The sequence below is a fragment of the Rhipicephalus sanguineus genome, chromosome 4 (genome assembly GCF_013339695.2).
Source record: "Rhipicephalus sanguineus isolate Rsan-2018 chromosome 4, BIME_Rsan_1.4, whole genome shotgun sequence".
In the NCBI taxonomy this organism is placed as follows: domain Eukaryota; kingdom Metazoa; phylum Arthropoda; class Arachnida; order Ixodida; family Ixodidae; genus Rhipicephalus; species Rhipicephalus sanguineus.
Window position 1 is genome coordinate 91042147 of NC_051179.1, and position 72089 is coordinate 91114235.

Consider the following 72089-nt stretch of genomic DNA (forward strand, 5'->3'; position numbering starts at 1 on the left):
TTTTCATGTGACCGAGCTTCACTCGCAGGGAAGTTTTACATCTGTTACTACACTGCGCAAGCTGTGCCTAAAATGTATCAGAACGTTCTCTATTGTTGTCCACGATACTTATCTATTTTTGAGAGCAATATGAAAGGCCATGTACATTCTGGAACTCGCACGAGTACCAGCGATAACACTGTAGCGTACAGTGATGCACGCAAAAAAGCCGACGCGTTTCACTGGAGATCAGATTAGCCATGGCCTACGACCTTGCTAGCCACTATCATTACACTGCGATTGTTAATTGCCTGTACTTTCAATGCTGATTTTGCTGAGTGTTCGTTGCCTGTGCTTTTGAATGCTGCATGTGAGAATATTAGGATGACAATAAAATCGCTTGTCATCGTGACCAGCAGATGCAAATGCATTGATTTTTACACGAGATGCATCCGTGGCATAGTAGAAAGGACTGCTCATATCAAGATTGGGCGAGCTCCTACACTGAGTTGTAAGCAATGCATTTGTGATACGAGTATGACTCTCTATTTATAGACTAGACTTTTGAATGAAAATGTGTGCAGCAAATTTGCACAGTGCAAGTACTCACAATAGTGCGATATCTGCACGAATCTTTATACTGTACAGACTACATTTCTTGTGCGCGTATTTGTAAATATAGCTAAAAGTAGAATTTTTTCAGTACAGATAAACTTCTATATAACGAAGTCGATAGATAAAATCAGCAATTAACTTCGTTAGATCGGATCTTCAGTAAATTGAAATTCGACCTTCAAAGCAATGTGTAGAGGCAAGAGGTGTCTTTTTTTTTTCTCGGGAACTGCCGGATGAATCGTTGACTGTGACACGGCAGTACAAAACTTAGTACAAAAAAATTAATTTACTTGAACCTGAGATTCCTTGACTGCAACTTGATGCTGCCCTGGTGAAGTCCTCTTCATAGCACCGGAAAGTCATGCGTAAAGCCGGAAGAAATGCAGGTCCACCGAACCGCGCTAATGTCAGTTAAGCCGGGCTGTATCTCCTGGCTGTATATCCGCCTGTTCTGACGCCGCTACATGTCATCAAAAGTTGGGGTGCTGGACGAATTGGTGCGACGCCGATGCTATGGATGTTCACCGAACCGAACCACTAGTTTCTATGAACGAGCAAGGTCTAAAAATCGTCGCATTTTTCAAAACTAAATGAACTTCGGTCTTAAATCGCGTGAAAGCAAGGCGAGAAACTGAATCACGGGAGCTCTGATTATCGTGGCGACATTTTCTGTTCTCCGACACTGCACGCGCATATGTATGAAGGATATCACGCTTGTTACGTGATACGCGGTGGTGGTAAAGGCAGAGATGGTATAGGTTAGGGCGCGCAGCAGGTTTCCCGCATACCACATAAAGTCGCACGCTCTCCTCCTTCACCACTCCGAAGGCCAGAAGAGTTCGCAAAAACCTAGGGCAGTGCGAATATTCGAAAATTTTGAATAACGAATCCGATAGTGTTCTATTCGATTCGGGACACGAATCGAAAAGTCCGCACTGTAAACCATATTACACCCATATAGGTGTTTTGGTGTCAATAACTCATACCCATACACCACGTGGAAAAGGCGTAACGAGCAGGATTACACCCTTTTTGTGTATACTTCACGTACGTACACCCATTATGCACCAATTTTCAAGGGTGCAATATCAAAACTACACACTTATGGCAAAGGTGGAATTGGGTGCTTAAGCAAGCATACACCCTAACACCCTTTCAGAAATATATAATTATTTATTTTATTTATTTATTTATTTACAGCATACTGCGGTCGAAAGACCAAGCAGGGGGGCATAAAAAAAGTGATTCACAATGTAACTTCAATAAAAAGAAAGTTCAAGTAATAAAAAACATGTTAAGGCAGTAGAACACAGGACAAAAATTGAACAAAGCAAAATGGGAGCAAAAAATGCAAAACGCAACTAGAGAATGCAAATCAAATACAACGTCAGACAGTCTGAGATTTTGAGTTTCATGGTTAAGAACAGAAAGATACATAGTTATCAAAGTCAGGATTTTGATTATCACAGAATGCTACAAAAGGTAACGCGTTCCAATCATTGATGGTCCGAGGAAAGAACGAGTTCATGAAAAGATTAGTACGTGCGAAGTAAGGTTCAAGAGTGTAACTATTTGTTTGTCGAATTTGTCTTGAAATTCGATTTCTTACATAAGTTTCTGGACTAATGTTAAATTTACGAAAATAGAGTGAGTGTAGAAATTTCAGCCGGGCAACTGCTCTTCGGTGTTGTAAAGTAGGGATGTTATTAATGTCCATGATCATTGTTGGGGAGTCATTTCTGTGGTAGGCATTAAAGATAAAACGAACCGCCTTTCGCTGCACCATCTCAAGCTTCTTAATATCTTTCTTTAGATGTGGGTCCCAAACGACACTAGCATAGTCTAACTTTGGTCTTATAAAAGCATTGTAGGCCAACAGTTTGATTTCTGATGGTGCTGTTTTTAATTTATGCCTCAAAAAACCGAGCTTTCTAGAAGCAGATGAGCATGTTTTATTAATGTGACTTGACCATGTTAGGCGGCTGGTAATTGTGACACCTAAATATTTATATTCGTCAACCTCAGCCAAAGGACAGTTGTTAAGATAATACATATAATTAAAACGGTGTTTCTTATTTGTTATATGCATGACAACTGATTTATCATTATTTAATTTCATTGACCAATCTTCACACCACTTAGAAATAGCACACAGGTTGGATTGCAGGCATTTCTGATCATTCGGAGCAGTAATTGTTTTAAAAAGTATGCAGTCATCTGCAAAAAGCTTTATGCGTACTTGTGATGTGTCTATTGATTTAACAATGTCATTTATATACACTAAAAAGAGAATAGGTCCCAGAACACTGCCTTGAGGAACTCCGGAGGATACTGGTAGAATACCAGACATGCAGTCATTTACTTTAACATATTGCTTGCGATTTTGAAGGTAAGAACGGATCCAATCAATGAGGTTAACAGGTAGGCCTAGATTATGTAATTTAGAAATGAGTTTGCTGTGCGTGACAAGATCGAAGGCTTTACTGAAATCTAGAAAAATAGCATCAATTTGATTTCCCGTATCAAGCGACGACGCGAACTCATGAATTGCTGCGACTAGTTGCGTTGTGGTCGATAATTGTTTTCTAAATCCGTGCTGAAATGGCGATAGCAGGCCGTTTTCTTCAAGAAATGTGGTGATGTAATGTGTGACTATGTGTTCTAACAGCTTACATGAAGTACGCGTTAAGGAAATAGGCCTGTAGTTTGCAATGTTTAGACGATCCCCTTTCTTAAATACCGGTACTACACGTGCCGTGCGCCAATCCTCAGGAATGAAGGAATTTTCGAAGGAGAGACGAAAAACGTTTGTTAAAATGTGTGCAACGGGTTCGGCATACCTGCGCAAGAATGTGTTAGGGATATTATCGGGACCAGCTGAAGATTTAGTTTTTAGGTTAAGCAGCAAAGAAAATATACCCTCATAAGTTATGAACTCCGAAGACATTGCTGGAAGAAGGTTTTCATGTGGTGATTCATGCTGGGGAGCAGAAAATACGGAGCCGAAGTATCTGTTAAACTGATCAGCGACAGTCGACGCATCATTTACGATGGAACCGTCAACGGTTATTCGACTGGGCGTAGCATCCGTTTGTTCCAAGTATCGCCAGAATTTTTCAGGCCTTTTTGTCAAAAATTCGGGTAATGAATGCGTGAAATACCTAATTTTTGCATCGGAGAGTTTGGAAGCAAGGCTGACTTTTAATTGAGATATGACACTAACCGGTTTTTTATGTTTTTTTGCTCGTTTTAGCCTACGGTGTAAATGAATGATTTCTCTTGTCATCCACGGGTTGTTTTTGTTAGTGCGAACATATTTGTAAGGGACAAACCTTTCAATGCAATAATGAATAGTGTCTTTCAGAGCATCCCAGAGGGCCGCGACGCAGCCCGGCATGTTATCACAAAAATCCCACAAACAGTCAAGTATTGCATGGTCATCGGCTTTAGCGAAATCCTTTATTAATTTCTTTCCTTGTTTTTTGTGTGACTTCGTATCACCAAGCGGAAAGGAAAGGTACACCGCATTATGGTCCGAGACACCATCAACCACATCCACAGAGTATACAGAAATATCATTACTAATAAAAATTAAATCTATTACTGAGCGGGCACTTCCTGCTTCTCTGGTGTACTCGGTAACAGTTTGTTTTAGATCACACATGATCATAATATCCACAAGAGGGTTTATGTCCACATCGAAAAAGGAAACAGGGTCACGCCAATCAATGGAAGGAATATTAAAATCACCGGCGAGTATCACCCTGTTATTCGAAAATGCAGCCATATGATCGCACAGTTTGGAAATGTATTCAGGGGTAGCCGATGGAGGCCTATACAGAGCACACACGATAAAGAAATGTTCCCAGCAGTTTACTCTGAGGAACAAACTTTCGTGACCATCAGGGCTGGGCAAAGATACTTTGAAATTGTATCGCGATACGATACAAGATACCCAGGCAAGAAGTATTGGAGATACAGATACAAGATACTGCCGCAATAATTGTATCCGATACGATACTTGGCAATTGTATCTTAAGATACTTCGATACATTGTCAAATTTGTTATTGTAGATCCATATAATGTAGCAGCAAACACCTATGCACGAAAATGTCTTCTTGAAAATTTCTTAACTGTGACCTATTTTGTTTAACTTGAATAAAATGTCTGTTAGTATCTCAAAAGTATTGCCCTTCTTGTTCAAAGTACATTAGTTTCCTTCCAAAATAATTTCTAGGGTTTTGTTTTAGCTTCATCACATGGACAACTCTTTATACACTTCGCTGAGAGCGGCTCTTGCTTTTCATCTTTGTAATTGATGGGAGTCGTTGCTCAGCTTGCGGACCAGCTAGCGGGTTGCCATATACACAATAACTTCTATAAGAAGCCTTCGCACGACGGCGCAAATACTGGTGTGGACTTTTACCTTGTCCGCAAAAGACAGTTTGCACCATACCGCATATCGGGACAGGTGTACAGCAGCAACAACGCTGGTAGCGCCATTTTTTTTTGGGGGGGGGGGGACGCATGGTGTATACTAGGGGTTTGAGACCTTTTGCTAGCGGCCCGGCCAGCACACATGACCGTCTCCGTCCCATTTGTTTTTATTTTCTAAAATAAGTATATTCGTGAACTACACAGACATGACAGGTCTCAAGCATTCCTTTCGTGAGGAACATGTGGTCACCGTGTGCTGAAACATAACCGTGGAACAAAAACTCTATATTTCAGAATGCACGTCCAGAATTCACTCGTTTTGTACATCGGTATCGATGTTTCTCGAATCCTGACTCCAAATCCCCTTCAGAAATGACCTATATATGAGACATGGGAAAGGCTTCCTTTCGAATGCAACGTCATTGTGTTCAAACTCTCTCCCATCATCTTCACTGTCCCGGCCCTTGGAACTAAATTTCGCGACTGCGGCCCGCTGGCTATAAGCTGAGTTTGGGACCCCTGGTGTATGCGTAGATGACGTAAAACTGCAATGAATTTTATTATTCTACTTATCTGCTGCCGTAAAGGATTCTTTGTTGATATACTCACTAACGTGCAATTGTTTAGCAATTTTTCGTCTACGAGAGAACATGTGCAAGATAGAAACGTCTCAGACGTATTGTATAGTTGCACAAAGCGTCGCAGGACACAGCCGCTATTCGCACTATTGCCGCTTATAGCTCCCATTAGGTGGCGATTAGTAATACGAAAAATATTTAAGAAGGCCTAGAAGAGGAAAACAAATATAAGTAAAATAGAGAGGTGCTTCTGTATGAAACATTCACATTGAATTAGTACAGAAACACAATACAGATGGCGCCCTTAATAGCTATGAGCATGAAGTATCGTCAGTTTACCTGTTCAGGGCCTATAGAAAATTGCCTGAAACGTCTCATTGGGATGCTCATGAGTAAAACGGAGGATTCAGTAAAACAATTTTTCTTGAATCCCCTTCCAAACATCTTTAAGATGGCTCCTAATGATTTCCATTATTATAATGCAAGCTCAATTTCGCTATTTTCCTAAGCGGTAAGTAGAATGTTTTGTACTGTAACTCAAGGGACGCCCACATAATTATATATTTGTTTTCAAAATCGCCTTGGCAACGTGTAAATGTGTAAACAGTAGTAGAAATAAAGCAGACAGTCAGAAGAATAAAGCAGAGATCTTATTTTGGGAGCTCATTACAAAGGCATACTGCAGTTACCAGACCGGACAAACAGTACAGAGACCTAGGTAATGTATGCGCTGCAAAATGGTAGCTAAGAAAGCAGTTGTGCTAATAATCAAATTATGATTTCATAAATTCTTTGAATAAATGTAGCAGGCAGTGAAAAATACGGTACGCCAATATATTTTCTGTTAGGTCAAAAACGCTTGCTCTATTATATCTAGCATCAGTACCAGTAGTGCTGAAGAATTGCTAGAATCTTATTTGCACATAAGTTAATTCATTGCATGCAAGTCAAACTTACATTCACGAGATCCTTCAAATCGCTGATATGTAAAATCCACGAGACACAAAGCAACCCCATTCTTGCACGCATCACATTTCGTTAAGACGCAAGACGCAAGAGAATCTTCAAAAACGACACTGTAGCAACATCAGAATTTGCGCCATAGACGCTGCACGCAGTGGAGTACGCGGCGCAGGACAGTGGCTAAGAGCAAGTGTCGCGGCATTGGCGCAACTAAAAAGAAAAGAAATCGAGAAAACAAAAGGTACGTGGGCTGGGCGTAGAATGTCCGCGCGCTTGTCTTCCTCATCTCCTGCCCTCACTGGAGGACTCTGGCCGAAAAATAAAATTGCGTCACTGCCCTTAGACTTATTCAGATGGTTTAGTGGCACCAGTACCAGCTTGAGAAGCGGAGCTTGGCCCGAGATTATTGTTGCGCACGGCTGTGTTGCGATAGAAGTATCTTGTATCTTAAGATACACGATACATTATCGAATGTATCGAAAATACAGATACAGATACTCGTCTTTCGAGACGTATCGCGATACAGATACAAGATACCCATAGAGTATCTAAGATAGTATCTAAGATACATGTATCTTCGATACTGCCCAGCACTGGTGACCATCTATTTGGTTTACAACAACACCTGACAATGGATGCCGTAAAACAATGGCTACGCCGCCGCCCCTAGTTGGCCGATCACAACGAAAAATGCTATAGTTTGGGGGTATTAAAACAGAGTCACAAACGTTGTCATTTAACCAGGTTTCCGTGATTACTGTTATGTGTGGATCACGTTCAAGAAGTAACAGTTCAAGTTTGCCAATTTTATTTACAAGGCTCCGAGCATTAAAATTTAGTATCCTTATATGTTTTGCCTGTGTACGCGGTTTACGTCAATGTGCGGCATCCCGCTGCTTTGGAAGTTCTACACGTTCATTTTTGCTGTCGTCCCATACAAAGAGGGTGTCATCAATTTTCAACTTATCATGCAAAAGAGATACGCGCTTCTTATTCACTCGATCAACTTTGGCGCTATCCCAAAGAAGCTTACGCACGCGCAGTGTTTCGTGACTGGAGTCATTTTGAATAAAAATGTTTGTCCCTTTAAGTTTGTTCGTATTTTGAATGACAGCCTGCTTTCATTTTAATAAAAATAACTGTTGCAGATCAACGTCCCGAAACCACGATATCATTATGAGATACCCTGTAGTAGAGGGCTACGAAAATTTCGATCAGCGCTGTGTTTGTTCCCTTCCTGTGTCCCCGTTGTTTACTCGCGCTGTATGGTTCATCATTCTTAACCAACACGCCCAAGTTCGCTCTATTTCAACTAGGGTTCTTTAGCGTGCACCTAAATCTAAGTACACGGGCCTCAAGAATTTTCGCCTTCATCGAAAATGCGGCCGCCGCGGCCAGGATTCGATCCCGCGTGCTGCGGGTCAACGGTAGAGCACCATAACCACTAGAGCACCGTGACGCGTCCCTTTCAAAAAAAAACACCAGGCCTGCGCTGAAACCTCATCACAGTCACAGCGAAAGCTGGAAGAGCGGCGTTTCTAGAACCTGTTGTAAGCTCTCTTGGGGCTACAATACAAGTACACTAGAAAGGTACCCACTATGCCATAAATCACAATTTTTGTGAAAGTGGGAAGCACCTTCTAAGCCATTATTTGTCATTCTGCGGAGAAGCGAGGCACTATCTACACGTCTGTAAGGCATTATGTGAACTTTGTTGACGCGACGACTAATGACGATGAAGAATTATGGCTCAGCTCTTTGTAATGGGTTGGAAGCTTTAAACGGCCCACCAGTTATGTAATTTGCATTGGGTGACGCCCAGTCGCTATTTCCCTCTCCCGTCATGCTGTATAACATACGTTGACGTCGGAGAGAGACGGGGGGGAGGGGGAGAACTTTACTGAGACCCCGAGGAAATGGATCATGCGCTTATGGGCTTCCTTGGCAACCAATACAAGTGCACTTGCGAGGAACCCACTATGCTATAAATCATTGTAATTTTTTCGAAGTAGGGCAGCAGGCACTGTGCCATTTTTCGTCATTCTACGGAGAACGTTGGTACCTGCTAAGCGCATTTAAGGCATTATGCGCACTGTATTGATGCTGTGCCTGATGACGATGAAGAATTATGGCAGAGCCCTTTGTAATGGGTTGGAAGCATTCAACAACCTACTCGTTGCGCAATTCACATTGTGTGACGCCTGGTTACAGAATTCGCGTTGCGGGACGCTTGGTGCTTATTCTACTCTCCTACCACGCTATATTGCATATGCTAATGCGGTTCCTTCCCGACATGAAGCCTGTATAGGACCTTTTTGCAAAGCGGTTTCAAGCACCGGCATGGCTCAGAGGTTCAATACTGGGCTCCCACGCAGAGGGTCCAGGTTCGAACCTCGTTCCATCCTGGAATTTTTTTCTTATTTCGTTTTTTTCTTATTTCGAGCGATACTGGTTACGGACACCGGCGGCGGCGGACAACTACGGCGCCAAAAACGGCCGGTGAAATGATCTCATAACAGCTTTCGCTGTAAAATGTAAATAAAGTGGTTACCCCCAAGACCATGTGTATAGAGGCTGCGGAGCTTCGAACCCAGACTCCAATCACAAATGCACACCGAGGTGTGGTCTGTGCGGGGGAGCACATACCCCTGCGGACAAGACATGCAAGGCTCGATTCAAGACACCCCATCTCGTCAAAAAACGACGCGGGGACTGACGAAGGGCCGCAGTGGAGGCCACGCTCGAGATGCAGCACCAGAACTGCGATGAGCACTTCGGCCCTGCTTTCCGTTCTAGCTCCCGCTCTCGAAGCCAGACGCAGTCTAGATCGGCAACGGCGCGTCAATCCCACCAGCAGAGCCGGTCCCGGAGCCGGGCGCGCAGCGACACTCTCGCACTGACCCGTGGCCGTTAGAGCTCGCGGCATCTGAAGCCAGCCGGTCACCAGCACTCGGACCTAACTGACAAGGTGAGCTTCGCAGATGCGGTTAAGGGCGCGCCGAGACGGGGGGCTCAGGGAGCTACTGCACCAGAACCTAGCAATAAGAGGGACCCCAGAGACTTGGCACCCGAAGCTGTACAGCGCGAAAACACGCACTTACGCACGGTGGTGCAGCAGTTCACAAAAGAAATCTGCGAGATTAAGCAGTCGAGCCATCTATATCTAAGCCTACTTCAGTCCAAACTCCCGTCGCGAACGGTTACGACAAAGAGGTTCCGCCTGCAAAGAAACGTGCGGCAGCCAGCTCCGAATCTGAACGGCACGAGAAGCTCGAAACCACAGTAAGTGATTGGCGCAAAGAACAAGTCACAATATATCAATGGCGGAAGGAACAACAAGAGACGAGAAAGCTGCTCGCTGACATTCAAAGTGTGATCCGCAACATCGGCGTTGTGGTCAATACCCTCACTGTTCGCACAGATAGGGTTGAATCCCATATAGACAGAATCGAGACACACATAAGCGTTCGCCTAGGCACGTCAGTGATGCCTACAATGGCCCCTACCGCCATTCACAATAGCCCTTTCTGACAGCACTCACGCACACTAATGAGCTCCACTAATGAGCTCTTGGTGCGGCAGTGGAACTTCGGGGCTTCACTAAGAAGCAGCTACTTCTGCAACAATACGTCCGACACAAGCAACGCAAGCCCGTCGTCACAGTGATACAGGAAACAGCGGGCACGATAGCAAAACTTTCCGGTTACACCGCACACGCCTCGCTGATTTCCGTTGATCGTGGGCTTGCAATTTTAACGCGGATAGGGATCGTAGTTCAAGAACACATCGTACGCGGCACACAAGCGGAACACATGCTTGTAGAGCTCCTTCCAAACAGGTCACGCAAGCACAGTGTATTTCACCCATAGGTGTATAGTAATCCGGCTCACTCGCGGCGTCGTTTCCTCTCTCTTTTTCGGGGTGCGCTGGCCTTGGCGGGTGTACACTCGCTCATGGTGGGGGGAGACTTTACCGCCCCGAACGAAGCCTGGGGCTATGGCTACAAAACAGCCAAATGCTGACGCCTGTAGCAGGACCTGCATGATGCAGAGCTATCTCTTATTACCGATCCGACGGCGCCGACGCGAACGGGCACGTCAACAACATGAGATACGACGCCGGACCTGACTGCGGTCCCAAACAACTCTCAAGCAAAGTGGTGCAATACCTTTGAAGATCTAGGTAGTGACGATAGGATCATATAAACACGAATTCCTTAGGGGGTACACCTCCTCCCCACAAGCAATACAAATGGGCGGACTGGGACAAGTTCCGAAAGCAACGCGAAATCTTCTCGCGTATCTCATCAAACCCTTTCCTCTAGACACGTGTGGCACATGCCCGTATACCACGGGACACGATATACGGGTATGCGCCACAGGTGATTGACTCTTTATGTCTAACCAGGAAAGGCGAGAACACACGTTGGTAATTTATAAAAACCGACACCGGCAGTGTTGACCCGACGAATGCAAACAATAAAAATTAGGATCCCATCAGGAATCCAACCTAAGCATTTTGCGTGGCAGTCAGGCATTCTACCTCAGAGCCCCCGCCAGGCCTAGAAACTGCTTTGTAAAAAGACCCTATGCAGGCGTAATGTCTGTGCAACGTTAATTGTGGTTGTAGTGTTCACTATCTAGTTTTATAGTAAAGCAATAAACACTACATATGTACTCCTACGATACAGGCGTCATGTCAGGTTAACGCCAATTGTGGTTCCAGTGTTGGCTCCACTTTTACAACACTCTAATAAACATTAGCATTGTATTCTCATCATTCAGCCACCTATACTGAAGCATTGCTGGACCCCGGAGGAATAAGTTAACGAACGTTACGTATGATATTCACATCGTTTCAACGTAGCGTGCACTTCGTTTCGCGAAAACTGACGTGTGCGATCTAATGTAAGTGCTGGTGTTACATCAAACTATAAGTTACCCTTTAAACGCCAGTGTTGTCGACGTGCCTGGTAAGCCAACGATGTGCAAACTTGTCCATATACAAAACCACCTCGATCCAGCTCGCAAAGCTTGGCTGAATGCCAAAGAAATGCAGCATATAACTACTCGCTGAATGCCTCGCATTAAACCGATTCTCACAAGGCGTGGGATCTACCGAATTGTTTATCTTACGTACATGACAATACTCGGCCTCACCCTAGAGACCAGCAAAACAACATAACATTTGACCGTCTTACTGTATCGCTGAATGAGACGGCACGTTTGATACAATGTGGGGGCGCACGCAGGCAGGACATAAGGGAGAAAGAGTCGTTCCAAATAGTTCCGCCCTTTGTCATGCCGCGTTTTACATTCGCCCTCCCTACCTACATCTCCTCCAGACGGAACGGGGCCGACAACCGACTCACTCGCAAAGCGTATAAAACGACCTTGGGACATTCCCGCAGTCCCGCAGTGACAAAACAGTTCTCTTGAGAATAACAAGAAAACGAACTCCCAGCCTTTATACTTATTTTCTCCGCAATAACCCACTCAAAGACGTAGAAAAATACAAATATCTAGGAGTCACTTTGACAAAGTCACTTACGTGGTCAGACCACATTACAAGCATATGCACGGCTACACTTAGGAAACTGTGGTTTCTTAAGAGGAAACTTAAATCCTCCACGAAGGAGACCAGATTATTGGCATATAACACCTGCATTCGATCAAAACTTGAATATGCCTCGGTTGTTTGGGACCCTCAATGTAAAAAAGATATTGCCTTGATTGAAAAAGTTCAACGGAAGGCTGTTAGATTTATATTTAGCAAATATAAAAGATATGATTCGCCAACACAACTTATGCAACTGAACGACATCCAAACACTGGAAACTCGCAGGAAAATTAATCGGTTAACGTTCCTACACAAAATTCTTTCCGGTAAAGTTACAACAAGTCTGCCCAACTGTGTGAGACCTCTATCTTCTAGAAAAACAAGACATAAGCATAAATATTCATTGGCGCCAGTTTTTGCCAGTACCACTGCTTTTAAAAATAGTTTTTTCCCTAGGACTATTGCTGACTGGAACTCTTTGCCAATAAGTGCTTTTCAGTCCGAAGATATTGAAAAACAGCTTGAAACTTTTTTTGTTTAGTTCTGAATGATGTATCCATATGGTGTGTATTCGCAGTGCCCGAGTAATGTAGTTAGATGACTTCTGCTGCGCATGAGTGTTCTGATCACTGTTTATGTGCCGTAACACTGTTGTGCAAGTGCACTATAAGTTGTCTAATTAAGTGCTGTGACATTGTACTTTTTTTGTTGTTGTTGCCCCTCCTGCTTGGGCCTAAGTATAGGCCTGCAGAACCTGTAAATAAATAAATAAATACCTCAGGAAAACGCCTCCTCAGTCTGGGGCTACATAGAACCGCGTATGATATCGTGGAAGCGCTACGCACAACACAAGTGCACCGACTCCAAGGAAGCAGGTTGAGCCGTTGGATCTTGGACCGTATCGGGCACAGGATATATCCAACTCACAACGATCCTGCCACAATCCCCCGAGCAGTCAGGACGAAATTCCTCATCAGGCCGTCGCCACAGAACCTGCTGGCCAGCCACCATGACAAGAATACGAGCTGGGGCAGGGGCTCTACACAAGTCCCATGCGTCGTGCCCGGAAGTGGCATATGTACATGCCACCCAATACCCAACCAACAGCATCCACTACGCGAACGGGGTTGGAGAATCACGTCTACGTAATTCATGCTCGCTACAAGCACCCAACTCCACTGAAGTCGAAGAGGCCGCCATTGCACTTGCTGCAGTGGCAGGCTTCTCGAAATCCTCAGCGACTACAGGCGGCCCCATAGTTCCCACAACGCTACCACTACTTTACCCTCTTCTCTCCTCTGCCCCTCCTCTCCCTCCTAAAGGTGAGAGTAACGAGGACAGCGACGAGGACGACTTCACCTGCACAATGAAGCTGATATAGGTCCAGGACAATTCGAGAAATATGGCGAACAAGGCCGCCCACCACAATTTTCGAGGATTTGTCCACCGAGCGATGGGTAGGGCCTCTGATTCGGAGAACCTGAATCGGGAACCTTTGAACTAGCATAATGACGCCCCCGCCTAATATGGAATCTCCATACCAACGAGGCCAACCCCCCTCCTCCCCCCCTTACTGGCACGAGACCACCTGGCGTCAACTCCACAAGTGTTCCTAGCCCTCACCGTACGTTTACCCACGTATGTACCCTGTCCTCATCCGTCCCCATTGCTCATTAGGCAGGGAATCATTCACCCTCTCCCATATTCTCTGAAACTACAGGGAAGGCGCTTCCCCACCTAATCTTCTGGTTACTTCCTCACCTGTGGCATAGAAAAAAATGCTGTCGTCCAACATTCCGGGCGTCCAGCACCGGACCATAAATAGAGCCAAGCATGTGACTGACAGACATGATCAGGCAGAATACCTCCCCTTAGAGACGACTCATGAGTCAAGAGATCTTTTCTTCTTCTTTCATTCATATAGCTTAGCACTTTCGCCACGTCAATGTACTTCTTTTGTAGTGAAGAAGAGTGGCCTCAGTGGCATTGCTCTACACTTCAGCCGCATGGCCATCGAAAAAGCGGCGCACGACAGGCACTAGCAGCGGTTTTGTCGTCGGATACGGGCAGTTTATAACACGGAAGGGGGTTTCGACACCATCGACATTTGGAAGTGCGGAAAGTTCAAGTTCGGCGTGACAGCAGTCAATGACGGCGTTATTATTCGCAACCCTACTGAAAAAAACCATATGCCATCATGCGGAAAATATACAGATTCCGTATGTTTTCCGCACGAAATTTACGGATTTTATACGGACGCATACGGATGCATACGGAAATTGTAAGGAAGATACGGAAAGTAACATATGGCACATAAGGAATTCCATATAGACGTATGGATGTAGTCTTACGGAAAAAACGAAATCCGTATCTGTTATACGGACAGGCTATACGGCGATACGGATTATACGGAAACTATGATACGGAACATGCGGCATCCGCATGGACATACGGACAGAACAAACGGAATCCGCATCTGCGATACGGAAAGACCCATGTGGCATAAGAAATATACAGAAAGCATGGCGTTCAACATAAGGAAGACACATGGGTGGAATGAGCGGAACCCATGAGTGCGTTACGCATGTGCGGAAAACATTTGTATAGCAGAAGTGAAAATGTTTAGTGCACATATTAAGCTTGTCATATGAAATATGCATAATAATCATTAATTTATTTATTTATTTCTGAATACTGCAATCTTAAAAGATCGTATTAGGGTGATGTAAAGATTGCGACATATACGTATGTAGGCTTGAATAAACAAAGGTACAGTGACGCAGAAATAACAATGCTATATATACAAAAGTGTAAAAATCCGGCAGATGCCACGAACAGGAATCGATGTAATTTGAAGCAACCAGCTGCATACCGACCAAGCTTCCAAAAAAAACTTCTGCCTATGCCACTGCCCACCCCCTTGATGGGTCACCCTGCATACGTCCATGCATATGTGTCATGTGCATATGTACGGAAAACACATTTGGATGAAAACATTTTAGCAGAAGTGAAAATTTTTTGAGTGCACAAGATTGTAAGATTGTCTATGAAATATGCAGAATATTTATTTATTTCTGAATACTGCTATCTTGAAAGATCATATTATGGTGATGTACTGATAAGGTATACAGATTTGAATAAACAAGGTACAGTAACACAGGAATACCAATGCTATATATACAAAAGTATGGAAACACAAATATAATCACTAGCACAAAATTCACATGAAAGATATGTGCACTTGTATCTTTCGTATCAATGTCACACGTATGTTTTGTAAAGATGTAGTTCTAAAGCATTATGGGATAAACTAAAGCCACGGAAGACTGTTTTGGACAGAAATTACGAATTTTGAAAAAAAAAAAAGGACATCACAGGTGATACCAGTAAGATCAAAAACACAGGGAGCATATATGTGACACACGATCACCTGAAATATTTTGTTTATTTTTCATTGGCATATATGTGCAAACATTTACAGCGATAAGAGCCTTAATAGCAGTAAGTAGCAACCTTAAGTGCTCCTGTTCATAGCAACACACACCCCATTGAGCACCAAGAGGAAGAGCAAGTCATTTTGCATAGAGGAAGTAAAACGTCTTTGGAAAATATTATTACAAGAAAACTAGCGATTTTCAATCACACTTTCGGATAAATTAACATGGCACACAAGGGATTAACTGTGTAATATGTGAAAACATTTTATCGATCATGTAAAGCAGCAGCATCCTGCGTCAATTTCGCAGAATCTAAACAAACAGCTTTCAAAACAACCAGCTAAGATACTTCAGTACTGACAGCCCAATGCATACAAAAATATTACCCATTGCCCATATTTCATGTCACACATCAGGTGGCTCATTAATGGATCGACAAAACAATCTCAAAATCTGCTGCCAAAACAGTAAAAATAAAGTAAGCACACTTCTTAGCTCGCCACACATCACAGTAAAGTTCTACAACAAAACAATTGCAGTATGTGTGCTGGTAATCTCAACAGTGTTAAGATTACGGTATTCTATAAAGAAAATTTAGTTATGGATACACATGGCCATCCAGGAAACCAGCACATGATGCACAGAAAAGCCATATAACAAAACTCTCTCATCACAAATGCTCGCACTCAGTACTGCTACTGCCTGAAATGTATGCTAGACTTTCAAATTGCTTCACTTTAAACGAGTGCATCGCCTAACCACACAGTAACACATCATTGAATTTATTCATTGTTTTCTCACACCATAATGTCAATATTTTTATGATTCTATTTACAGTTTATACACAGGGAGAAACAGTCAAGCTGCAAATATTGTCACATGGTCATGACGAATGCGGCAGTCAGTGTGTACAAGACAAAACTCTTTGCGGGTTAATTTTTGTTCAGGAAATGAAAAGTTAAAATAAAAAATGAGTACATGTTGTACACTTATAGTGGTCAGCAGTTGGTAATCTGATCAGCAGTAAAATGCATCGGCTTTTTACACCTGTGGCATAAAAATTCCAACACTGGTGGCCGGGTTAGTTGCAGAATAAACACTATTGTCCACTTGTGGTGCACAGTCTTATCAGAAGATTCCAACATAATTTGGAAGATGTCACACACTCGAGCGCGGTTTGCGCAAGGCAGTGGTTATACATGTAAGGGACTGGTTACATAAAAATATAAAAAAAAGCAAGCGTAGCGATATGGGTTCTTCAGAACAACACCACGTTGTTCTCTTCTCCCAAACTTCACTTTAATACTGCGCTGACACATATCAAGCTCATGAATCGTATTTAAGTTTGTTCCACTTGTCATACATAAGAAGCAGGACCAACTGATAGGCAACACACTACTATTTTGGCCTAATAGGGCCCTCTTTCATGCCATATGTTATAATTTTACACTGCTTAACATCTTACTGCACCACCAGTTTGAAACAAGTAGCCTAATAATTAACAGTAATGTCATATATTGTAAACAAGGTCTGTCTTGAACGTAAGATGAGTACACAAAGCAAAGATGGTTTTGACAATTTTTTCCACTACATTTGGTATTGTTCAAAATAAGAACATTAGGGAATATTGCAGTGAGCCCAGAAAGCTTCCCAATTTTTGAAGGTGAAGCGCCATACCACTCACTGTCAATCCAGCCAGGGAAAAAGAAGAGCAGTGCCACATGGCTCGTGGATAACAAGCTCGAAAGAATGTTCTGGCTCTTGGTGTGCCTAAATGTGAGAGCTGGAACCTCGGCTGCAATCTTCACCTGTGTTTCAATAAAGCAGCGACAATGGCACAGTCTTGTCGACCGCTGTCACGTCACCTCTCAACAATTCGCGACTTCGAACAACACAAGAGCCAGCGACCAGAACCACTTCTGCCAAATCCAAGCTATAAGCCTGTGGCCAGCAAGCCGACGAATGGAGGCTGGAATTTGACCCGCCACTGCCACCAATCCAGATTTCCGGCATCAAATCCTGGTTCAAGCAGTTCCATGAAGCTCAACATCTGACTCCAGGAATTTATATATGAAATTCTGAAGTACATTCTCCCACCTGGTTTCAAGTGCAGCCTCTTTTAATTCTTTCTCACCAGGCCCGTGCCCTTACGACAAACTGCAAGATGCTGTGCTGCACTTCTACAATACTAAACATCACCCTCGACCAAAGTAGTACCACACAGCAAGTGACTTGTCTCCATCTACCTTTGCACGTTCCACACCACAGGTAGTCCAGATTGCTTCCCTTCGACCAAGAGGCACGCTACTCCAGAAAGCATCGCTCCTACCTCCGATATCCTGGTTGTCAGCAGGGCCACTGGAGCTTTACGTCATGGATTCAGTGCCATCTGCTTCCCTTGACGCTGTCGGGTTTGCTACAGACTCTTATTTTCTGCACTGGCTGCCCTGCATTATTTGGCGACCGCAGTCTAGCTGGCTCTGACCGCAGAGTATGCACCACCAACAGCAGTGGGAGCCTGCGACACTGCTGACACCATAAACCCAGTGCCTCTCACGCTGCATGCCATTTGATTTGTCAACACATTGGCGCCGTCTGCTCACATGCTAAATGACAGTCAACCCGATAACATGACCCCTCTACCAATGTCTCAAGTGGCAGCCAGGGTTCGCTAGATCTGCCTGCAAGGATTCCATGCGCCATTTTCGAGAAGTCAGGCAAGAGAGCCTCTCCCAAGCCCTGTTATCAGCCAACAACCCAGACCACATAACATGTCATGGACAGCCATTTGCCATTGTCATTGCTGTCATCTCGTCATCACCTCAGGAGAGTCTGAACCACATCCAGGCACAGCACACAACTAGTAGACCATCCAGGAATTCCTTTGCACAGTCGACAGATGCATTGTTGTCACCTCTCCTAGAAGCCACAATGTGAGACGGTTTGCACTGCATCTACCATGGTGTACGCACAACCAGCATTGTTAATGCACCTCCCTGTTTCACTTGGTGCTGCCGGTGGTATGCGGTCATCTTAGTTCTCACCGCTCTACTTCGACATGCTTAGCACCACAACCGTCGAAAAGAAGTGGGCCAAGCAAGTGTGCATGTTACCATCCGGCCCGAAAAAAAAGAGTGACTGCAATGCTTTGTAGCACATCAGATGGGCATAAGCTTCCCGAAAGGAGTCGTCATTCCAAATGGCATAAACAAAAAAGGCTGGACGATGACAGACCTAATCGCATACTGGACTGACCACATCTGGCGGTAAAGACCTGGCATCGGTTTGGGCCTGAGAGCAACGCTCGTGCTCGACACATTCAGGTGCCACCTTGACCAGCGCGTGAAGGACAACCTCACCATGTGCAACACCAACCTTGTCATCATATCTGGCGGTATAACATTGCAGCTTCTACCGCTCAATGTCTGCTTCAAGAAGCCGCTAAAAGACAAGAGCAGGACCCACTACATCGATTGGCTGATAAATGGCAGACACAAATTCACACGTAGCAACGGAATGAAGCATGCTTCTCTGGAGGACTTAACTAAAAGGGTGAAGGATGCATGGTGCGCAATATCATTAGCCATGGTTATCAAGGCCTTCAAGAAGTGCAGTATCTTGAATGCCATAGATGGCACCAATAATGAAATGCTTTGGGCCACTGAAAGCGACAAGGAGTGGTTCAACAGCGACGACGACTGATTCTTTATGTGACTGATATCACTGTAGTGGTGACAGTCTGTTTGCTCCTGTGCACGCTGTTTGCTTCTGTGTTTATTTTTCATAAGTTTAAAGCATTCAAACCAAACGCTAGTTTTTCTGAATGTGAGAAGGCCGACTCCTACAGACTTTTCTTTCTTTTCTGTCACGGAAAATGGGTGCACATTACAATCGAGGGCATGGCAGAAGTGAGTAAACAACGTACACTACAAGGTGCTTATGTTTCGGTTCTTGTGGCATAGCTACAGTCACTGCCATGTTTTAAACCAATGAAAGCAGGGGCATTTGCACAGCCAATTGGACCAGCCGTGCTAGAGTCACAGGAAAATGCAATATGCTGCGGCAGTTGTGTTGTACGTGATTGAAATGACTTGAGCATTAAAAACGAGCAAACCGTGGTCATGGGGTCTGCCTGCAGCTAGGAGCTTGTACCCTAAGCACTCAAACATGAGAGTCAACAGGAATGTGGAGACTGAGTTTCCATTTTCTCTTAATTACTTTAGCTTTGTCAAGGAAGATTTTTGCACTACAGATCAAAACAACTGCGACAACGCCCCACAAAACGACGAAAGAGACTGACAGCTACCACTTGCACAACACACAGAGTGACCAGCTATTACTTGTACAACACACACAGTGACGTCATGGATGTGCTGAAGAATTTCGGTAGCACTGACTGCCCTTGAACAAAGTGCTCAGGGCAGACGCATACAACAGGGCTCCCTAATATCCAAAACATGCTCCTGCCTCTACTCGCCGAACTCTCAGCTTGCTTGAGTGAGAAAATAACAGCCAGTGCCGTTACCACACAGAATTCTTCATCCAACAATACTAAATGGCGCCTGCAAATTAAAGAGACAAACATGGGGCTCCTGTACTCCAGCACTGAGGCCCAGATTGTTAAAGGCCAACTCCGGCGATTTTTCGAGGTCGATGGATCTCAATGAAATTCGCTGGGTACGTTCCTTTGCACGTTTCTGTCATTTATGCCAAATTACAGGCTTGAGACATGCGCAGATTGTTTGCAAATGAATTTTAAAGATTGTCTAGAAACGCCCTCCTGGCTTCCCACAATTATTGGCAACATTGCGTTAGTGACGTCAGTATTGGGAAGGCGGCGGAAGTGACGCAGCCGAGGGCACCGCTAACTTCGGCGCTTCGGCCGCTACAGCGAGCGTCTGCTGTACACAAGGCGACAGACAGCGTTGGTTTGGCCGGCGCTTCGCTGGTCGTCCCGGCTGTCACAGTTTTCATACTCCGCGCCGGCGTGACCGGCATGCCTTGCACAACTTCCGGTTCATTTGTAACAACGTCTACGTCATACGTAGACAGTACACTTGGTTGGGTTTCGGTTTCGGTGTTGCGCTTTTTTGCTTATTTAAAATTATTCTCCAATTTGCCGAGTATTTCTGCTATCGGGCCCGTAACAGGAGCGTCTCAGGAACATAAAAGCACCATTACTTTGACATGGCCAAAAAATCGCCGGAGTTGGCCTTTAAGCTTCCCGACGGCATACATCAAAGCCCAAGTACCATGCGCCTCGTTGGAGTTATTCTATCCGTGGAAAACATCGCAATACAATACTACACTAATGGCCAGCAAAGTTGTATATACATAAACAAGCATAACAGGAAGTATTCTTGCATGCATTTAAGGTGGAGGTGCAAAACTGCCAGAGGACAGAAAGCATTGGCATAGCACTGGCTAAAGGTGAGGTTGGGGAATGCTACATCCCATGTCGTTTTAAACGAGGACGGTTTAAATTATGATAACAGTGTGAGGCTTGGGCTGGACACACGAAGACTCGCGGCATAATAAAGAAAGTACTTAAAGGGGTACTGACACGAAAATTTTCAGTTGCCATTTTTTATCGTCAAATGAAAGGCCAAGCTCCCAAGAGCCTAGAAAAGGTAGTGCTAAGCGCGAGTGCACCCTGAAAAAGTAATTACAGTATGTTTTTAAAAGCTAGTTTCGGTTCCTACTGTACCCTGACGTCACAACACAGTATGAGCTTTTCATCACATGCTCGCACAAAATATAGTGACGTTTTCACGGCCGCTCCGCACCGTGGCTCCGTTGGTGACGCACAAGCGGCCCTTTTGAATGTTTTGGTGACGCACAAGCGGCCATCTTGAAAGTTTTGGTACCTGACGTCATCACAACTGGCCAGACTGCTGCGTGAAGTCACCAGAATTAGTACTGTAGCCAGTCAAGCTAGTGTCGATGTCGGTAGGTGCGCAATGGAAAAATTGACTTTATAATCGAAATAAAATATCTTGTCAACATTTGCTGAGCTTCACACTTGCTCAGAGCCGTCTCTGCATACAAGAGATTTGTATGGCAAAGTAAACTCGCCTTCGAAAAAAGGTGTCGGTACCCCTTTATTGGAACTAGGTTAGGATACATTAATTGTTAGGCAACGTCTTCACGCGTCAGCGTCTATGGCTCAACTGCCGAACACACGGAACTGCGACGCGCCATTGAATCCCGACAGTCGAACACAGGGTTGCCGGCTGTGCGGCTAGTTACTGCACAGGACACTTGTGCCATCTGTAGCAGTTCTGATGAACCGTGCCTAGCACATTGCTCACAACAGTATACAGACCACTCAGATGTGATTTGCTTTCGAACTAGCATTTCCTTGGCACAAAACAAGCACTTGGGTTTCTGTAACAGTACTTGAAGAAAAGTCCATGCCGACTGGATATTTGAGTCCCTTTAGGATTTCATATGGTGTGTCAATCTCTTTCAACAAGGTTTGGCAAAATACAAACGTATGCTTGGGCTTCGGCAACAAATTCAATTAGAAGGCACGGTGCAACTACATCAGATATTGCCAAAGCAACAACGCTTGACTGTGAAAAAAAACAATCCTTTATGTGAGGAGGTAGCCTCCTGCCTTCACCAGTGCATACCAGCCTCTTAGAAATCAAAACACAGTCAGAGTTCTCATGCCCACCATTCATTACTACAAGTATTCTGTCAATTACAAAAAAATTGCCCTCTTTCGTCTGCACAACTGAACTGTTGCTCTTTCTGGCTCTTGTATACCTGGTACTGGTAAACATGGTTCCCTTAAAAAAAAAACGGAAGTGCTCTTGCACAGAAGGGACATATCCAAACACCAAGGAGAGAGCATTTTCTTCCTCATTTGAGAGCACAGGAGACGGCACACATGAACCAAACATGCATGCACCATTCACGTGTGTGGCACTTGTGGTTAAGGGGTGGCCAAGAAGAGTGTCAGCAAAGTTTGCAACTTTCCTCTGCAGAGGGAAAAACGTCATGGCAAGCTCAAGCTGCTGTAGCATTACCATTCGCTCTAGCACTTGCTGTGGCACTCCCTTAGCTGACGTCACTGTTCTAAGAACTTTACCGTTGCCATGCTCAAAAACAAACGCCGAGTGCGCCCACAGAGGTCCAAAGTTCCTGGCAGCTGTCACCAAGTGGAGAAGTTGATGATGATTGAAAGTCATCATGCGCGGTCCGTAAAGAGTGAGCGTCCTGGAGACGAAGTCTTGAAGCAAGCGCCCTATAAAACAAAGGAGTGCCAAGTGAATGCATTATAATACAGGTAAATGCACAAACTAAGGTTCCTTGCAAAAGAAGTTTTCCAGAAATTCATTTTTTTAAATAGCAAACATTCGCACACAAATGTTACACTTAATACTATGATTTAAGTTGATGTCTTACATGTTCTTAGCATAGCCTGCAGGCTGAAACATCTAGCAAACACATTATTAAACTCACAGTGACACAAAGCCGACGACAAAAAAGTGTGAGCACACAAACAGACGCAGGAGAAAAAAATGAGACAAGATAAACGCTGGTATTTGTAAGCATTCCTGATGTCTCATTCTCTTCCGCTGTGTCCCGATTTCTCATGTTCTTATCGCCCAGGTGCATCCTCGAAAAGCTGCGACTTGTACCCTCAAATAATTGCTGCAAACAAAAATAATGCAACATGTTTCTTTATATTCTTTTTATATGATCTGTAAGGGTCTCTTTGTGGAATTTTAAGAAAAATCGAAGGTGCAATTTTTTTAAATATTGATTTTTCTCTGGCTTAACTGTTGCCAAAATTGAAATTTTGAGGCCATTTATAAAAATATGTACTTGAGGTCAAGCAACAATATTAACAAGCCATATTGAACACATTATGTTGTCATAGGTCACAAAGTTATGAAACACTAGCTGTGTCAGCTTAGCAGAAAAAAATTCTCAAATATAGCAACTTTTAAAAAACGTCGCCTGTTCAGACATTTTTCAAAAACAGTTTCCATCTGTCCACAGGCTTCAAACAATGATGCTTCACTCTTCATTACGCATACGTTTTACCAAAACAACCTTTTCTTTGTAAAGTTAATATTTGTGTTTTTATATCGTCGTGAACTTTCGAGAATGACAAGGGATGAAATTAGTTTCTCCACATATAAGTTCAATATATTTTCCTCCTAAATTATGCAGTTAATAAAAGAATGCTCCCTTTCAGGCTACTGGGTGGTATGTGCACAAAATATAAAATACTCAATCAAATCTAAAATATCAATTTTTGGACCCGTGTCAATCTCTCATGAACTCACCCGTATGCAATTCACTATGTCACACCTGCCAGCAATTATGTACTCAGAGGCGCAGCCAGAATGTTTTAACATTTTGTATGTGTATATATACGCGTTGTACATGCACACATATAAATATAGGAATCAAAACACCTGAAGAAGTGTCAGACCACCCTGCCAAAGAAATATTTCTGGCTATGCTCCTGTATGCACTCCACCAGGTTGGCCATCACTAAAGTGCGAGCATGATCTATTCCCTACCTCCACTTTCATATTTAAGACAGATGAACTCTCTTTAGTGTCTTTGCAGGTGTTTATATTTGAATGAAATGGCCATTAGTATGAATAATTCTTCCAACGAGCCTGAAATTTGCATTCAAGTACAAGACAGAGACAACATGCCGTATATACTGCCATTGTGTTGAATCAGGTTTTCAAAAAGTACAGCCACATACACCTGAAATGCTGCAAATGATGCTACCCAAACCAGTGTTGCGAAATGGGTGCCTTCATTCCATTCCAGTTCCATTTCAGGGAATTGGAACTTGCCGCAATTCTATTCCTTTCAATTCCTCGGAATGAAAAAAAACTTAGCCCATTCCCACTCCGCGAATGGCCGGGCAGTTCAATTCCATTCCCGTATTTCCTCAACCTAGGAAAGGCATCTTGATAGTTTTATCGAGTTAAGAATGAATGCCTCATAAAGCTGATGTCATCAGATGCATTAAGAACTGCAAAAGTACGCACAACACGTTACCAAGGTCGAGGCATAGTAGCTTGGTGACATATCTCGCGCAGTAGAACCACCCTACTTATTCCCATAGGGGCAGTTCTCCCACTACCTGTAGTATTTGCATGGTCAGCATGTTTGAACGAATGGTGATGTTTTAATATTGTTTAGACTTAGATGTGTTAATGCTAAAACGATGACATAGGGAATTTTATGCTGACAAATGTAGTGTTCAAGAAGACTAAGCAGTTTTTCCATGCGTCTGGAGCGGTCGTGAATATGTAGAAAACTAAGATTCGGTTAATGGGGAACAAAACCCTCTAGATCTACTGGTATTAGTTGGAACAGTGCACCGCTTGGGCACCTTGTGCCTTTGCATCGAATACAGAACACTGGGCCGCACTGCTCGTCGGCACTCACGCTTGTCAAGCGTGCCTCGCAAGCATGGATGGGGTGAGGAGAACTGTCTGTGTTCGCTTGTGCGCAGGTATGCAATGTCTTCCTTGTCGCAAAGGTTATGTATGTGTGTCAGGTATTAAACTGCTTGTGAGATAAAGGTCAGGCAGTGCATGAGTATTCGCCACTTTCGTGTAGGGCTATCAATGGGAACCAACGCGCAGGGATAATTTTTTTCTCCCTTCAGTATCTGCTGGGATAATGCATTTGTTTGTACACTAACTTATGCCTCGGTTTCTCTTTTACAAATTGGCACATCGTTCACCTTTTGCACTATGCCTACCCTTGGCTCTGGCTAACTAAAGATGGACCTAGAGAATTTGTGGCCTTCGACATCGAAAAAACATGTACTCAGGCCTATATGACTAATTTGAGCATGATATTACAGCAGTAGCAATTAAGGGTGTAGCCTGTTGTGGGAATCGGTTTCATGCGAAGCAGTCAGCGAGTACTTCTATGCTGTATTTTAAGGCTTTCCTTCCCAATGCCCTCATTGCTTGGCGATGCGGACACGGGTATGTGCCGAGTCGTAGCAACCGAGCAAAGAAAAAATGCAAAGAAAAGAAATAACGATAATAATGAAATGATCCCACCCCGGAGAACGAGTGCGGGCTGACCAGCTCTCAGCTCGAGACTCAGGAACGCCTGATCTCCCGGGCTAGAGCAGCAGCGGTCGCTCGCAGCTTTCTGAACTGTAGAACTGTAGTAAGTGCGTTGCTTATAAATGTACCGTGCTTGTAATCAGCCAAGCCATTTTAAAAATATTGCTTTGTTAAATTCGAGGCTTTGAAGTTTGAAAAACATCGCGTAGACGAAAACGTGCTCTATTTTCGGAAAAAGGCGTAATTCCATTCCCATTCCATTCCGAGCAAAAGGTGCTTAATTCCATTCCTCCAAGCATTGTCCCCATTCCATTCCGGGGTCGCGAAAATGTGGAACGATTCCGGAGTCATTCCAATTCCGGAGTGGCAACTCCGCAACACTGACCCAGACAGAACGAAAAATAAAACCAGATGGACAAATATGAACGTAATAAGGGTTTAGTAGTTCAGAGTCGGATGCTGCCCGCATACTCTTGGCCAAGTGTATTTGCGTGTGCATTTTACAGAAACTGACTGAATTCTTTTCACCCTTGGTGTCCATATTTTTACGTGAGGATATTAAAACTGTAGTCCTACCAGTTAGACAAGCATGCATGAAACTTGTTTCAGTGACTTCTGTGTCCCAAAAGTATTTTTCATTGGATATCATTACAATTTCCAATCATAAATTAGATTACTTTTGAATGATAAAATATGAGGTGAACGCACCACCTTTTACTTCAGCCCTGCCCTCCCTTCTCTCTCCTCCTACAGCACTTAAAAACCAACATAATCATTGTCTTGCCTATATACTATACAAATAACTGCTAGGTTAGAAACCGAAATGCACCAGAAGACAACCAATCAAACTATTCAGTTCAAGAGACATGCACTGGAAATGGCATGGCAACAACAAATTCTCAAAAAGGCATAATACTCTATGCCAGGCGAAAGCATTTTGTTCGAGAGTCTCCCATTGCACGCACAAAGGAGACCATAAACACCAGGGAAACTTAATAGAGAAAGCACTTGTTCTAAGCATTTTTGCCTTTGTATTTAAAGCCTGTGCACTGCAAGCAAATGGATTACTTTTTCCACAAAACCTCTTTCTTCAAAAATAATGATCAACATTATTTTACAGAACAAGTGCACCCATATTAAAGAACATAGACTGCCATACCTGCACGCAGCAGCTGGCTCTCAGTCAATTCCTCTTGAAGAAGCACAAATATTCCTTCCGCCAGCAGCATGAAATGGTTGAGGTAACGCTGCGGCAGTATGCCCAAACAACAAGGCACAGCATAAAACAGCAACCAGCTCCGCCACTCGCTGGCCTTCCAGTGGCATCGCTCCTTCAGTGATCGTGGAAGGCGTGTGAAGGAATGTGGTGGCTTGATTCCCATCAGCCGCGCATCGATTTCAGCAACAGTGGTTGGGCGTCCTAAAGAAGGAAGCCATTGACTGTTGGTAGCAAACTACAACAAAGCATGGAAAAATCTTACTTCAAGGAAACCTTAAAAAGACAACAAAGCAAATAAAAGGTTATGCTTTACTGACAGACTAATTCTTGAGAATGTTTGAATCTAGATATTAAAGAGAATGTATGACACAAAATGAGCCTCCAGCTAACCATTCTACAACATGGCTCACTTTCTGGCCCTGCTCTTGCGTTTTTCCAATGTTATAACCAACAAACCATACCACCATGTTACAGGCAGTGAAGGTTTATGTGCCATCTTCCCCAATCAAGAGGCAGGAGGGCATTTGGATTGCTCTAAGGGTATCTGGACCCTTTGAAAGTGATATACTCCTAAATAAAGCACTGCTTAACATGAAACTTGGGTTCAACTTAACATTACTTTCAAGTGTCCCATTTACATGTCTGCATGATGGCCATCTGTACAACTCGGATATAAAAAGTGCCACCATCCCTATTACTTCAGCGCTGACATTTTTCTGTGTACCAAATGGTAGCTTTTACAATAAAAGAACAATTTTTCAAGTCAGGCATGATAAGGTATGCAGACTGGGATAATTGATGAAGTAATTTTGTAGCCAGGCCATATAAAGTACATTAAAACAGAACAAGTATGACAGGTCCTGGATAAAATGAGAAGCAATCAAAATGAGCGTGGTTAGTATGCCAAGAAGGCTTGTAGGATGTGGAGGCATCATGCCTTTTAAAAAGAATAGCGGTATAGACTATACGCATGTTTTTTTTTTCTTTTCATGAAAAAGGCAGACAACAGAATAAACGAGTCACCACAAGCTTTTTACTATTCATTTTTGTTTGGACAGCTTGTTTTACTAGTTTTAATAATGCTTGCTTGTGAGAATTCACAAACATGATTTAATCATATAAATTGCTAATTGCTCTCTCTTTCACGCATTGCTGTCAGTTATTTACTATCTATATTTTAAAAAATTGGCCTCAAAGAAGTGGACCATACTTCAGTTACATGCTTAGCTCTATGTCCCATTGACCTTTGAGACATACAGTAAGAACCCAACATCTTCCCAGCTTTCCTCATTGTAAACAAAGCCAGATTCTAACTCTGCAGGTTTTTAGGAAACTAACCCAAAAATAAATGACTCTGCATAGTTTCCTTTCCACCTATACTTGTCAGTAATTGTTCGGGTATCTCCAGTTTCTTGAGACATGAACTACAGCTCTGAAAAATTCTATCTTAATACCATACCTATGTAGAATGGCTCTTGACTGTTGGTTGAATCGAGCCAGCAGTCTGTGAAACATTTTGCTACTCCGAGCAGTACACAATGCATATAGTCCACAGTGTACCCGGACACCAAGTCAAAATGCTTTAGCCTCATAAGTGGCGATGGTCCTTTCAGTCCATTTACTGGCTCTCCAACTTCCACGGCAAACCTCATGTCCCTCCTCACGTCCTCGGAGTTCCTGAGGTCACCAACAGTGGACAACATGTACCGCTGGGCTCCTGAAAATAAAATATCAAGCAGTATATACAATGTGTACTGTCATACTCATGGGTGCTGTGAACTATACAATGGCATATTGAAAATTGTTGGCATGAGAGATGAAGCACTGGTGCTGATATGTTAGCAGCGGTTTCTGTCTAACCCTGCACAGCATTTTTGAATAGAATATATTAATGAGCCATGCATTTTAATCACCTTGATATATAAGAGAATTGCACTGTAAGACAAACACATCTTAATGGTTACCGAGATCGGATCGACTGCCACATAGTGTCTTGCTAGGTATTTGTGTATTTATTTACTTATTTACCCTCGCGGTCAATAGGCATTACAGGTGTATGCAGGGAAATGCTGCAGTCACCGAACGTGAACATTACAAGTGCAACAAAATTCTCACTGCCAAAGAAGCTACACACATGGATTCATATGACCAAGAGTACTTAGTCATTTTCTATTTCAGTGTTTTGTTTCCTGCTGTTCATGACTGCATTTAGCGTCAATACATTGTAGCAGTCGAGAAGTGGAGTAGGCCCATTTAAAAACAGTGCGATGTGCACGACACAGTGGCAATCTTGTGAAATGCACATCCTCCAAATGGCAAGAAAGCTGAATAATACTTGTCACTTTGAGTACAGTACTCATGGATTCAAACAGGACAATTTAGGGCTAAGTAGCATACTATATACCAGGGGTCTCAAACTCACCGCAGCCAGCGGGCCGCAGTCACGAATTTACTCCCTCAAGGGCCGGGGCAGGGAAGGAGGTAAGAGCGCGGAGGGGGGCAATTTGCCAGCAAACGCTGCCATTGGAAAGAAAACTTTCCCATATCCCATATAAAGTTCATTTCTGAAAGAGATTTCGTGCCAGGATTCCAACGACATGTCGATACCGATCTCCAAATTGACTCCAATCTGGACGTTCATTGTGAAATACAATTTTTGTTTCACAGTTATGTTTCAAAACAAAGTGAACACATGGGATGCCTCATGCAGTCATTGCTTTAAGCCAGTCAGGTCTATGTAGCTCCTGAACATACTTAATAAGAAATTTTTTAACGACGTGGTGTGAAGACAGTCATGTGCGGTTCGCGGGCCGCAACCGAGAGCCTGGCGGGCCGCATGCGGCCCGCGTGTTTGAGACCCCCCTGCTATGAACTAGTGTTTCTATTATATTCAGTTGGGCTCATATCGACGTAATTTTGACTCTTAACGTGTATATCGGAGCCAACATTACCTTTAAAGACCACGTTCATAGTGACATGACGTGACTATGTCAAGCAATTGCACATATTAGTCACTATACTAAACAATTTGATGTCACGTTTGAGTCCATGAGTACTTTACAGTCACCCAAATTCTTAACTAAAGTGCATGAGCGGTAGTTTTTTTTCCCAGCACCTGTGCTATATGAGTGAATTAAGTTGCAAAAAGAATGAGGGCATATGCGTGCCTATAAAATGCATACTCACAAAACCATTTTTCGCAACTTAGTTCCATCACGTACATGTGGCACTGACGCACAGAAAAGTCATGGTCATGGACGCTAGTGAAAGGTTTTGGAGACTGTACATTCTACTATTGATTGTCATTTGGCAGCTCAGACTCATATGTTCGCCAAACATTCCTGTGCAACACACTCACCACAAAGTACAGATTTTACAATTTAACTGTGCACGCAGCATCAGTAGCAGTTCTTGACAGCAAAATTATATTGTTTACTAGCATAGCCGGGCAATCAGAGGCCAACTAAGAATTCAGAAACTGTACTTCTTTGTATGAGCTTGGCATTTTTTCATCTAAGCAGCTGGCCAAAAGAGCACATGCAATGTGAATATTTATTGACCCACTTTCAACGTCTATAGCAACTGGAAAACTCACTTATCTCATTTCCTGAACCCGTGCATTTTGCACACATTATGCCATAAAAAGATTAAATGTAAAACCCACTTATCTTATTTGCTGAACCCATGCATTTTGCACACATAATTGTGCCATAAAAAGATGAAACAGGGCTTCAACTTTCAGAGTCTGTCAAACTAACAATGTAGAGCATCAGGAAAATTCCCGACAGCCTGCGCAATAATTAGCAACATGCATTTAACACCTACTGTTCTATGCGCTTCAACGTAAGGTTGTCTATCTTTTTTTTTCAGTATTACTAGCAACTACTCTAATGACTTCTTAAAAGTGAAGTCATGTCCAAATTTCCGCTGTATATATTTATATCAACTAGCTCACGTTTGAACCCTTTCAAATTCCATATGTAAGAGTATTTTGCGACGATAAAATGCGTAACGCAAAGTTCGTAGGTTCGGTCCCCGCTGGTAGTGAGTTGCTTCTTCACCCACATTCATTAATTTTTCCCTTAATTTAATAATTACTAGGTCTCCTATGCCGTTCTTCGTTTCAATATCTCTTGCTTTCACATGGTTGTGTCACATAAAAACATTCATTCCCAATATTTTGATATATATATTATATAAAAGCTAGTGCTTCTTTTGGTGCACTAAAAATGTACTAGTTACAAGCAGCAAACTTGCACCATCAATGTTGTATACAGTAAGACCAAGTAGTTAGGCAACACATTTTATGGAGAATATATCATACCTTCATGATGCTCTGCACAGGTGTAGCACCACGGACATCCAAACAAGCCGTTGAATTGTACCATGCTGCCCACGGCAGCCCGAGCTGGAGCATCGACACAACAGCAGATAGCATGAATTGCAGATCGCATAACTGTTGTTGCGTGCTTCCACACGATGCTACCACACTGGTTCAGTTCATCCACAAACTTGGCCATGAAGAGCGACATGTCGGGGTGACTCCCAAACCAGAGGCCGCCAAGCATACAGTTCTTCGTTCTGGCGTCCGGTGGCAGCTCGTTGACCAGGAACTGTATCGGCCACACTGAAGACGTGGGTGATTTAAAGACAGGGCTGCCATCCGTGTTGAGTGTTAAAGTCAGATCCCTCCAACTGATCAAGCCATTTTTTCGGAGCTGTTGAGACACAAGTCCTGTTGAGATGTCATTCAAACACGGAATGTTCCGATCAATGGCTTCCTTTATTTTCAGAAGATTGTTGAAGAGAGCTTCTTTCGTTTTGGACAATAAGCACCTCAGCTGCTCTTTCATGTCTAGAATAACAAAATAACTTCCTCTTGCCTTGAGTGTAACGACGGCGGTGTTGATAGAACAGGAAGGGCATGTCATTGTAGAGGAGCCGGCCGGCTGCATAAGGTTACCACACTTATCACAATAAAAAAAGTGTTTCATAATTGTTTGCATCCTGTTTGACCACAGTTTGCGGAAAAGGTATTTTGATTTCGGCAGCACATCGCCTCTGAAACCGAAAAGGCCGTCTATCAGCCGCAGCAGGTCGTCAAGTGCGACCCAGGTTAGGCCGTGTGTTATGACGAACGCCATAATCATTATCACCGCAGCCGCCTTTGTCGTAGGGGAGCCTGGGAGCGTTGCTCCATGCAATTCGGAGAAGTCCGATGCCAGCAACTCCTCCTCTTCAAAGTTGTCGCCCTCTTCTTGCGATTCACCGCCGCTACTGTCGCTTCTCGAATGGTCACTGTATTCATCTTCAGACGCTGTTGCCGAAGCTGGCACTTCTCCTTGTGAGCGGGCATAGTGGCCTCTGTCCGAATCGCATTCGCCTGAAGATGGTGATGTCAAAACAGGCGCTGGCGAACCGTCGTTGACTAACGGGCCCCGGGTGTCACTTTGCTGATCAACTGGCACAGTCGACGATGCGGACGCTTCGCATGCATCGGACTCTTGCGACAGTGAAGCCGCACTTGTGCTTGGCACACAAGCGGCGTGCTGCGCAAGGGTTCGCTTTCTCTTCGCTACCCTATATCTCGTCGTGTGCGGCAAAACAAAAGGTTCGCTTCTGTCGAGATATAATTTACGATGCTTTGGGGTAGACGGATCAGACATCATGCACACTCACACAGCAGCTGCAAAACCCACAGAACAAGCCATGCGGTCGTGCCATTCGTGCCGTTCGTGCTGCAAGCAGAGTTCGTCGATCATGCCGAGTAGCGAAACTCTCTATATACAAAATCTAATATCTCCATTGATGGAATACGCGGTTAAACTTGATAGTTGTCCCGTTTTCTCTTGACTAAAAAAAAATTCAGCATCATAACAACGTGATAAAAAAAACGTGTTGTTTATGTTTTATTCTTCGGCTTCCAGATGACGCGACAATCTGCAAGTTTTACAAGCATAGGCACATTTGATTTCTGCCGCTTTCTCTGCTTTCTACCGTGCACACACTCCACAAGTCAACCAAGTCAACGTCAACACTAGGGACCCTAGTCAACACAACACGTCAACGGCTTTAGGTGGCGTTGCAGAGTAGCCAGAGTAGCCACATGCAGCCACGAAGGGCGCTCTCAGTCGACGGTGCATTAGAGTGGTGTCAGCTTTTGAAAGGGCAGATGCCGCCTCCTCGGCCTCGGCGGCAGCGTTGCCGCCATTTTGAACCCCCCGCCCGGTCACTTGTGCGTGGCGCGCGTGCTGTTTTTGGGTCGGTGCTCGTTTCCCTCCAGTTTTATGCGCTCGCTACCGTCACCATGGCCGGGTGTTGCATGCCGCAGTGCACCAATCATTCCAGAAACGCTGGGAGCTGTATCGTTTTAGAAGATACGAGGTTTCTTTGGACAGTAAAAATCAAACGTGACAAGCGGCATCCGAAGAACACATTATGCACTTGCAGCGTACGTTTCCGGCCGGTATTTTGAATGCACATGCAAGAATAATTCTGCCGGTGTTAACCTTGCGTAATAAATGGACACACTGATATCAGCTACATGCTCAAAATGTTTTGGTTCACGTGTGCATGAATCCTGCATTTTACTTCGCAAACATTCTTTACTGCACTTGGTTGGTCCTGTATCTGCCTTTGACTTTTGCTTACGCTATTTTTTGTGATTTGAAATGTATCATGGAATATATTATACGTGTTTGTCTGCAGATCAGATCCTTCTTTTTTCCTAATAATAATTATTTGTGAGAACTTACGTCCCAAGAACCCCGATATGATTATGAGAGGCACCGTATATAGTGGAAGGCTCCTGAAATTTTGACCATCTGTTGTTCTTTAACGCGTACACATAAATCTAAGTACGCGGGCCTCTGTCATTTCACCTCCATCGAAATGGGGCCGCTGCTGCAGGGATTCCATCCCGCAACTTTCGGCTCACCAGTCAAGCACCATAACTAAAACCACAGTGGGTTCTTTGTTTTTATATTCCTTTTCGTGTTTCAAGTACGCCTTCTGTGCTGGTCTGATGCCCACGTATGTAAGTCTGCAGTTAAATGTTTTTATCCTTCTCTGTTTCTGTGTTTCAAGGTTACATTTTCGTCCTGTCTTAAATAATTACGCAGTTCCTGTTTTTTTAATCATTTACGATCACTGTGAATCGACTAGTGGCAGTTGTGTTTTATTATGTAATCTGCGTTTTATTTGTGTAGTTGGTTCTCTCAGCGCAGCGTAAATGCGCACAAATAAATGGCCTGTACACTGGATAATAACGCGCGCGCACACACACACACACACGCACACACACACACACACACACACACACACACACACACACACACACACACACACACACACACACACACACACACACACACACACACACACTGAGTATCTTATTTCTTTGGGCAAGCATAATTTATTTATTAATAATGTAAGCCCTGAAAGCTCATACAGGAATGCGCATACAAACAGTTCTCGCAAAGCGTCTATGCAAAGAAGACGCATGAAAACAACAAGAAGACGGGGAAGCATTGTGTACAGTACACACGCTATGTCAGTAAAAAAAAATACAAGAAACAAAGTCAAGTTGTACAATGAGTACGTCATGGAAAACCAGTTAATGAAATAAAAACTCACAGGCTCCCTTATGCGTTCGCTTAAGACGGCTCGAAAGCGAAAGCCATCTTCTTCTCCGTTTTTTGCGCACAAAGCGCGGTTTAACATTGCCTCCAAGATCGGTTGCACCTCACCTGGCTTTGCACTGCCTTCGTGATCTGCCCACTTTTGACCAAGCTACGATGTCATGCGATAAAGACATCATATGACGTCACGCCAAATTTGTGAAGCCATGATGATGTCATATGGTGACGTCATCACGCGACGATGATTTTTTGCATCCCTCGTCCCCAACGTTGTGGTACGCTGACGCCGTAGACGCGGGACGCCGACGGTCAAGTTTTGCGTTTGATGAGGCATTTAAGGCTTTCGACTTAAAAAAGACGTCCGCCACGGTGGTATAGTGGTGACGGAGCTCGGCTGCTGACCCGAAAGTCACGGGTTCGATCCCGGCCGCGGCGGTCGTATTTAGGTGGAGGCGAAATGCTAGATGCCCGTGTACCGTGCGATGTCAGTGCAGGTAAGAGATGGTCAAAATTCATGGAGCCCTCCACTACGGCGTGCCTCATAATCATATCATGGTTCTGGCAAGTAAAACCCTAGATATTATTGAAAGAGACAAATAAACGACGCCGTGCATCTGCCGCACAAAGTGTAAAACAGTATTGGAAATACTCAATGATATGTGCATGCAATTGGGCATGCGAGAAAACCTGCAGAAACTGGAGATACAAAAAGAAGGAAAAACGCACTGATACTGCGCGCATGCAAATTTTTACGGGATACTACTTAACAACGTATTCATCGTTTCCATAAGGACTCAAGGTGCAACTCGATGCCGATACAGTAGCGGCTACAAATTGTGAGCAAGAAATGTCAGCAATAATAATGATAAAGAAGCTCTCGTTTCATTTTAGCAGGATATTCGCACCATACTGCCCCTCGGCCCTTTATTCTGTGTACAATATGTATGACGCCATTTATAATAAACGAGTAAATTGTTTGCAAACTTAGCTAAATGAGCCACCTTAATCGCGCTTAGGTAGCTTCGCAACACTAAATTGTGTGTGTTCAGATACATATACTGCTGCTGCTGACATGTATACAAATACTTTAAACGATTGTTTGTGTATTTGGAATGCAGAGCTTACGAGAAAATTAAGTAAGGCTTTAGACTTTATTGTTTCCGGCGTAAGGAAGAGGATTGGGTTTCAACATAACAGTCTACGTCTACCTCTAGCGCATAACACATGCACAGGCCGTCAGCTTAGATGAATTACATGTTTCCTTAGTAAACATTTAGGCAACAACAGCAATAAAAGCTGCCCAAGCTTCAAAAAGAAAAGAAAAAGAGAAAGCTCACTAGCGTGCACTTATTTCCGGACGTATCCGCGCACCGCAAGCGCTTTGTGTAGCGCGCTCCGCATGCTGCCGAGCTGCGGCGGGATTCGCAATGGCGGCCGTCGTAGCAGACGACGCGCCTGTCCTCACCCTCAGCGGAGCGCGCGGGCATCAAGGCACCCTAACGGTGCATGCTTCTCTCGTGCATGCATTTATCCAGCGGGTTTAAGATGGGTATATCATAGTATAGTGCCTAGAATACACTATAATCATAGAGTCTCCTATAATTTTAGGTAGGCAGTGTCTATTCTAGACTAAAGTCCCTGGATTTTTCCCTGTCTAGACGTAACGGTAGTAGCCATGGTAGTAGCCGTTGCAGTTACGTCTGGACGTAAGAATAACGAGTATTAAAAGTTACGTGCAGCGTGACAATACAAATACAACCCGTTAGACCTACCGAATCGATTGGTTCTAGTGGCGCAGCGGCTAATGTGTCGTGCTCGGACCTGCGAGAACGTTGGTTCGAAACTCGCTTCTGTGTGAAAATTTTTTTTCTTTTCTGTCCCAGAAGGTTTGAATTTTTTATTTCTGCCGCACTTGCGAAGCGAGGGGAAGCCACGATTAGTTTTCCGCGCTCGAAGGGCGCAGAGGGCCTTCACTGAGCAACAGGAAAATAATGTACTCACGTTTGTGGAAAACCACGCCTGGACTACAGTGTTCTAGAAGTACCTGGACGTAACGATAGCGGTGACTTTAGTAAAAGCATGCATGCCTCGGTCTTATATAGGTCACATTCTTGCTTTGTAGGTGCGAGCGGAGGCCTTGAACAACGCCCTGATCCGAGAGCATTGCAAAAAATGTTGCCCTCCATAGCGAAGATCGAATGTGTGCGACCCGACTCCCCATACCATTTGTGCGCAACCGGTTCCGAATAGAACAGCTACTTTTCAATTGAAATGCCCCTTATTTTTCTGCAACGCGCCAAAGACAACGAAAAAGCGGACGCACACAAACGACGGGGCAGAGCGCAGTTCCAATTACCGCAGCCGCAAAATCGGGACCATGTTCCGCCTAAATCGGGATGTCTGGTCACTTTAAGTATAGTTGAAACCTCCCCCCCCCCCCCCCCCGAAAAAAATTTCTGGCTGCGCGCGCATGGTTTGGCCCATATATCATACACAGCATATTAATTTCTTGTGACTCGGATAAATATTCCAGGGGCATCCGTCGAAAACACACTGGATGATATTTGATCGTTCACGCTTCGTTCGAATCGTCATGCATCATACCTCATACGTACTTCGCCGATTTACATCAGAGATGTGCGAATAAGCGCTTATAATTACTTGTGCATGCATTCATCGCACTTAATTGGTAATGACCCTCAGCTATGGCCCATATGTGTGTGCGTTCACTGATGGTAATTTTAACATTGTGTGGGCTGCACGGCAGGCACGCATTACTTTTCTTGATTTGAGTAAACGACGAAAAACGTTCGTTTCCAATGACACAATACTAATTGAAAAACGTATAGGCGTATTTTTGAGTCACGCGATTGTAAATTTGCGACGAGCACATATATTCACACATTTTCCGCTAATGCCGAAGCGGGAATTTATGATAGCATGGCATCGTGTGGACATTTCACTTCCTCTCATTTCATAACCTATTTTATAAGGGAGCGTTCTATGACCCCCTCCCCTTTTCGGTGTCGTTTACTCGCTGCACGATCTTGTCACCTTCTTGTCCCTAGTTCATTATTTCTGAAGCACGATGAACTGCCAACACATCTAAACGTCCTCCCATCTACACTGCCGAGTAAACGATGGTAGTTATGGCCAGGGCTCCGATGGCACAAGCGGCTGGCTCTGTTTTCCTTCTAGTGCAAGCCATACTTCCCACTGCTTCACATGGATGTTTTTTTTTCCCTTTGTCCATGCTGTTAAACCACAGTTCCTCCATGTGTTAAACATATATGTACGGTTGATTAGTAATGTTTAGGTTGTCCCATGTTATGTGGGTGTTAATGTGTCGGAATGCCACGGACAGGTTTCCCTAAATCTTTTGGGATATATCCCCTGCAGCGGCAGTGGCTACGTTTGTGTACGCAAATTTTTATGCTAGGTGTGCGAACTTGTGGCTAAGGGAGAGCAAGATACATTGCTCATTAGATGCAATGAACCCTCTGCGTAGTATGGTTGTAGCCAAGCGCTTTGGTGAAGGAACTACGATGTTCGACGGGTCGTCCGACGTCGTTCCACAACTAAAGTGAAAAGTATTACTCTTCTTTCCTCAAAGTGAACGCAACCAAGAACTAGTAGCATAAACATTTGGAGCCTATGATTTCCTTCTTTCGAAGTCAAAATGGAACATGACTGACAGCAAAATAATGAAATATTTGGCTTCATGCTCACACAAAACGGCACATTAGTTCTTTTTTTTTTCTTGAAATGTAATATTGACTGCCTTGAAATTATGATATGTGAATTTGACGATATTTTACTCAGTTAAAGCACGTCTCGCCGCCATGTTTTATTCGCTGGTGAGGAGCGCTTCTCCAATCTGGCAACAGTGCGGTCCACACAGCCACACACATTGCTCTATAGCTGAACCGCTCTGATTTTGTCTTTGTTATTTTTGCCCCTTTTATTTGCATCCAATGGATTTTCCTGCCTATGCCTATGTCGCGTATAAAGATGGCGCTAAAGCCGTAGTGGCGGTATCTTTAATTAAGGATTTTTGGCCCACCTCCTTGAAGGAGACCGCGAAAAATAAGCTGGTCTACTGGCGGAAGCATGATGGCTCTCACGACAACGAAGAGGACTACTACCCCGCCGATGTCGAGGAACTTGGGTGTAAGTGACATTTTATGTTATTATTATTTGTGTTTTGGATATCTGTATCTCCTTCAGCGGCGTTGTACGGAGGCGCGTCACGCGCACGCGGAAACACGCGGCGCGTCACGCACCGCGGGCTTGAAACGCAGTATGCACAACTCTACGGGCTTCCTGAGAGTACAACTCGCTGTCATTTAACTTCATTGAGCTGCAAAATGCTGCAGAGAGTCACTTCGCTGGAGGCACTACCATGGTCGACGATCGTTTGACAGGCCGCGTTCCAAGTCCAACGTCAGGAGTATTTTTCTTTGCTCAAAATGAACACAACTTAGAAACAAAGTGAGCATAGATTTTAAGCCTAACATTTTATTCTTTTTGTGCAGAAATTGAAGCTGAGCGATTTCAAAATAATTACTCGTTAATCAACATTAATTACTGAACGTTGCGCGGGGCAAAATACAGCCTCATTTTCTTTATTGCCATGTAATATCGAGTGCCTTGGAATTGTGTTGTGTGAATATGCGCCATTCTAGGCAGTCCTTCATATTCGCACCTGAAGGAGATATACTCGCTCGCATGTCCAACCATGTGCTTCAGCTATAGATAGTCAAAACTGTTTCAGTGCACTGCTCTGAATGGTCTGCACTCACCGAGATGAACCGTGTCATTTGGATGATCGATGCTTAGCCGTGTTCGTATGGGTTCTAGAAATCACCATTTCAATGGCTTATTTGTTGCCACCCAGTCTGTCTGCAACCTGAGCTGTGTACATGATCTTGTCATAAGGTTTTGTAAAAAATGACACGAAAAAAAAGAATGTTCTAAGGTATCACATGCCAAAATCACAATATCATTATTTCACATACTGTTTTGTGACTCCACATCCATTTTGCTCATCTGGGGCGTTTTAACATGCACCTAAATCTAAGTACACGCGTAACTGCAGGTGTGACTGTAATCAGTGGTGTGTATCATGAGGGGGTCAGGGCCCTTGGGTTTCACATAATGCTTCGGGTGGAGAAGGGGGGGGGGGCACCTTGCTAGTGTACACCTTCGGATTTATCTTTTAAACATCACATTTTGAGTTCTTGTTTGTTGACTGTTGACGGTGATTGTGTTAACTGTGAACAGACTAAAATCTGAAGCCCTTCACTGAAGAGTACAAGCTTTCTGAAACGCTCATCCCGTTTCCTTGCTTCGTCTTGGTTGATTTACGCTTCATGTGGAAATTAACAGCTACCAACTCGCCCAATTCGCCATGCTATTGGAGTTCTTTCTGAAATGCTACAGGTTACTTCTAACGTGCCGTGAATGTTTATTATGCTGGTCCTTGAAATAGAAATTAAAGAAAGAATTGCTGGTCATCTACCATTATTTGTGTCGACGGCTTGTGGGAAGCCATTCACAATGAAGTATTAATGTCATTTCTTGAGTATGATTGTTTTAAGAGACTCGCCGGTGAACATTAAAATGTTTTATAAGAAAGATTGCTGGGGTAAGTCTTAGAAGGCTATTTCAACTGGTATAGAGCATGGGGAAATTGAGCCAAAGTTAAAGAAAAACTGTACCTTTACGCATTTGTCACAAGAAAGGTGCTAGCATTTTTGTTATGTGGTTTAACCTGACTGACAAAGCTGGAAATATGCTTAAGCCTACTTATGAGTTCATGCTTAGAAACAAACTTTGCCATGTGACGCACGCTTACACTAATGGGTGCTTATGCTCCTTTCTTTTTTAAAAATTTCATTTGAAAGCATGATTTGAATTTTTACATAATTAAAAGTAAAGCATATTTATAAGAACAAAATGGCCACCATTGGAAGATGTGTGTCACCCCTTGTGATTGTTCTGTATTTATGCCACTTTAATTATACATGGAAATGCACGTGTACCGCATAGTCGGGCACTCTGACAGCTTGCTATATTTATATCACTTTGTGTGCACGTTGCAAGGGTATCAACATGTCTAAGAAATTTTAATGTTACAGCATCTAAACCAGACCTCATGAAGAGGTTGACAAGACGAAGGATTCGATGGCCAAGCTCGGTCTTCGAAGACAAAAATTTGGCTGAGGGCCTTGGAAAGGTGACTATGTTGCTTTATTCCACAGGCTATAAATAATAATAATTGTGTGGCTTTGCATATCGAAATGACGTGATTATGAGGGACGCTGTAGGAGAGGGCTCCGGAAATTTGGACGACCTGCTGTTGCTTAATGGGCCTCTCTAAATTCATAGGTCGGCAAATTCACTCATGAGTTGACTCACTCAGACTCAGATCGGGCCATGAGTATGAGTTTGAGGAAGTCCAGGTGAGTAGTATTTTGCTTAGTCTGAGTCCGGTTGAAGAAAATTTTGCGAGTCTGAGTCAGAGTGAGCCATGAGCGCAAAATATATTTCTTGAGTTGGTCTGAGTGAGGTCCACTGTTTGTTGCCGACCTATGGTCCCATCGACTGATCTTCAGCATTACTATCAGCCTGCATATCGGCTCATGTTTATACTCGAGTCTATTCTCACATATCTCAGCACACTAGCGTTCATGCGCTACCACAGTATTTATTGATGAGATGTGTCAGTTCGGGGAAGAGGCGCCATGAGCTCCCCTGCAAACTCTTTCACGAGAGCTTCTTAATATAAATATTTTGTTCGAGTAGCGTATTTCATAAATTTGTCCTTACTGGATTGAAACGACTGGTAACTCGTATTTGATGGCAGAAGATCAAAAGGCGTATTGTAGAGCACCCTATTGTGGGAGATATTGGTGTTAGTGAGTATTGATACTGTGATCGAAAAAGCTAATTTTACACCAACAGACTCGCGAGTCGACTCAAGCAGGCTCACTCATACTCAGGTGAAGCCATGAGTGTGAGTGAGTCCAGCTGAATAAATATGTTGGTGAGTGTAAGTCTGAGTGAGCCCAGTTGAAAAAAAATTTAGTGAATGTGAGTCCGAGTGAGTCTGGTTTTGCAAAACTTTGGTAAATCTGAATCTAAGTGAGCCCTCAGAGCAAAATACTTTTAAGTGAGTCTGAGTGAGCTGCACATTTTTCACGGACCTATGCCCAAATCTAAGCACATGGGCTTCCAGAATTCCACCTCCATCAAAATGCGACCACGGAGGTCGGAGTTCGATCCCATAATCTTTGGGTCAGCAGTTGAGCACCGGTGAGTGCAACATCACCAAACGTCATGTCCTGTAGTTCATGGCGCAAACGCCAAAAGCGGCGGTTTGTAAAAAACACATGAAATTCATTGTATCCCTCTAGTTTCTGCCTGAAATGAAGGTTGTGTCTAATAATTTCAGCACCCAATCTTTCAATGTGGCTGAAAATCTTGGCGGCAAGAATTTTGTTCAGTATCCCATTAATTAAGCAATGGCAGCATTACAAAATGCCTTGTGATGTGTTGTTTGCTTGTTGTGCGAGGATCCAAGACAGTCAGTTTCCTTGGAGCCTTTCACTGCAATGTCTCGCATAGCCCTACCATTTGCTTCAAGGCGGTAGGCATAACAACCTGTCAAATAAGTGAATAGGATGTAATAAAGTTTGCGGCTTAAGGTTGCTTTAAAGGGTTTTTTAGTGCATGTTGCTACAGTGAGCGCTGACACGAATGTTTGCAGAGTAAATATTTCCTTATAGGTTTTTCAGTGCAATTCTACTCAGCAAAGACAGTAAGCTAACAATTTTTTGTTGGCTGTAGGCTCTTTTACTAAGCAAAGTATTCTTTCAGGCACAAGTGAGCCGAAAAGAGCTCCATAAACGTAAGGCAGACAGCAAGCGGAAGCGCTTTTTAAGCATGCTGAACAACGATGGAGAATCTTCAGAGATAGAAAACACTGAGAAGTGCACACGTTGTGCTTCAAAGACAGCACGCCTTGAGAGGCGTGTTCAGAATCTTCAAGAAAAGCTTGCGGATGAGCGAGAAAGGAACCAGGAGCTTCAAAAGAGGGTGATTGAAGGCATGGGTAAGCGAACTCGACCAACTCAGCAATGACTTTTCATTTGGTAAGGCAGTGACGTAGAATAAAATCAGAATTGGCTGTAATCTTGCAGGCACTATCATATTTCGTTTTTATTTTTCTGCCTAGGCTCGTGAAACTAATTCAATGTGCCTTTTGTTGGTTTAACTATGTGCACAGATTGGTAGAGGGGGGCACATTGTGTCTATAGATAATGCAATTACAAGTGTAGTGGTGTAGTGTCACTGATCTGTCAGCTACCTGGAGAAAGATAGAAACTTCATTTGCACTGCTCTGAGCTCTTGCCTTGTGATTGAGACTTTTTTCTTCTGTCTTGCAAAATATGCCTCTTTCTCATCCCAAAAAGCAAGCAGTTGTGTTGTGGACTATCACAGCAGAAGTGTGCTAGATTTTGCTGGTTCATACATCAGCAGCAGACTTGAACAGTGCTGAAAGGGCTGGTGCCATCAAATTTGTGGCTTGCGCGTTCTTTGCGGGAAACGTTTGTTTTTGCTCTAGGAAGCGTGATACGTGCTCCAAGATTCATGTATTCTCGCCGAACGATTTGATGTCACCCATTTATATCAACAACTTCGGTTTTGAGGCGCCGAGTTTGACAGTGATATCACTTTCTAGTAAGCTTGAAGTGGGCCCACAAAGCTGTGACGCACGCAGCACTGCATCGTCTGCTCTCACGCACACGCCAGCAATCGTTGAGATGCCTTCAAAACTCACAAAACAAGCTAATAGAGAATATTAGCATGTACATAATTCTGATATACGCAGAGGTCTTTGCGGAGTAAAGGTTACCGGATGATGGTGTCAACATCTTGTGATGCTTCGTGCAACCACATTTATAGGTGTGTTTATTTGTTTTCGCGTAGTGGCTTTGGTGAAAAAAAAAAATGTTGAAAAAGGCAGTGCATTCAGCACTACGTCACTGCTGAAAATTTTCACCAGCAGAGAAGTAGAATACATCAGGCAACCACGTTTCTGTGCTTGCCTGGGGAATCTATCACCATCAGGTGGCCCCACTTATCCAGTCTCGCGTTTGCGGGTACAGTAACCCGGTATGCTAAAGCAAAGAAATGTGCGAGCAAACTAAAATTCTCTAAAGTTGCCTTCACTGGCTCGCATGATTATGCGAATCACTTTGCAAAATGCGAGCAAGTTTGGCTACTTTGGCCACATGTTAAGGAAACATGAGTATAGGTTTGCTGCCGATGCTCTGTTGGCTTGCCAGGTGCAGCGGAGCTGTGGATCACCACTCATTGCACGTCGCTATAATATGGTCTGATGTCACTAAAACTGTTGTTGCACTTCTTTCACAGTGATGTCAGTGTTAGTCGCGCTAGCATTGAGTATCAGTTCGAGAAATCGCAACTGATATTCAATACTTGCTAGCATTGAGTATCAGTTGCGAGAATACGCATTTAAGCACACTTTGGAAGTAGTATAAAGTGTTTGTGGCTAAACGTTTGCCGTGTCCAACACTTCATGCTGGGTGTCCTTGCATACAGAGGAAGCCTACTGCAGGTGTTTTATAGCCGCAAAATTTGGTGACACCACACCTCTACCCTTTAACCGCTGATTTAACTCCCAAAAAATGTACCAATATCGCCAAATTTTTAAGTGGTCACGATTTTTCGATTAAATTCTGATTAGGAAAATATATTACAACATTGATTGCTGTTTAGAATTAGCACAGAAATTCAAAAAGAAAAGCTACTATTGAGGGCAGCTTTCCCTCAATGCATGATGTGGTAATGGGTCAGAACGTACTGAAAGTCAGAAGTATTACTTGATGCAATACATGGTAACACATTGAAAATTGCACAGGTGTTGCTTCGTCGTCACAACAGCTTTCATGATTATAGGGTTAACGGTGTTCACACGCTGCCACACGCGTGCATTGCTCGGTGCATCGCCGTCGTCATCTCAAGCAAAATCTGGGGTAAAGACAACGTCCGAGTCACTGTCGGAAACAAATTCCATGCCATCACTGATTCTGCTTTATGTACTGCTCCTAGAAGCACCTCGTCTTCTTGGAGGATTGCTGCCACTGGCATTCTTCTTGTGAAGTGGCATTGTGAAATGACTGTTGCTGGTCTTAAAATATGCACAATAGACACGTAATGTGCAATTGAAATCCATGACATGACGTTGGCGGCTGAAGGAATGGAAAATCGGGTCGGACGAGTGTGACTCGTCGTTGGCGATATTGGTTCAAACTCGTGTGACGAGTACAGCTCGGGGTTGGCGATTAAAGGGATAAGATGAGGCAGAGTAGAACATACAAAATTTGATTAACTTATGTGTCCTAGAACAGCCAAAAATTGCATTTAAGCAATTTTAATTGCAAGTATGACAAGCATCGCTTTATGTATATAGGGGTATTAGTTGTAAACGGTGCAAGCGTAAGTGAGCCAAGCTCATTAATGTACCATTAATTTACCATTCACTAATGTAGTGAATGGTAAATTTTGGTTGCGTTCCAGCTGGAGGTGTCAGTAACTAGAAATCGGTTTGTGTGTAATATGTTCCAATTTACTTCACAAATGAATAGAAACAGTGCAGTATAATTTTTTTATTAAACTGGAAACTAATTATGTATTTTATCTGTGTTGCACTTTATGATGTGCTGCAGGAGAAATGCAAGAATCTCTTGCATCGCTCAAGCAAGTCTGGTTAAACGACCAAAGGCACAGGGTATGTATTTACGGAAGCGAGTAAGGTTTGCATATTGCACTCTCTTCTGCTTCACTCCCAGAACGTGTGACGATTTGTCCGCTGTTTGATGCAATATCACTTATGGGCGAAAGAACAAATACAGAAAGAAAAAAGATTTATAGAAAGAAATAGTGTTGAAAACAATTTGACGTGGTGGCTTTCGAACCAGCATATCCACACTCTGAAGGTGAGCGTCATAACTACTCGGCTATCTAGGCTCGCTAGCAGAGCACAGCACAGTCTTGTATAGTACGTTATAGCAAGAGGGGGGAAAAGGGTAGTGAGGATGAGAAGGAGGGATGTCAGGGAGAAGAGAAAAGAAAGGACGAGGGGAGAGAGTAAAGCATAGCATAGAAAAAGTGAGAAATAGAAAAGAAAATAGAAAGAAAGTGGAAGCTAGTAAGAAATAGAGGTAGAAATGAACAGAAATATAGATTCCAAACCTCCTTCAGGCTTGGCAGCACGAGTGCGAAGCTGCCTTAATTTTTTTTGTGTATGAACAAAGCTTGCATCATGCGGTTTTGCATGCGGTAACTATGTTGCGATTGTTCAGTGCTCTGCGTATTGCTCACTTGGTCGAATGTTTACTGTTGCATGAATGCTTTTTAGATGGAAATTGCAAGCAAACAAATGGGAGCACTTTCTCCTGTGCCTGTGAGCACACCTGGAGCCCCTTGCTTCAGCCCCTTCAGTGCGCTGATTGACGACGACGACGACCAAGCTGAGACAGCTATGGTTGTGACGGGCTCAGCTGAGGTGATGTACTCCATTTCACCATTGAGGGCCATTCTCATGTTGCATGAACAAGCAACAACTACCGTAAATTCTTAAGTCGAGATGCCTAGCACTTGTGCATGAGCAGACACATTGATAGAATTTGGTTTCAGTCTTGTTTTCCTGTGTTTATTGATTGTGTACAGGTGCGTCTTGAAAAGGGCATTGCAGAAATGCTTTTGACAGCAAATTAGTGTCACCATCTTGTGAAAAATTGTTATTATTCTGTTCTGCTGCACAGATAACAACCATACTTGGTGAGCCTGTTCTTCAATGAACCAGCAATGCAAAACAACTCAAATTTGGGAGGGCCTTTTTATTTTTTATTTTTTGAAAATAATTTTTTAAATCCTGCATCCCCCCTGAACAAGCGCAGGGACCGGGGTTGAATAATACAGGGACAGACAATGAATTTTTGTGATGTCTGTTTCCCTTGGTGCAGTGAAAAGCTTAGTGGCTGCAGTATCTAATCATAGAATGGTAGGGCAGAAAGCGCTTTGAAACACTTTTCAGCGGAATTTTCCAATCAGCAGTGCTCATGTAGGCACATGCTGGCAAACATGTCAGGCCCCATCAATCAAGCCTGTCTTGTAGCAGTACACGGTGCAAGCATGTGTGCCGTGCATGTGTGCCATGACTTGTCACGAGTTTTTCATTCCACTAGTTGCCACGAAGGCGGTGCTGCTTCTTATTGTTAATTCCTTTTACCGTGTTATGCCCTTGTTACACAGTCAGAGCCTAAACCGTGGTTAACATAACCATGGTGCACTTATGTTACATGGTACGTGAAACCATGGTTGTAGGATACTGAGCTTGGCAACCTCAGTTTGGCGATTAACTGAGAAAATGGTGCATCCATGGAGGATGGGTGCACGCCGCTGAGCTTGCGTGAAAAACAAAGTGGACGGCACGAACCAGTGAAAGCCTGATTGGAAAACATTTGCGTCATCTGCGGAGCACGTCATGCAATGCAAAGGTGTATGCATCAATAACAGCTGAGTTGAGCGCAGAACTGTCGCCAGACGTAGGGAAATTTACGCCAATGCAAGTTCGGATGAGGGTAGACGAATGTACGTTTGAAGAACATTATGTAAGAAATAACTGACATATTTGTATACAGAACGTCGCTCTGCTGATTAGTGTGTCAGTTTATTGTGCGCAAGGTGGCATTAGCCGCCTTAACCGAAGCCACTTTTGCGCACTGTAACATCAGTGAGCCGTGGTTGGCGCTAACCGCGGTTCAGCGCGGTTGACTGTGGTTGGTCGTAACCGCGGTTAACTTGCTTGTGTCACAAGGGTATAATAGGCATGACTGAAGGGCAAATGCATGATAATATGCAGACTAATTTTAAGCTTGGATTATGGCGTGCCTGAACAGCAGCACACTACAATAATCCGAAGGACATCTCCATACACAGCAAAGGCTTCTCCACAAGTCAGCATTGTGTAATGGCTTTTGCGACAGACATGTAATTTTTAAATGCAAGATCTATTCTATTCCTGAAAAGGATGCGTGATTTGGTCTTTACAGTTCACGGTCCTTTCATTTACACTGGATTCTGATCAGGCCATGTTGTCAGCCCCTTTGTAATTTATATACTGTAGGCATTTATTGGACTTCATCTTCCTCATCTGTGCAAAAACCATCATCAGTCTTTCACTCGGGTGTCTTCTTCGTTGTTGCCATCTTGCTGCTCATGGAATTGGAACAAAACGTCGGCTTAACCGTACTTTTTCAATATCTTAATTTCTAATTATCTGCTGCTTTCACATGGCACAAACAGCAATACAGCCTCATCTGATGTGAATGTCAAAACCATTTACCTTCGATACCACTAGTAATTTTTTCAACCCTCCTGTATTAGGCAGCAGTGCATAAAGTAAGAAGGAAATGTAAAAAGGCTTACTATACAATGACTTCAGTGCTATGTATGCTTTTGTATTCGATCATTGCTCATTTAATGTGTCATTATTATAATATGATGGGTAACCACCTAATTTGGATTTTGGTCACGTGATCTTTTGTAATGCTGCTGTGTGAAAATAAGCTTAGATCTTTGGATTGCTTTGTCACAGCAGGAGCCAGCAACCTTGCCACCAGAAACGCAGACAGGGCAGCAGGATCACGGCGAAATGAGCATTCAAGAGGTGACAGATTTATTTTCATTAACCCTTTTGCTGTGTATGCCCATACGTAGTTAATGTGCATGTCCTGGTTCTGAACACTTTCAATTAGCTTCATGATCCTTTACTAATGTGTGGAATTATTTTTTATTACATGATTTACTCTGAGTGAGCATTCTCTATTGGCATGTTTAACTGATTGCTTCAGAGCACTCTTGAAGAGTGCTTTCCTTAAGGTCTGAAGGGGCAGTTCTGATTATTCATGAGAATTGGCAGGTCTGAGGCTGTATCTATAACAGTCGAATTTATTCACCATTTTTTTGCACTTTGCATAAAGTAAGAAGGAAATGTAAAAAGGCTTACTATACAGTGACTTCAGTGCTATGTATGCTTTTGTATTCGATCATTGCTCATTTAATGTGTCATTATTATAATATGATGGGTAACCACCTAATTTGGATTTTGGTCACGTGATCTTTTGTAATGCTGCTGTGTGAAAATAAGCTTAGATCTTTGGATTGCTTTGTCACAGCAGGACCAGCAACCTTGCCACCAGAAGCACAGACAGGGCAGCAGGATCGCAGCGGAATGAGCATTCAAGAGGTGACAGATTCATTTTCATTAACCCTTTTGCTGTGTATGCCCATACGTAGTTAATGTGCATGTCCTGGTTCGAACACTTTCAATTAGCTTCATGATCCTTTACTAATGTGTGGAATTATTTTTTATTACATGATTTACTCAGAGTGAGCATTCTCTATTGGCATGTTTAACTGATCTCTTGAGAGTGCTTTCACTAAGGTCTGAAGGGGCAGTTCTGATTATTCATGAGAATTGGCAGGGCTGAGGCTGTATCTGTAAAAGTCAAATTTATCCACCAATTTTCTTGCACTTGGTATTTAACTTGGGTATAAGCATACTACAGGTCAGTACAAGGTTTAGGGGAAGACAGAGGCATTAGTGATAAAAAATTGTACTGAAGGGAATGTCGCTGCAGCCAACATATTGCTAAGTAGGTTTGCCTTATCGGGACAGTAACTGCTTTCTGTGGGAGTGCGTTTATGTTTTCCTTGATCACATTTCCTCACTCAGTAGTAATAGGAAAGTGCGAGCTTGGGCATGAAGAATCTTCCGTGTTTACTCGAATCTAGGCCGGCCCTGATTCTAAGCCGACCCCCGAATTTCGCAAAGCCAGAAAACGAAAAAAACTTACTCATTGTACTGAAATCTAAGCCGACCCCCCCCCCCCACTTTTGCACGTTTTTTCGAAAAAAAAAACATTGGCTTAGATTCGAATAATTACGGTATTCTTTTATTGAAAACATTTTTAATTAAAACATATTCTTATGCTGTAGCATAGAAAATTCTTAGTTGTGAAGTTTATTTGTGTGACACCTTTTTCTACTGTAAATATGTGAGGACATCCTCTGCTGTGGTGAACTATTTTTTTTACTTGTATCAGGTGACAGTAGGGTGCAGTTTTGAAGGCTTTTTACCATCCTTGAAAGGTTAAACCTTTATAGTGATAGTCATGTACTACATTTACTCCTACTACATATTAATGATCATACTTTTCTCAAAATAGTGGCCCAGATCTCGGTTATTAAGTAAATATGGCATTACTGTACTATAGTCACTTTACAAAGGAAAGTAGAAGATTTTTAGTACACGTACTTATCACTTGTCTGGGTGAAAGTACGACATGCAAGTAATCACTTGCATAGTAATTTCATATTTTTCTTAATGAATTGTAAGTGTGGAGCATATGTGGTTGGGCAACGTTGGTTTGTTTATCATGGTAGGAAGTGCGTTATTACATTACTGCATTATGTAATGTCACTGTGCAGTCGTGTCATCTTAGCCCCTCTTCTTTGAAGCCACTGGACTTGGTGGGTCTTAGTTTACTGCGAGACTTCAATATAATGTGGATAGAGTGCCAGACATTTATTCAGCATGAGCCTATAATGCCATAATAGCAGTAATTTGAGCATAAAAAATTTCTCTTAACATGCTTTGTGTATCTTATGCAGATTCCATTGGCTGACGGCGTGATGATCGCCAAAGCCAAGTGGGAGCACCTTCTGGAGCAGCCGAAGGACTCCCTGTTTGTGAAGGACACGGCAAAAGCTATTTGGGGTATCCAGTGCCTGTATAACAGGAGCGTCACTGGTGCCCCATGTCGCCGTTTCCTGTACAAAGAGGGGGCCCCGTCTGCTCCAGAAAAGAAGGCGCTGTCGCCTGTGAAGATGGAGGCACTACGCAGTATGTCTTTATGTCTTGGTTTTCTTTAGAGTGCAGATTGTAATTACAGAAGTAATTACCATATGAGAACTGTCATAAGTAGCTGCATGCCTTCATTGTGGCCTAACTTCATATCTGAAAGAATGCAGTGCAGAAGTAGCCTAGTTGAAATTGAAGGCCTTCTGTAATCATACCGCAACACAGTATGAAAAAAAGTTTTCTACTCAAGTAGCGAGGTCTTAATTTCACAAGAAGTCCTTTAGTATTTTAATTTTATTGCATGGTAGATATAGTCTGCAGGAACTGCAATTTCAGTCTGGAAATTCGAGCTCCGTCAGTTGGGAAAAAATGGATAATTCGGACGTTTTCTCTGGCCCTGGCTAGGATATGTATGGTTTAATGGCATCAAACTTTCAATAATACGGTAATACTTAGCCACACTGCGATTAACTTGGATGATTCTCGTAGCGCACCTAGCACGAAGCGCCGTAAATTGACAACGCAAAGGAGTGAAGAGGCATTTGTGAACAACTGAAACGGCTACAGGCCTTCAGAAAGGAAATTGTGTCGACTACGGGCAATACGAGCTGTGTCACACTACTCAAACACGGTGAAAGATATTGAAGATAAAGGCCATCATCCGTGGTCTGCATGCTAGCATAAAACTGGCTTGCTACATTGTGACGGATGAACTTTCAGTTGCTGCCAATTTTTTCACGAAAAAGTTTTTACTTGAGGGTGGTGGTGGTGGTACGTAATAAGGCAGGGATGCTGAACATGTTTCAATTCTTGAGCCTCAGTAAACGAAATCGTGAATTGTAAACATTGTAAATTGTAAACATAGTAAACAAAATAGTGAATGACGAAAATTTGGGCTTTTACGCTGCCCTTATGCAAAATAGTACTGGATTTACATATTCATCTCGAAAATAAAAGTTGATCACAAAAACGAAAGTTCATTGATTTAATAGACATTTGTTCATTGTTTTCTTGGTACTTTCGATAATTTGACATTCGGGTAATTCAGACATTTTTTCCGGTCCTGCTAAATCCGAATTAACGAGCTTTTACTCTTGTATGGCGCTGAAGCTAACTTTTTGAAGTTATCATTATTCAATGCTTTGTAGCGTTGCCATGCTTTGCCTCTTTCTTGCCATTTACAAATATGATAAAGGCGTAGTCACTGTCTGTGCTGACAGTTGTGAATTCTTTCAATGAAGAAGGTGGCACGTGGCAGCCACAAGCTTGGTAGAAAAGGTCGAGGCATTTTAGTCTGACATCGCAGATTGCACAACCCTCCGGGCTGCAGCTGACTGCACAGCAAGCAAGGTGTGAGACCGGGCTAGTTGGTATTCCATAGCGACGTGAACAGCACGTGAAACACAGGGACAATTAACTGACGAGGACTAGCGCTAGTCCTCGTCGGTTAATCGTCCTTGTGTGTTTCACGCGCTGTTCACGTCACTATGCAGAGCAAGAGCTGGTGCGAGGGAGTGAAATAAACAATATGGTGGTAGTAGTGGCTTCACTCAGTGCATTTTCAGACCCGAAACTTCTGCAAAAAAGTCCAAAAATAGGACAGCAAGGCATTTTGATGTTACAGATTTGAGATGTCATCACAAATTTCTTCCTTAAGGTGTGAGAAATAGTTAAGGAACGTTGCTGGGGCCAACATTTCGACATGGGGAAGACAAGTATCCTTGTCGGATTAGTGCCTCCAGTGACATTTCTGCAAGGGCCTCTCCAATTGGTGCTCAGTTGTGTGTGCAATACCTCAATAGAGCAAGTCACTGGGCTGGAGTAATGGATAATTATCGCTACTCGACACTATTAGGCAGAATGACTTCGTTTTTGTATGCATGGCTGATGAATTTTTTTGTCATAGCGAACATCAGCACTGGCGTTTCTTTTTTTTTTTTCCAGATGCATTTGAAGTGCACATGGACAAACATTCGAGTGATAAAGACAAGAAGGAGAGGAGACGGCTGGTGAACAGACATTTGGCAGACCTTCTGAAGGTGTTGAAGAATTGAACTTAAGCTTGTCTGCTCACCTCAACACCTTCGGAGGGTCACTGCTTGCTGTTTGAATGTTTGGCGTTCATTAAAGTTTTTAAAATCAATATATGTGTTGTTTACATATTTGTGCATCATAGTGTGTTAATTTTGTTTTTACAAACAGTTGAATATCTCTGCAGTGAAAACTGCTGCTGCCTATGATATCTGGCATCTCAAGTGTTGACGCAGGTGTGGTAGTGACATGTGCCATGACCAAGCGTGGCTAGACACAGCCGGGCAAGGCTGCTGCCGAGCGAGCTCAGCCTCTAGAGCCTGGTGATCTACGCTTGTGCCCCTAACATGAAGCTCCAGCCACATCACAGGACAAGTCATCTCGACCGTTCAGCGACAGTTCATGTCTTGCTCAGTCCTTGTTTTGGCGAAGACTGGTGACAGCAAGCACAGTTTCTGTGTTACTTCATTGCCATCACTTGGACCTGCCTGTCCTTCTCCTGCAAGCTTATGTGGCTACCTGGAACGCCAATGCTGAAGGGCTGCCCTGCCCTTCACAACCAGCTAGGCTTTGGATGTCCTGTGGTTGTGCAGCAGTGAATATGTGCCTGCCGGCTAGCTGTTGCCTACATTGCAACCAAATGGTGACCAAGTGTGTGTGTGTGTGTGCCTGCAGGAAAGGTTGATAATCTTCACGATCTTGTAACACCTCGAGAACCCGAAATTGCATGACGTGACCTGCCACAACTCTAGTTACATCAGAGAGCCATCTGTTTTTGTGTCACCACGGACTTCGCTTGCTCCACCACGTCTCCCTCCTGGCATTACAGCTTCAAAGGTTTACCATCCAGTGAGAATGCCATGCCTTCAATGCAGTTAAGGACGGCAGGTCACTGCCATTACCTCGCAAAGGCAGGACCTGTGTGAGAGATGCTGCTGTTTCTACATCCTCGTAATATCGAGCATGGTCAGTGGTGGCAAACGTGAAGAAGTGTGTGTGTGGTGGTGTGTGCCAGGACAGTGGTGTCGTGTCGTCTCGCATACAGTGCTCATTGTTCATATTGTACTTATTCTGCATACATACGTACGTGTGCAGAATAAAGGTGCAGTTTAATTGCCAGTGTGAATGCCAGGCCTTCTTTGCAAATAAGGGTGGCAGATTAGTTCCCTTCCGTTTGCAGTGCCGTGTGAGATCTGCCGCTGTCTCTACATTCTCGTCATATCGGGGATGGTCTTTGGTGGCAGGCATGAACAAGTGCATGTGTTGTGGTGCGTGCCAGGGTGTCGGTGTCCTCTGACAGTGTGCATTGCTTATTCTGCTTGGTGCGTGCCAGGGTGTCTCGTCTGACAGTGCACATTGTTTATGCTTACTCTGCGTGTGAGAACTGCCACTGTTTCTACATTCTCGTCACATTGAGCATAACGAGTGGTGGCAGACGTGAACAAGTGCGTGTGGTGGTGCGTGCCAGGGTGTCGTCTCGTCTGACGGTGTGCATTGTTTGTGGTTAAATTCTGTGGGGTGCGTGTGAGGGTGTTGTCATCTGACAGTGCGCATCGCTTATTCTGTGCATACATGTGCAGAATAAATATTGTTCAGTTTACTTTGTTCTCTCGATTAAGCTGTCCTCCAACAAGTTCTGACTTAATGGACGACCTTGTCTGCATTGCATGGACTCGCTAAACCAAAATCACACACCAACCCTTACACACATCAGTTTTGCCTTACAGAAGATAGACTTTAGTATCCTCAAATGGACGGCACAAAATCATAATTGGATGTGATGCGGAAACTGTATATATTGAAGCCGTATCATGCGGTTTCCGCACGACCACAAATCCGCATGACCAGCCGTATCATACGGCATCCATAATACCATATTTCCGTATATATGGAAGCCGTATATATGGAGATTTTAATGCGGAAACCATATATACGGATCATGCGGATCCGTATCATGCGGATCCGTAATACCATAATTCTGTATGTACGGATCCGTATCTTCCGTACATACGAATTTTTTCAGTAGGGAAGAAAGTCCCAGCCTAGTATTACGTCATGCGAACACCAGGGCAGCACGACAGATTCAACGACATACACAAGTACTCGGATGACGACTCCTGTAGTACAGGCCCGAATAAATGTTATGTTTTGTGCGTTCCCCGTTCGGAAAGAGAGATCGGATAATGGCGTCAGAACTTTTCGGAGTTTGCGGCACAGCTTGGCGGAAATTACGGACATAGCGGTTCCGGTGTAAACAAGTGCCATGACGACGGTACTGTTGACCGACACTTCAGTGACGTTGGCCGGAGAAGCGCGAGGACTTTTGCATGGCGACGTCGACGCAGTTCGTGTCTCGGGAGCTGCGCCCACCGGTTTTCCTGCTTGGTGGGTCCGGTGCGGTGAGGCATCGCAGAAAGCGAGCGACGACGGGGACATGGCGAGCGGCGGGTAGGTGCGAATGAGCGATCAGGGTGAAGTGAAAAGAAAGGATTGCTAGATGGCGCAGAGGAAAACTCAGGAGGGAAATATGGCACTCGTCGAATATTCGTAGAAGCTGGCCGACGACAGCAATAACGCGCCATGTGGCCAACACCACCACAAGCAAAACATATCGGGAAGTCATCATAGGTCCGCCATTGGTTGGAGTACACGCCGAGTTTCGACTTGGGGGTAGGAAAATGTGGCCGGAGCGGCATCGGCGTAGGTGGTGGCGAAAAGGTCGCTGGTGATTACATAGGCGCTGGCTTGAGCGGCCGTTGATGAGGTCGGGCAACGGCATCTATGTACGTGAGAGGTGCAGTGACTGACGGCGGTTCACGGGCGGGAGGAATAGCTTGAGCGGCCTGATTTTGGATGAAGTCGCGGAGCGTAGGTGCCAAACGCCGGGGTTGGTTTGGTACGCAGGAGATCAAAGAGAGTTGACGAGCGACCTCGGTGCGGATGCACTCTTGAATCTTCGAGAGCAGAAGGGCGTGGTCGTCTTCTATGCCAAGACTGGAGAGAGTCGTCAGGCGCCGAGGGACGTCTGGTGTGAAGACGTTGCCTGCGCAACCCGTCGTAACTCTGGCATAATTCTGTAAGTTCGAGGACAGAGCCAGGACTCTTGGATAGCAACATTAAGAAAACGTCGTCCTCAGTGCCCTCCATGATATGTTTAACATTTTCCTATATTCAGGCATCGACGCGTTCACCAACTTCCAAAGGTCAAAGATGTCCTCAATGTAGCTGGTGAAATTCTCACGAAGCTGTTAAGATCAAGTACACAAGCGACGGCGATGTTCTCTTTACTCCCTCTGACCTGTTTATTCACCGCTAAGTGCTCCACTGCCCCTTGCCCTCCTTACTCTACGCTGTGGCGTCACGAAGATGCTTGAAGACGCTGGCGTGTTCCTTGCCTTTGAACCATAGTAAATGCCTTGGTCGCGCACAACCGATCGACACCTTTCACATTTTTGACGTTCCGGTTATTTCACTTTCCACGAACGTCAGCGCACTCACTTCTGGCACTGCTATTGATGAGCCACTCCTTGACGTTTTCCATCGCTCCATCAATCCCGTAACGTCTTCTTCAGAACGCAGCCAGCTGATCACCTTACTGCAGAATTTCCGCGCTTCTTTTGACAGCCACGCTTCTATTCTCGGTCGCACATCGACCATTTCTCACGAAATTGACACAGGAAGCCATGCGCCTCTACGGCAACGTCCCTATTTAGTCGCGGCATCGGAGCGCCATATTCTTGACGACCAGGTTGCTGACATGCTCCAGCAAGGTATTGCTCAGCCTTCCAACAGTCCTTGGGCGTCACCGGTTGTTCTTGTTAAGAAGGTTGACTATTCGCTTGTGTCGACTACCAACGCTTGAACAAGATCGCCCGGAAGGCCGTTTACCCGTTACCCCGAATCGACGACACCCTCCGTTGTCTGTAGGGAGCGGAATACTTCGCTGGATTTACGCTCTGGATACTGGCAAGTTCCTATGGAAGCATCTGACTGACGTAAAGCAGCATTTGTCACACCTGACGGATTATACGAATTTACCGTCATGCCTTTCGGCCAATGTAATGCTACAGCCACTTTTGAGAGGATAATGGAAACTATTATACGAGGCCTCAAGTGGAACACTTGTTTATGCAGCATCAACAACGTATTTTTTACGCCAATTTCGACACCCATTTAAGTCGTCTCGAGTGCGTTCTCACATGTCTCACTGACGCAGGCTTTCAACTCAACCTAAATAAAGTGTCGTTTCGGTACCCGACAACTCACCATTCTTGAACACGTTGTATTGCGGGACGGCATCCTTCCATACCCATCCAAGCTTCGCGCAGTCGCCGATTTTTCGAAACCACAGAACTTAAAGGAGCTTCGAAATTTTGTCGGCTTGTCATATTTGCGACGTTTCATCCGAAATTTCGTCTACGTATGTGCGCCGCTGACGGCGCTTCTTAGCGGCGACAAGGACATTTCCACTCGGTCACCAGCCTGTGACGACGCCTTCCCCAAATTACGCCACCTTCTATCTTTCCCGCCAATCCTCCGCCACTTCGATCCTGCAGCTCCGACGGACGTTCAAACTGATGCCAATGGCGTCAGAGTTGGCGCTGCGCTCGCGCAAAGAAAAGCAGGGTTTCAAGAATATGTCGTCGCCTACGCGACCCGAACTCTGACGAAAGCCTAGGCAGTTTAACTACTCAGTTATTGAGAAAGAGTGTTAGCCATTATTTGGGCGATTGGAAAATTTCGCCCTCACCTGTATAGTCACGCATTTGACGTCGCGACTGACCACCACGCCCTTTGTTGGCTATTCACTCTTAAAGACCCCTCTGGACGACTTGCTCGCTGGGCCCTCAAACTTCAGGAGTACGACATCCGAGTTGTTTGCAGATATGCTCGCAAGCACACGGGCGCTGACGCCCTTTCTCGCTCACTGGTATCGGATGACAGTGCTTGTCTATCTGCACTTGAGCCTGCACTTGCACCATCCACCATACTCAATATGACGTCGGAGAAACGGAAGAGTCCCTGGACCAGTGCCCTCTTCGGCATCCTGTCTGATCCCGCCATATATTCGCCGTCTTGTGCTCTCCGCCACCATGCTAGTAACTTTTGCATTCGGGATTTTTTTATCGACGCAATCACCTTTCCGACGGTCGCAAGTGGCTTCTTGTTATACCCCGCCATCTTCGTGATGTTAAATGCGACGCTTTCCACGTAGACGCACAGTGTGCGCATGCAGGCCTCTTTAAGATATACGATAGGCTTCGACTCCGATTTTATGGGAGCGGCATGTGTAATTACGTGCGAAAGTTCATTCCCTCGTGTGCTCAGTGCCAATGACGAAAGTCACCCCTCGGACAAGTCTACTCGTCACAGCCTCTTCCCTGTCCTAGTCGACCTTTTGATCGTGTTGACATCGACATATACGTACCGCTACCGTCAGCTCTAGCAGGTAACCGCTGAATTATCGTTGCGATATGACCACCTGGCACGATATGCCGAAACAGCCGCACTTCCGACTACCAGAGCCCATGATGTTGCAACGTTCCTGTTGCCACATCTTGTTCTGCGTAATGGTACCCCTCAGGAGCTCTTGAGCAATAGAGGCCGTGGCTTCCTTTCCGAAGCTTTGAAAGCACTACTTGACGAATGTTGAATCATGCACTGCACTAGTACAGCGTACCGTCCAGAAACGGACGGCATGACAGAGCGCTTCAACCGTACTCTTCGTGATATGATATCAATGTATGTCGCCTCTGATCATTCAAATTACCACCAAGTCCTTTCCTTCGTCGCCTACGCTTACAGTACTGCGGCACAAGCTACTACTGGATCTTCTCTGTGCTTTCTTCTATATGGGCGAGAACTTTGAATTACTATTGACACCATTCTTCTACATAAACCTTATTAGTCCGAAAATACTCCCGTGCTCGCAGCAACGCGACATGCTCAAGAATGCCGCCAGCTTGCCCGCTTCTTTTCTACCGAGGACTAGTGGCAGCAGCAATCCCCTCAACCTCGTTTCCGTTTGGCACCTACTTTTTCCCCTGCCTCCTAGGTATGGCTTTGTGTACCCGCTACCACACCCGGCCGCTCCGCAAAACTCGTTGCCAAATACCTCGGACCATACCGCGTTGTAGAGCGAACGTCATCAGACAATTACCTCGTAAAGCCCCTCAGGCTATCGACGGATCTACGCCTTCGCGGCCGCGAACTTGTCCACGTTTTTCGCATCAAGCCGTCCTACGACCCAATAGCTGTGCCCTCACCCTAAGCCGCCAGGATGGCGCCTTTTTCTGCGGAGCGCGATTGTAGTGAAGAAGAGTGGCCTCAGGGGCATTGCTGTGCACCCCAGCGGCATCGCCATCGGCATGAGCGCATGGTTGCTACACTTGGCCGAACGCTGCTCACCGCTGCTTTTTCTTCCCGCATGCGCTGCTAATAAACCTCTTAGCACTTGATTTAACGCATTTTAGAGTTTAAACAGCAGTTAGAGTCGTAATCGTGCAGCTCCAATGTTCCAGAAGTGTTTCAACCATCGCCCATACAGCTTTACTGCAACATCCTTCTCCTCCTAAGTACAAAGAGAAAGAAAGACATAAGAACACAGAGGGACAGAAAGAAAGATATAACGAGAGAGAAAGAAGTTCTTGCCTAAAAAATTCGGCAGATCCCACGTACCATGGGAGTCGATGTGATGCGAAGCATGCGGTTGGAAGGTGACTGTGGCGTATTTTTTTGTACTGAGCGAAACGCTACAAATGACGCTAAAGATTTCTATAAATTTTACACGCACACATATATGTTGAAGAGCCGCATGTGTGTTATATAACCTGTTATTTACAGTTGGGTAACGCTGGCAACGGCAACGTGGGTATTAAGCCAACACCAGAAGCCGTAAGCTGATATGTAGTGCTTATACTTGTCCCTTATGATAGAGAACGCACGCACGTTTCACGAACCCGCGTGCATGTGGGGAAGAAGTGCATGACAGTTATTGAACAAGCTCATCATCCCCGTGATCAGTGAGCACCAGCAGCTGCTCATGACTTGTTATCGTATCAGGTCGTGATCGCGGTGACGAGGGGTCCATGTGTGGTGAAGTATTAGGTATATCCAGGCTGGTAGGCCTGGATAGTGCTACGCAGACCAACATCAGTGGATGGCGCCTGTCGTATTCGTAGACTACCTGGGTGTATATGGCCTACGTAGCCTAGTCTACAAAGCGGCTGTCACTCAATCTGGCATCACCCTCGCTCAGCATGAGGCCAGCGCCCAGCCTTGTAAGGAACGAAGAGGACACTGCGTCGTTCTGGCGGACTAAGTGCACTTTACGGTGCGATGATGTGAATATCATACGTAACTTTCGTTAATGTATTCCTCCGGAGTCTAGCAATGCTTCAATATAACTTGCTGAATCATAAGTATAAATATGTAATGTTTATTAGGCTGCTATAAAAGCGGAACCAACACTGGAACCACAGACGTTAATCTGATATGACGTCTGTATTGTAAGAGAATACGCATCGTAGGAGTATGATATATAGTGTTTATTGCTTTCTTGTATAATTAGATAGCAAGCATCACAACCACAACTGGCATTGCACCGCCATTACGCCTGCATAGGCTGTTTTTCCAAACCAGTTTATAGACCTGGCGTGGCTCTGTGGTAGAATACCTGATTGCCCCTCGTGCCTCATTTTGTCGACAGCCCTGACCTACCGTACACGCCTACCAACAAGATATACAGCTCCAGCAAGAGTTCCAACTCCCCCATGATGTATGACTCATCCACAAGTTCGACTCACGGTTCCAGGTATAAGGTCAAAAGCACAGCTTTCGTCACCACCGCTCAAGCAGCTTTCTCTTCTTTTGTTGTACGAGACATACAGCGAGCATAGCCATCTATATACTGACGCCTCACCTACCGTGGATGGGTCTGCAGGGTCGGTGATCTTTCCTGCAAGAACAACCACCGTGAAGATTAGGCTATCCCACCAGACTACATCGACAGCTGCGGAACTTGCTGCTCTGCGTAGCGCACTTAGACTAATTTATGACCAACCACCCAAGAAATGGAGCGTGTTCACGGACTCCAAGGCAGCTTTACAGTGCCTGATATACGCCTTACGCCGTGGACCTCACGAGCAACTCGTATTGGGAATTAGAGAGCTGCTCCATCACCTCTTCGTACAAGGACATGACATCACCTTTCAGCGTCTTCCAAGTAACTGCGGCATATTGGGCAACGCACATGCCGACGCTGCTGCTCGAACTGCACACGAAGACGGCCTACAAGAATCCATCCCGTTATCAAGAACGGATGCTGCGCTGAAAATTCGAGAGATTGCCAATAAAGACATAAAATCCTTGTGGAACACACCAAGTTTACAGCACACACGACTGCATAGAGTGGACCCGTGTCGTCGACTTCGCGCTCCGTCCGGACTCTCTCGACTTGAGGCAACGGTACTTTGTCGACTGTGGCTTGGTGTTGCTTTCACCAAATCTTTTACCTTCTGAATCGGCATGGCAGAAAGTGCTGCTTGTAGCCAGTGTGACAGCGAAGAAACGATAGACCACGTTCTTTGTCGCTGCCCTTGCTACAGCTCGCACAGACTGTCGCTAGCTGCTGTGTTGGCCCGCCTTGACGAAAGACCCCTGTCGGAACAGTCAGTGCCGGAATGCCGACCCGAACTGTCGGCACAGCGAGAATCATTTAAGGCCTTACTGAACTTTTTGCGTGCCAGTGGCCTATTGAATAGGCTTTACTCCCGCTCTACAGCTTCCTTTTGTTTATATTTTTTTATCGCGCGCCTGCTCTTCTCTCCGCTGTCCTTCCCATCTTTATTTCCCTTTCCCCCTCCCCATAGTGTAAAGTAGCAAACCTGATGCTACAATTCTGGTTAACCTGCCTGCCTTTCTCTCGTTTTATTATCTCTCTCTCTCGCTCTACCTGAGTGCCACGCAGAATGCTTGGGTTCGATTCCTGCTGGGATCTTAATTTTCATGCTTTTCATTCGTCGGGTCAACGCTGCCGATATCGGTTTTTCTTAACGCTCTCGCATTTAATGTCTGTTCTCGCCGTTCCTGGGTAGATATAAACTGTCAAACACCTGTGGCGCATACCCATGCGCCGCGGCCCGTGGTAAGCGGGTATGTGCCGCACGTGTCTGGAGGAAAGGGTTTGACGATGTACGCCACACGATTTTCACGTTATTCGTGTCCTGACTCGACAGTCATATTCGTGAAATCATGTTACCCTCCCATACCAATTTTGGTCTGCACCAAGTTAAGGAGGCGATCATGAGAGCCCCTAGACGTAGGCGGTAGATAGATAGACAGACAGACAGACAGACAGATAGATAGATAGATAGATAGATAGATAGATAGATAGATAGATAGATAGATAGATAGATAGATAGATAGATAGATAGATAGATAGATACGCTCAAAGTGCCAAAGGTTCGCTCAGAAATGCTTCGCATTTAAAATTCTTCACGAGGCGCATTCAAGCCCGCGTACCTTCGATCCGAAGGCGAGCGTCCTAACCACTCGCCTAGGCAGGTACGCTAGTATAGTATAGTGTAGCATAGGGGTTGGAAAGTGAGCGTGAAGAGGAGAGACGTGATGGTGAGGTGGACGGAAAGGACGAGGGGAGAGAATGGAGCATAACACAGAAATATTGAGAAAGGGAGAAATAGACAGAATGAGACGCACAGAGAGAAAAACAAAGGGATGAAAGAGGAAGAAATATATAAAGAGCAAAAATGAGAAAGAAATGGGAATAGTGAGAGAAATAAATAGAAATACACACAGAAAAAAAGAGAGAACGGACAGAAGAGAGAAGGCAAAAGAAATAGAGGAGGAAAGAACAAAAAAATTGCACCATTTCCGCTAACGGGGACCATGAGGCGATGCGAAGCCGGAGCACTTGCACGATCGCGTTCCGTTGGCGTTCGCTGGGCATGCTACCGACCTCGCGTCTTGCAACGCGAAGAGGAACGCTACGCGCGTCTTGTCTTCTCTCCAGCCTAGCCGTTAATTCTCACAGGGCGAGCGGTGAACGCGGTCGACAGGCGCGCGAGAGGGCGGCAGCGTAGGAGAGGAGAGAGAGGGGGAGGGTACGCACATGCCCTGGTGCTCATCGCGGCGCTGCGCAGGAGAGAATTTCGGCATGTCTAGCCTGCGTTTCAAAGATTGGAGAGGGGAGAGGGGAAACGGGAGAGGGGTAGTGGAGAGGAGGAGTGGAGAGGGGAAATGGGAGAGGGGAAGTGGAGAGGAGGGGTGGAGAGGAGGTGTGTGGAGAGGGTATGCGCATGCGCAGTAAGGGTGGTCACGCCGCACACCACCACCACCACCACCACCGGATTGAACTCCGCTATAAGATGCTCCACATCTAAAATGGGCAAAACCTAGCAAAACAGCAAGAGCCAGGACTACATAGGTGCCCATTAACGCCGTTGTCCCTTTGGTATTGCGCCTTTAGTGCAAGCTACGCTATGCCTGTACACATTGAGAAGAATTGGTCGAAGTATTTAATGACGACGAGAATCTTTCAGAAGAATTCCCGGTGCTGCGTGAATGGTAGGATTATAGTGAACTAGATGTTCTAGTTCATTATAGGTAAGATGAAGACGCATAACGGGATGAAGATGGCTACTGGATTCATCCGGCTTCTGTGGGTACAACGAGTCCGCCACTGACACTGTCTCGGTGACTCGTTCAAAAAAATGCGAGAAGTTCGCATTAGGTTCCGAAAAGCTTGGCGCAGCGATCCTGAAGCATAACCTACTTAAACACAGAAAAACGTACTTAGAACATACCAGACCTTGTTACAAAATTGTAAAACCTACTTGCAACATATAGCAACAACCCTACCAACAACCACTTACAAAATAGCAGCTACAGGCGTTAGCCTAAACACTTGAGGATAGACTAGCTTCGCTGCGCCAAGTTTTGCGCGGCTTAGCGCAAACTTCCCTCATTTTTTTTTTTCACAGAATATCGCAGGTATAGAAATCTAAGCCACGGATTGCCCAAACGACGTGTTCAGAAACTTGGGCTTCAGCTTTCGGTATCGGTATTACTCTCCTGAGGTCGTCGGCACTGGGTCACTGCAGCAAGGGCATACATCATGCCGTATTTAGTTACATAAAGGAATCAAAGCGACTGCCGTGTTAGTACTAAAGGTACAGTGTCAATTTTTATGAAAGGGAACACGGGAGCGCATGGCCTGCGCGCTCCGGCGGCTGCCGTAAGCTCCGTCAACCGACAGCTAACGAAAGCTCGCCCGTTTTGGCGTCATCTATTGGCAAACAAAATAACAAGTCATGGCCGGTTGCGAAGCGCCTTTAGATAACGCTGCCTCTCGGCTCGCGTTAAGGGCAATTCCTGCAGCTCGCGCAGTGCTGGCGCGCCACGCTCGATTTGTTGACAGGCAGACGACGCGCTGCCTGCATCGCCCGTTACGCGAGCCGAGATGCAGGGTTATCTAAAAGCGCTTCCCAACCGGCCATGACTTGTTATTTTGTTTGCCAATAGATGACGCCAAAGTGGGCGAGGTTTCGTTAGCTGTCGGTTGACGGAGCTGAAGGCAGCCGTCGCAGAGCGCAGGCCACGCGTTCGCGTGTTCCCTTTCATAAAAATTGACACTGTACATATTTATTATTTTATTTCCTGATTTCCTTCCGCACTGATTTTATCTTGAATTACTTATTTAATTTTTTTTCTGTTTTAGCTTTCTTTTCTTTGGCATTCAATAAAGGAACAGTAACACCAGAAATATTTTCGCTTGGCTACAAATTCTATTTTTGGCATTTTTGTTTTTCTTTTTTCACAAAGTCGACTGCCGCAAGATTCATGGCTGATCCCCTGTGGTGGGTTGAGCCATTGTTCTAGGTACCAACAAATTACTACGAGCGGCTATATCTAACCGAGCAGATGATAGGGAACCAGACGCTATCAGATTAAGTGACATCCTAAAAGAATCGTTGAATAAGTCCAAATTCACTATACACAGCTCCAGAAGCGCTTCGACCAACCCTTGGTGGAATGCGGACTGTTCGCGGGCGTATAGACTAAGAAAAGCTGCATGGAAAAAATTACTTTTCAACCAGTGCCCTCGCAACTGGAGTGACTATAAGTATGCCACCGCGAGTTTTAAAAGAACCGTTGTCATTGCGAAGGACAAATTTGACAGTGAACGTTCTGAGTTTCTCTCAAAGACAGCAAACAGAAAAGCACTATTTCGCTTTCTGAGAACCAAGAAAGTTCTTCCAGTACTGAAAACCGTAGAATCTGTAGTATCAACACCAAGTGAACTGAAGTCCTTTCTCGAAGACATCGCTCAGGGCCTAGAGAGTCGCTTTACGACTGTTCTCTTATACCAACCCCAGACCCCTAAGAGGGGTGAGGATTTTGAGGAGGTCACAGCTGCTGAGCTAGTAAATGTGGTAAGAACGCTGCCTAATTCCGCTCCAGGTCCTGATGGTATCACGACGTCGGTAATAAAAGCAGTACATAAGATATACCCCCTTGGCCTACTCGAAATTGTGAATCACTCAATTAGAAATTCTTGGATCCCAGCTGATTGGAGAGTTGCAAAAGTTATTCCATTATTAAAAAAGCAAGGCGCGGGGTTTACCTTAGATAATATCAGGCCTATAGCACTCACATCAAATCTAGTAAAACTCGTCGAGATAATTTTACATAGCCGGGTAGATCGCTGGATGTCAGAAAAAATGACACTGAGCCCATGTCAAATTGGTTTCAGGCGTGGTTGTTCCATTTGGTGTGCACATGTTGATCTAGAAAGTAGAATACAGCTTGCTCGATATCAGAAACAATATTCAGCTTTAGTAACCTTAGATATCACCAAAGCCTATGACAGTGTGGAGCATGTGAAACTGATAAATTCGCTTCAGAACTTAGGACTGCCAGAATACTTTGTGGCATGGGTCTATGCTTTCTTGAGGGATAGAGAATTTTATTGCTCGCAATCTGGTGTCATTTCTTCAAGATATAAGCAAACGAGAGGCCTCCCGCAGGGTTCAGTGTTATCACCCTTATTATTTAATATTCTACTATGTTCTATTCCCATACAGCAGAACGTGCAGGTGTATGTGTATGCCGATGATATCGCATTTTTCGCTACGTCAGCAGACATTCACACTCTTTACCAAACCCTGCAGAAATATATGAATAGCCTGGAAACGTGGCTAGAGGGTATTAATTTATCGCAAAATATTAATAAAAGTGCAATTGTTGTTTTCGCACAAAATGTACCAGTGCAAATTTCATTACTTTACCGACAAGCCGTGATACCTCAGGTCGAGTCAATTAGGTATTTAGGAGTAACCTATACCGACAAACTTGACTGGAGACCCCATATAGAAAACATGGCTACTAAGGGAGCACGCGCAGTAGGGATGCTGCGTAGGCTCAGCAATAAACGTGCCGGTTTGCGCAGAGACGTGCTCGTCATGATTTATTGCATGTACATTCGACCAATTCTAGAATTCGGCTGCGTTTTGTTTTCTGGCTCTCCGGCTTATAAAGTTCGACCATTGGTTTTGTTAGAACGTGAATCATTACGATTATGTCTGGGGCTACCAAAATTTGTTGCAAACAATATTCTATACGAAGAATCACGCCTGCCGTCTCTTATCAAAAGATTTCATATTTTAACAGTACGTACATTCCTAAAAATCTATGCTTCTCCACAGAGGAGGTCACAGTATGTCTTCATTAACCAGCAAGCCTCATTTTTTAACCACCAATGGTCTAGATTACGTTGCCCCCAGGTCATTTTTACACAGAGACTTTTGGACCCATTAAAAGTTCACCTCTGGGAAGTACAGATACTCAGCACTGTAGAAACAATTAGGATTGAATTTGATGATATATATCCCAAGAACGCGAAAAATTTACCATATAAATATCTAAATTGCATTTTGGAAGATCATCTGGCCACTTTAGAAACTAACACTGTGATAGCGACTGATGCGTCCGTTTGTGAAGAGAAGGCAGGTGTGGGAATTGTATCATTCTCTCTAGACTGGTCATTCTCGATTCGGTTACCGGACTTCACCCCTATTTACCAGGCTGAATTGCTGGCAATAGTCCTAGCATTGAGTAAATTGCCCCAGTGTCTATCAGCAGTGGTTGTACTAACAGACTGCCTCTCTGTCTGTTCTGCGTTAAGTGCACCTAATTTATCGAGTACCATACAGACGTTCTATTCGATGATTCCCAGGCATGTACGGCTGGTTCGATTAGTGTGGGTACCAGGCCATAGAGGGCTAGCACTCAATGAATATGCGGATGCACTGGCAATATCATCCCATGATGGCCCTATTTTGTCTGTATTGCCCACGTCAGCGTATGTCACAGCAGCGAGATTTGAAAAGCGTACCACGGCCAATAACTTCGATAAATCTCCTTTGTTTTCATCAGATTTCCCACAGCTAAAGTTTCCTTGGAAGAGCAGATGGTGTTCATCTAGGAAGGAAGAAATACAAATTACAAGGCTACGCTGTCGAGTCCCACCACTGAACTTTTACCTTCACAGGTCGGGTCTGGCTCAGTCACCGTTATGCCTCCACTGTAATGAGAGGGAATCTCTGGAGCACTTCTTTTTGACGTGCCGAAGATTTAAAACACAAAGAAAAAGACTACTAGAAGAACCCCTGCGGAAGTTGGGCTTGAGTTTGTCAGTTCCGGTGATTCTTTCATTTGGGGCAACCATATTTGGTTTTAGCCACAGGAGCGTTTTCAACGCTGTCTCTAATTTTTTACGAGAATCCAAAAGAATTGAATGTTGAGTGTAGCCTCAGTTGTCTTATATGCAACTGTATATATATATATATTTTTATTGTTCTTGTTGTTGTTTCTATATAGGCGTTTTTTTTTTCTTTTTTCTCTTCTTTAAATCTTGCGAGTTTATATGTAAAGGCTAAACATTTCATTTCAGCTTTTTCCTTCACGAAGTGAATTAGTTTCCTAAGCAAAGCACCGTCCGCTTCATGGCCTATCCCCCGCAGTGGGTTGAGCCAAAGTACTGAGGAACCAACCAACCAACCAACCAACCAACCGATCTGGCTAATGAACGCTCCAACAATGTTCTAGTGCAAAAGCAAGCCCAATTAGTTTCCTTAGTATTGGGTTTCTGTCACCATTGGTAAAAAAAAAACCAATGGGTGAGGCCCGCAGTGCGCGGAGTCATGCACCTCAGGATTTTTAATAAACCTTTGCATCTACCCAACTACCACGGATGCAGTGAAGCTTCACATTTATTTCAAATTTTTACGCACGCGCCTCGCATCACCATCGGCGTCGCGTTTCGAGCTGGAAAAGCAAGCACTGCGTATGTGCTTAGGGCTACCTAAATTTGTAGCGAATAATGTGTTGTATATGGAAGCGAGAATTCCCTCACTGGTCACTAGATTCAGAATATTGGCGGTACAAACATATTTAAGGGCATTTGAATCTCCTTTAAGACGTAACCAAACAGTTTTCATCGCGCAGCCGGGCTTATTTTTTGATTGTTATTGGCCTAGATTTCACACACCTCAAGTAAAATTTGTACAATCTCTCCTCGATCCACTGTCCGTCCAAATAAGGGAGGTTATTCCGATTGGTAATGCGACAAATTCTCTTCAAATCTACTTTGATGACATTTTCCCTACAAATGCAAAACATCTACCGAGTAACATGTTAAGAGCTACCCTACAGGACTACCTGGTCAGAATGCAAGCAAACGTAGTCATTGCGACGGACGCGTCGCAGAGAGAGGAAAAGTGTGGTATCGGTATATACTGCCCTGTTCTTGACTGGTCCTTTTCGCTCCGAATTCCAGATTACACACCCATCTTTATAGCAGAATTCTTAGCGATAGTCTTGGCCCTTCGTAAACTGCCGACATCAATAAATTCCGCAGTAATAATAACGGACTCTTTATCAGTGTGCAGTGCGCTCACGGCATCCGGTGATATGAAAACATTGAAAGAGTTCAAATCCCTAACACCTGATCACTTAACGTACGTTCGTTTAGCATGGGTACCTGGGCATAGAGGTCTATTTCTAAATGAAACAGCTGACACATTAGCGAAAGCGGCGTTAGACGGACCAGCTATTAATATTACCCCTACATCAGCTTTTATAGTAGCGGCTAGATTTCGGAGGCAAATGATGATGCAAGAATTCAGTATATCAGCTCTAAGAAATTCCCCGGACTTTAATCATCTAATGACACCCTGGAAAAGTTCCACATGTCATAACAGAGATCTAGAAGTTATAATTACGAAGTTGCGTTGCCGAATTCCATCATTAAATTTTTATTTATATAGAGCCGGTTTGGCACCATCACCCCTCTGTTCTTATTGTAGGGAAGATGAAACAATAGAACACTTTCTGATCTCATGTCAGAAGTTTTCTACATTACGAAAGACATCTCTGGAAACGCCGTTACGTATAATGGGATTAGAGTTGAGAACCTCAAATTTACTATCTCTAGGTGCACTTACCCTTGGGCACGGCAGCGGGAAAGTATGCGAGGCCATGCAAGAGTTCATAGAACAGTCAAAAAGATTTAAACAATAACCACAGTTCAAAAGTTCCATAGTTAACCAGAAGCAAACTACAGCAAGATTCTTTTCTATATTTATGTATTTCTTATTTGATGAAAATTAATTCCACCCACCTTTTTCCTTTTTTTTTTTTTTGAAATTATTATTCTCACAAAATTAACTTGTGAAAAATCTTTCTGTTAAACAAAATAGGAAATTATTCTCATTACTAGTTTTTAAATAATGTTTTCTAAGCTACCCGATTCTTGGCCAATCCCCCTGAGTGGGTGTGAGCCAGCTGTGAAGGATCTACATCTACATCTACATAAGTCGAGAATGGAAGCCATTTTTATCATCAGCATGCACACCGTAAGTAAAGCTGAAAATTTTCACTTCTTTTCTATCCCCGCCTTACAAAGATGCCTGAGTCACTTCTGTTGTGACGTTAGCTGATTGTTCTGTGCACTTTGCGCTGATATTTTTATTGACGCAGATGCAGAACATCATAGGCGTCATACGCTTCTCCTATGGATTCCATAGGACTGGCTCAAGTAAGTTATTTAGAGACCGCGAATACTTCTCTCTAGCGAAAGCAGCTGGCGAATGCGATTTGTGTATACGTAGAATTCTTCTAAATTCGCGGTCGTGTTTCGTGGCTACAACTTTCGCGGTCGTCTTTTGTGGTAACTTCACTTAGATGCAGCTGCACCTTGAAGAACGCCAGATGATCAAAATTTCCGGAGCCCTCCACTGCGGTGTTCCTCATAATCATATCGTGGTTTTGGGACTTACTACCCGAACAGTTATTATGTATGAGAACACTAAAGCGATATTTCGCTCACAATTACACTCGCTTGCTAAATAAGGCCGGTTGGCATTTTTTTTATTTTATCCGTGTTACACGTTCTGACCCAATATGATATTGTGAATCTAGCATCCATATTCCACCATATATCAGCCGTACTAAATAAGTGATGCTACTATATTGTCGGCACATAGCTAAGCTGTACGCTGAGAGGCCTCGAGACGTCGCTGTACGTCAGATAAAAGTGTACAATTAGCTGCAAGTTTTTACGGGCATCTAACAGATGGAAAATGAAGAGGTTGCGGGCGTGCATCGTTTCACTGATCCAACGGTTTCAATAATCTAACGTTTAGCCAGTAACGTGGTCTGCCAGGTCGTTAGCCAGGTACCAGAATACAGTGGTCCAATATCATCTAGATTTCCTGATAAGTCACCAAACATCCTGAAACAGTGTTTCCGGCGGAAATCATAGCCATAATAAATTAACTCATCAACTATCACAGACCGCTTCGACAGAGCAGCTTAAGCCAGCTGCTATATTCTCTGAATACGTAGACCGCGTTCCAATCTCTCGTACGGCCCGAGCAGTACCTCTCTTAGAGCCTCTTTTTTATTAAATCTACGTGTATATCTAATAATAATGGGCGAAAACGCCTAATAATGGGCGAGAACGAAAGAGGTATGTCACGGTTTTTTCCAGGCGCAAATGCTTTAATAACTAAACGCAGGCATTCCGGAAAGGAAGAAGCCAGCGGCATTGTTGCAGCCTTGATGGACGGCTGCTGAGTCGAATTTGTGAAAAGCCACAATTCAGAAGATCATGTGTCAACACCATTTATCGTTTCTGTTACCATGTATAAGACAGATATTTGTGACCTCATTCAACTTGCAAATGGGAGATTGCATTTCAAGGCAAGGACGCTTTGCAATTACACAGTCGGAAGCCCTTGGAATAAGGAAATCGTCTTTATTAGCGTCGCTGTTTCGCCACCTTCTGTATGCTCATCTAATAATCAAGGTATAGTGTCGTGACAGCGAGCGTCCGCGGTTTCATAAAGCTAGATCGGATGATGCCTGCCCTTACGAGTACGACACTCTGCTTGTTAATTAGTAAGTGAATGTTAACTGCTATATATTCTGTTAAAAAACTACCATGTTTACCACGTGCACCTGTTTTACACATTCCTATCGCGATCGATCCTCCGCTTTCGGGGTAGAACTGCATCTTTTCTTTAATTGTACCAGCACTACTTAACGTAAATTGTTTTCGGGTGACATATCGGAAATCTTTTCAGAGACGCTAAGGCCTCTTCATTTTCTTGTTAATTTTCGTACAGAAAACATGGGACTCAAATTGGACGTCTGCCTCGGAACCGAGTCCTTCGCCAACGTCCTCACCGACGCGATCGTCATCTTCTTGCTCTGGAAAGAGGTATATAGGATTCTATTCTCTAACGCTGCTTTTCATTACACAGTGCGGTATAGCATTTAAGAGCCCCTGAAGAGTGTTACGCCTGCAACACGCGCGGCTTCCTGCACGTCATATAAGAGCGTAGGTTTAGATGAAAGTTTTTACAGGCGTTGGCGGCGTCTTAGAGATTTGGCGAGACATTACCGTACTTCGCGAGACCAGCGTCTGCATCAACACGAAAGATGCAAAAATACACTAAAAAATAGAAGTCGGTCAAAAGTGGTATGGTATCCAAGTGAATGTGTGTGTGCAGCGGCCGTACCAAAAGTCACAGCACCTCAATGTAACGTGGCGCCATCAATGACGTCACTTTCGCCAGCGTTTGCGACGTCTTTGTGACATCATTGCCTTTCCTACCAAGATGGATCCATACCAACTAGCCCGATATAATTGTTTATTAAACTCATGAAATCGTCGCTTGGTCAAAGGCCGACCGATCACGGTGGCTGTGCAAAACGATGTGAGGTGCCGAAAGCTGGCAATGCCTGCGATCCTAGAGGCAGTGCAAATCCACGTTAGGCACAGAAAGCTTTCGCTGAGGGTTGGGGGGGGGGGGGGGGGGAAGCGAGTAGAAGAAGATGATAAAGATGACTTTCCCCTTCGAGACGTCTTAGGCGACTGCATAAGTGACCCTGACAGCCTTTATGCAAAGATGTCTGCTGTCTATTTAACCGTAACTGCGCAAAGCGATGCATTATATAGCATTATGTCCGAGGCAGCGCCTCTCTATAATCGCATATATATATTTGCGTTGTTTATTT

The 72089-nt window shown here is 44.3% G+C and overlaps 2 protein-coding genes across 2 annotated transcripts; one reads left to right on the forward strand and one right to left on the reverse strand.

The window, feature by feature from the left end:
- Nucleotides 1–22027: 22027 nt before the first annotated feature.
- On the reverse strand, nucleotides 22028–46132 carry LOC125758252 (uncharacterized). Its single transcript, XM_049415270.1, has 6 exons — nucleotides 46003–46132; nucleotides 32015–32241; nucleotides 31345–31471; nucleotides 28318–28575; nucleotides 26799–27059; nucleotides 22028–22821 (listed from the first exon to the last, which is right to left on the reverse strand). The coding sequence occupies exons 1-6, from the start codon at nucleotides 46130–46132 to the stop codon at nucleotides 22028–22030; spliced, it is 1797 nt and encodes a 598-aa protein (XP_049271227.1).
- Nucleotides 46133–46872: 740 nt separating this feature from the next.
- Nucleotides 46873–52510, forward strand: LOC125758253 (BEN domain-containing protein 5-like). Its single transcript, XM_049415271.1, has 3 exons — nucleotides 46873–46893; nucleotides 50267–50498; nucleotides 52401–52510. Exons 1-3 carry the CDS (start codon nucleotides 46873–46875, stop codon nucleotides 52508–52510), a joined length of 363 nt encoding a protein of 120 aa, XP_049271228.1.
- The last annotated feature ends 19579 nt before the right edge of the window (nucleotides 52511–72089 follow it).

Coding starts and splice junctions, on each gene's coding strand:
- LOC125758252 (XM_049415270.1), bottom strand. CDS start 46,132: ATGAGAATGGCCCTCAATGGTGAAATGGAGTACATCACCTCAGCTGAG. Junction 27,060..28,317: donor TCAAGAGCCATTCTACATAG/GTATGGTATTAA, acceptor TTCCTTCTTTAG/GACGCCCAACCACTGTTGCT. Junction 22,822..26,798: donor GAGCCAGCTGCTGCGTGCAG/GTATGGCAGTCT, acceptor TTTGTTTTATAG/GGCGCTTGCTTCAAGACTTC.
- LOC125758253 (XM_049415271.1), top strand. CDS start 46,873: ATGGTGCACTTATGTTACATG. Junction 46,894..50,266: donor TGGTGCACTTATGTTACATG/GTACGTGAAACC, acceptor TATCTTATGCAG/ATTCCATTGGCTGACGGCGT. Junction 50,499..52,400: donor GAAGATGGAGGCACTACGCA/GTATGTCTTTAT, acceptor TTTTTTTTCCAG/ATGCATTTGAAGTGCACATG.